The sequence below is a fragment of the Pygocentrus nattereri genome, chromosome 18, assembly GCF_015220715.1.
Source record: "Pygocentrus nattereri isolate fPygNat1 chromosome 18, fPygNat1.pri, whole genome shotgun sequence".
Classification (NCBI taxonomy): Eukaryota; Metazoa; Chordata; class Actinopteri; order Characiformes; family Serrasalmidae; genus Pygocentrus; species Pygocentrus nattereri.
The window spans coordinates 19,920,591-19,991,918 of record NC_051228.1 but is presented as its reverse complement, the minus strand read 5'-3'; the positions used below and the strand labels follow the sequence as shown (position 1 = coordinate 19,991,918).

Here is a 71,328-nt window from a genome sequence, read left to right as displayed (position 1 = left end):
ACAACTTGGTTCTTGGGACATCACAGACACAATTATTTCAAAACGGGCTGTAAATTTGTTTTTTCATCATATGGGCCCTTCAAAGAAAACATAACAGAGGAAAACCAAGATTCCAACGAAAACATGACTGCTTTTGAGTAGACGGCACATTTTCTGACATTTAAATCATCCAACTTGACTGACAATCCTACCTACACCACTGTCAGTTGGCTCAAGCCTACCTTTGGTTCCCACCACCAGCACTGTAAAGAAATCCGAGTTATGCAAGAGTCTGGTACACTGCTGTAGATTAAGGATCAAAAGCGCACAGATCAGTCAGCATTACAGCAGCACTACAGTGTCCAGCCCACAATCAGAAATGCACAGGCTATGGGCTCACCTCTATACTCAAAAAGGTGGCTTCCTTCAATTGGTCTCCTCCAGACTTTGAAGGCTTTCTTCTCAATGACAATCTCCCAGCCAGTTTCTGCCTGCACAGGGTTCCCCCTGCCAGTAACAGCAGCCTGCTTTTTCACAGCATCCAGTGCCTCCAGCTCCCACACGCATCTGGCCATAAATGAAATAAAATCATTTTTTGGGTGACAAACACTTCCATTACTTGTTAGCAACATTAGCCTCACAGTTCCAGGGTAAAACTAAGAACACAAACTTCAAATAAGAGCCCAAATAAGACTTGCCTGATCTACATTTGGGAAAAGGGAGAAATCTGTATAAATTTGATTTTCACAAACCTGTTCCTTCAATGGGAAGGGGAATTCCACTAACTTTTAAAAAAATTCTACATTACACAATAGTAAAGATGCAAATTTATTTAGAGTGGTTTGGTGTGAAATGTTCCCTTCTAGAGAAACTTTCCAAGTCAGGATTGTTCACAGTAGGCCAAACTTCCACCTCTAAAAGCTCCTTCACAGACAGGTATTGCATGAAATGGCTAGAAATACACTGCCTGATGCCTTACAATAGTTTTGAGAAGGTTTTGGCCTAAAACTTGTATTTTACACATATACAGAGTCATATTGACCACCATCATCAACATTATACTGTACATGAAAACTCTCAAGACACATATAGGTTCACTGGGGGTTTTGGATAGAATATAAAATAGCTGTACTTGTCCTGCAGACACTGTAACCCCTCTTAGTGACGTTGTTTACAACTCAAAGATTCAATTATGCAGAAACTTAAAAAAATTCTGTGAAATACTGCAACACAGAGACAGCACTGGGCACTGAATTAGGGAAGTGGAGTCTACTTTACTGCAGAAAGAACTCTGAAAAGCACCAACCTTCTCATTTCGTCATCTCTTATCTTCTCATCTTCCCACATGAAGACCCCAGCCAGGGCAGCCACGAGTTTTCCAGCCTGGGAATGCCTGCCTTGCAGTCGGCGCCAAATGCTGCCCACCAGGGTCCACCTGGTCCTTTCAGAGTAAAGGTTAGAGTACAGCTCAGCTATCTGAAAAGCTCTTCGTAGTCTCTGCCCGGTCACAAAACTACAGTGGTTGGCCAAGATGGTCAGCAACCCTTCTTTCTTCTTCTTCCCAACCCCACCTGCACCTTCTCCTGCTTTGTGGAGCCATGTCAAAAGCTGGCCCAGACTTCCACCCATCCATGCAACAGGGCCAGATTTGACATGTGCAGCACTGTGGGCCTCTCTGGAAGCACTGGAGCACTGCAGGCGGACAGCACGGGCACTGATGCTGCAAATGGGTCGACGGTGGACGGAGGGAAACATGGTCTAAGTCCAAGTACGTGGAGCACCAGCACCAACTGTGACCCCGCTATGTGAATACAACTGACCTCCTCTGTGCAGTAGCTATGCAAAGGCACGTTTCAGCATCTGTGCATCTTGCTGGATCTAAGGCAGCGGTAAAAGCTCTCCTTATGTGTGTACATACCTGGCCAGCTGGCTCAATGCAGCTCTGAAGCTCTGCAGCTAACAAACAGTATGCAATGTCACTCTGTCAAACCACATGGATAAGCTAGTTACTTGGTAGCAAGGAAGTATATCACAACCTGATATTCAGACAAAACCGCTTAAACTACAAGCTCCAAATATATACAGCTGTATATATACAGTATATATATTCACACCAAGCGAGAATGACTAGATAAACACTACAGTATGGCCAGTGGACAGTCTGCCATTAGCTAAGTTAGCTTAACTTAGCTTAGCTAACGCTACCTAACGCTTGTACAGACAGGACCTGTCACTTTGTAAAAAAGGAAGTGCTTCAAGGAAGAAAATTATCTACAGACACTAACGAACAACACATAAGCTGGATAATAAATTCCGCGTCCTGTCCACAGGTTACATTAAACAGTCCTCCTCACCAGTTTCTCCTATTTTCTATCTCAAATGTGCTTTGGCCGTCCTCATGCGCTCAGAGGACAGCGACGGCTGCATGCTTTAAGCCCCGCCCATACCATATTTAGACGATTATTATTGGTCCGCTTCAGTCACTTGCTCATATTCTATTGGTTTTCTCGTGTGTCTGTCAACTTTACAAGGTGTCGGCGGTCGCCTTGCTGCATGTTCAGCCCAGTTCCCTCGCTCCCTACAACCTAACAAGAAATGTACACATGAAGCGCCGGGCCTGTTTTATCACTTCACGGTCAGCACAGCCAGACTATCTGGCGTTTTATTGGGAGTTTACGTAATTGCTGCACTTTAAAAAAGAGAAAGCTCGGTCGTCAGAAACACACATCTGTGAAAATAATATGTAGCATTAATTCTTTAAAAAGGAAAATTACATCTTACGAGTTTTAAGTGAGACTTGGATGTGCTAACTAACAAATACTGGAAGTGAGGGAAGTTTCGTCGTTAGCAAGCAAATCACATTAGCCTGCTAGAAAGCTAGCAGCATCACTTTTAGCAAATATCTGAATTATGTAACACTGGAAACTGCACAGGAAACCAAATGTACCGTTGAAAATTCAAGCGGCACTATAAAATGGCTCACGCACTACATAGTGCACTAATTCTCCCGTTTGGGACGCGCCCTGGTCTTTGCTGGAAAGTGCTATCACGCTGAAGTGACTGGTCTAGTCGCGCATGGTGAGCGCCTGATCTCTAAGACTGACGCTGAGCCAGGAGTCTCATAGAGATACTAACGCTAACTGCTGCAGAGGAAACCAGCTAAACTGATTTCAGACCAGCGACAAAGAACAGCTGCTTCCGCCTGACTGGTGAAGGACCTCTGCTGCTGGTAAAGGTTAAATGGTGAAATGTGAGCGCTTAGTGCTGCTTAGCCAAGAATTGCTTTATGCATTCACTGAAATCGTGTAAAAATGTGCTACTTTTGGGTTCAGGCAGGTTATTAAGTTGTATGTATTTCTATGGGCATAGATATAAAAGGGTTTTGCTTGGTTTAGGCAATGTTTGTAATGATAAAATAAAACAGAATTATATTATTTACTTGAATATTACAATACAATGTCATATCTGCACATGGAAATGTAGTAACGTCAAGCTGTTATTGACGGATCTTGGGTCAAACAGAGAGGCTGAAGAGACTCCATTCACAAATCACTACGAATCTTTACTTTATTATCATATATTTTTTTGTTTGTTTGGTTCTGAATTAGTTTCTGAAGAATGCTATGAAAATGAACAAGCCCAAAAAGTAGCTATATAGCAAAAATAGATTTAATTCATCATATTACATAAAATCTTTTGATCGCATGGCCATTGATTGTTAACAAAAACGTATGTCAAAAAAGATAAGTGTATAAAAAAGGCATTAAATCAACAAGTTCAAATTCAAATGGTACCTCATTAAAACAAGAGGTGCCCAAACTCTTTGTCTTTGTAGGCCAAAGTGCAAAGTTAATGGTGGCCTGAATGCCAAGAAAGCTTTATTATACTATTATTTTTACTAAAATAGTTAATAAAGGCTGTGTTAAAGAAAAATAAGAACTGATCAAGTTATTTTTAGTACATGTTTGTTGTCTCACTGGATGAGAGGGTTGGGCTTCTTTGTAACGGCAAAATCGAACATCCTCAAGCGTCAACTTTAGGCAGTCTTGATCGAGGTCAATAAGCACAAGGTCATTGGCATACATACATGATAAAGATGATAGACATGAATAGGTTCATTCTGTTCTTAGCACTCTTTTAATGCCTCCTTCCAAAATATACGTCTTTTTAAAAAAGAGATAATTAAAGAGATTAAAAAAATGTATATACCTTAAAAGGGAGCTCTACCAGTTTTTCAAACTTTTTGCATAATTTACTGTTTAAGATACAAACATTCAGGAGGGTTTGGTGTAAAATGGTTTAGATTTCTTTACAGTGGTAGCGATAGGAACCAGGGGTCGCCATGTCTACAATGCAAAAATAGAAATTTTATTTACTATCTAAAACCACCAGTGAACCTACACAAGTCTTCTGAATTTTATATTTAATGTTGATGAGGGTTGAGTAGTGATAAATATGAACCTTGGATGTGTTTAAAAAGTATGTTTTAAGTCGAAACCTTCTTGAAATTATCAAGAGACATCAGGCAATGAATTCATAACCATTTCATGTAATAACTTTCTGTGAGGGAGCTTTTAGAGGTGGACATCTGGTTCCTATCACCACCACCGTGAGCAATTCTGACTCTGTATGTTTCTCTGGAAAGGAGCATTTCACACGAAACCACTCTGAATGACTCGGTTTACAACTCAACTCTGTAAGTATGCAAGTACTGTTAAAAATCACTGAAATTAATTTTTTTAAACTGTGCAGATGGTCGTGGATTAGAAATCCTACATTCGTTCAAGCAACCTTTCCCCCGTCCACTAGAGGGGGCCATCATGTAATGTATCTTTAACAGCTCCTTCTGTTTGCTTAAAAACTCCCACACCTGACTCTTCCTTGAACCATCACCAAGGAATCCGTTTATTTATTTGGTATCTTTATTCGTGTAAGCTCATTCACAGATGAGGGCAGTAAGTTGTTCCATTCACTCACTTCTAAGTATTTAAAGGGGAATTCCACCAGATTTTTTCAAAATCTCTGAATAATTCAGTCCTTGAGATGTGAACAGATTCTTCCAGAGTGGCTGGGTGTGGTTTATCTGGGAGAAACTTACAGATTTCTTTACAGTGGTGGTGATAGGAACCAGGGGTCACAACATCAAAAACACAAATGTAGCCATTTTGTTTACTATTCAAAACCACCAGTGATCCGTGTCTTTAGAGATTTTATGTGTAATGTTGCTGATGGTAAAATAGTAGAAAATCTGAAAAATAAAGTTTCCTTTGGGGGCTGTTTTGCCTCAAGACACCCTGCATGTACCCTCCCCACCAAGAATGGATCAAAATATCCATCCATCCATTTTCTACGCCGCTTCTCTCTCAGGGTCGCGGGGGGGTGGGGTGCTGGCGCCTATCTCAACGGAATGCAGAATGCAGGATACACCCTGGACAGGTTGCCAGTCCATCGCAGGGCAGACAGACAGACATAAACAATCACACCTAGGGGCAATGTAACATGTCCAATTGGCCTGACTGCATGTCTTTGGACTGTGTGAGGAAACCGGAGGAGACCCATGAGAACATGCAAACACCACACTGAGAGGACCCCGGTCACCCGGCCAGGGAATCGAACCCAGGCCCTCCTCGCTGTAAGCCGATAGCGCTACCCACCACGCCACCGTGCCACCCTGGATCAAAATAAATAGATTAAAATGCATTTTAAGCCAAACCTTAATCACAAAACTATCATAAAACAATGTGTCAGACATCAGTCAGTGTCTGTCAACCCATTTCGTGTAATCATTTTCTGTGATGTAGCTTTTAGAGGCGTTCAATTCTTCAGGTGACTCGGCAAGTTTCTCATGAATGGAGCAATTCATAACAAACCATTCCCAACAATGATTTGTTTACATTTTAACTATTTAATTATGCAGAATTCTTTAAAAAATCAGTGGAGTTTCCCTGTAAGAAAAGGTCTGAAGCATTTGTGCCACTGTTTTCAAAATATATTATTTTTACTTCTACACAAGTAGCTAGATTAGAAAGTAATCTACTGTTTACTCAGTTCAATTTCAGCCATTAGCATTCAGTTCCTAACTCTGTTTTGGGTTTAATTTCATTCACTTATGTTGTTTCTGCTCCTGGACGGCTTTGCGATGGTCATAACTCTCATTTTTGAGGTTTACAACTTATTTTAGAACAAAATGAGAACAAAATTCAGTTCTTGTGCTAATAGATGCTTTTAAAAAGCATTGTGGAGTGTGTATTTAAACATGACATTCACAAGCTTAGCAATAAAATGAGATCTCAGACTTTTTAACGATTTAGTAATATATAATAGTGGCAAAAGTTCATTTGAAAGGGTAGTAACACTGCCAACTGACCAACAAATTCAAAGTATAGGTTAATACACGTTAATAACAGCTGTTTAGCTAATAATTGTCATGGTTAGCTAAAGTTAGTCAGTTAGCACAGCTAGCTAAAGTAACACCTCTGCAAAACAGAGAACTAACACAGCAATAACTGAATTCAAGGATCAATTATTGTTCATCTGATATGGACATATTTGAAGGTTTTTGTTGCTATAAAATTAAAGGCTAAATTATGTAGCACTATATATTTATCATATACTCATATTGCTTTTATCATATAAATGTAGTGGACAAAGTACAATACATTTCCCCAGTTACAAATTCTCAAATCAGTGCAACAGATTTATGCAATGAAATTAACTTGGTGCTAATTTCTTGATTTGTCAGCATAATTCTCTTGTTATATTTTAATCAACACATGGATGAAAATAAAATTAAAGCAGAACAGTGTACTACGCTGTGTTACAATGAAACAGCTGCCTTTGTGTTTACCTATATTTCATGTAGTTGAAGTATTTATGATAATAGAGTTTAATCCTGACAGTGTGGTGAGGTCCATAGAACTTCATACTTCTACACTTAAAGGATTTAAAGGTTCTCAGAGGTTTCTGTAGAACTTCATAATTCTACACTTAAAGGATTTAAAGGTTCTCAGAGGTTTCTGTAGAACTTCATAATTCTATACTTAAAGGATTTGAAGGTTCTCAGAGGTTTCTGTAGAACTTCATAATTCTATACTTAAAGGATTTGAAGGTTCTCAGAGGTTTCTGTAGAACTTCATAATTCTACACTTAAAGGATTTAAAGGTTCTCAGAGGTTTCCATAGAACTTCATAATTCTACAGTTAAAGGATTTAAAGGTTCTCAGAGGTTTCCATAGAACTTCATAATTCTACAGTTAAAGGATTTAAAGGTTCTCAGAGGTTTCCATAGAACTTCATAATTCTACAGTTAAAGGATTTAAAGGTTCTCAGAGGTTTCCATAGAACTTCATAATTCTACACTTAAAGGATTTGAAGGTTCTCAGAGGTTTCTGTAGAACTTCATAATTCTACACTTAAAGGATTTGAAGGTTCTCAGAGGTTTCTGTAGAACTTCATAATTCTACACTTAAAGGATTTAAAGGTTCTCAGAGGTTTCTGTAGAACTTCATAATTCTACACTTAAAGGATTTAAAGGTTCTCAGAGGTTTCCGTAGAACTTCATAATTCTAAACTTAAAGGATTTAAAGGTTCTCAGAGGTTTCCATAGAACTTCATAATTCTACACTTAAAGGATTTAAAGGTTCTCAGAGGTTTCCATAGAACCTCATAATTCTAAACTTAAAGGATTTAAAGGTTCTCAGAGGTTTCCGTAGAACTTCATAATTCTAAACTTAAAGGATTTAAAGGTTCTCAGAGGTTTCCGTAGAACCTTAGAATTCTAAACTTAAAGGATTTAAAGGTTCTCAGAGGTTTCCACAGAACCTCACAATTCTAAACTTAAATAATTTAAAGGTTCTCAGAGGTTTCCATAGAACCTCATAATTCTAAACTTAAAGGATTTAAAGGTTCTCAGAGGTTTTTGTAGAACCTCATAATTCTAAACTTAAAGGATTTAAAGCTTCTCAGAGGTTTCCATAGAACCTCACAATTCTAAACTTAAAGGATTTAAAGGTTCTCAGAGGTTTCCGTAGAACTTCATAATTCTAAACTTAAAGGATTTAAAGGTTCTCAGAGGTTTCCATAGAACCTCATAATTCTAAACTTAAAGGATTTAAAGGTTCTCAGAGGTTTCCATAGAACCTCACAATTCTAAACTTAAATAATTTAAAGGTTCTCAGAGGTTTCCATAGAACCTCATAATTCTAAACTTAAAGGATTTAAAGGTTCTCAGAGGTTTTCGTAGAACCTCATAATTCTAAACTTAAAGGATTTAAAGGTTCTCAGAATTAAAAGAGTCTTTCTGCATTTGGTCCATTTTGGAAAAGGCTACTTCCAGATATCCTGTGGTTTTGACAATCAGCAATCATCTTGAGACAGTGCAAGTGTTTGTACTGTGTAAAAGCTTTACTGTTTCATCCTCAATACCTCAAAACTGCACTGAACCTTAAAAGAACCTGAAAAGAATAACAGCTTATGTTCATGGAAAGCATGTACACGTACATTTCATTTCTCTGAAAAAAGTGGTATTTATAATAATATAGCATTAAGCTTTCTTAGATGTGTAAAACCCAATCATACATTTTGCAATGAAACCCTTCAAGTTCGAGCTGATGTTTAGTACTTCTACTCAAGTTGTATTTTTGAAAGGTACTTTTACCTTTACTGCAGTCATTAATTTACTGCAGTAACAAGAGAATGCCTGAGGCTACTCTACACAGCCCTGCACGTTCGCTCTCACTCTGTGCAGAGATCTGCTCCAGCACATTCAGTGCTGCTTATCAGAGAACACAACAGTACTGTACACATAGGCTGTAGTGACTCACTGATAGCACATGAAGGCAACCGATAGGATGAATGGTGCATTATAGTCTATACCATTCACAATTTACAGTAAACAATCTGCATTGTGCTTTGTTGCAGTAGGCCTAGCAGTGTTGTAGGGCTGAACTGTTGGCCTCTTTGCACAGATAATACAGAAAATGTCTTCTTTGTGAGGGAAGTAATGTTTGCCATTCCGGTAGCTGATTGCTTAGAGGTGACCATCCTTTAGAAGACATAGGAATCAGCCCATGTCTATGTAATAGGAGACACTGTAGAGCATCTGCTGACATCTGTTATTAACTATATGTCCAAAAGTATCCAGACAGCCCTTCTGATGAGTGAATTCTGCGACTTTAAAGGGGAATTCCTCCAATATGTAAACAAGGTTCTTAAGAGTGGTTTAATGTGAAATGACGTGTCTTCTGAAATTTGATGTGTAGTGTTGATGACGATAAAATAGTGAAATAGTGGAAATGTGAAATAATATGTTTTCTTTGGGGATTATTTTGCTTCACCACATCCTGCATGTATACCTCTGCCATAAAGGAATAAAAAATGGTTTTGGATCAAAAGCTTTTCCTAAAAATAGTGTAAAAAAATAATAAATAAATCTTTGAAATTCGCCTGTAAGGTGAACCCATTGCTGACACAGGTGTTAAATTATGCACTCACTGGTATAATCTCCATAGAGTGATATTGACCAGTTGAATGGGATGCTCTAAAGCTGCTGCACATGAATGTAAGGTCACCCAGCTTAACACCAAGTGTGGGTTAGAGGGGTATAAGCCCGCCCATTGTTTGGCTGTGGAGTAGTGGAGCTGCATTCTGTACCCAGATAGCGTTCCATCAATTTTTCTATGTTTCTGCTTAATTAAATAGTTAGGATGTGAACAAAGTCATTCAGAGTGTTATGATGAGAAACTTACTGAGTCAGAAGTGTTTACAGTCTACTGAGTTTTTACATATAAAATTGATAATGGTAAAATCTAAATGTAAGTAAATGTAGCTAGCTAAATCTAAAACAATAGTTTTCTCTGGAGACTATTTTACTTGCTATTTCCATCTGGTTCCTATCACCACCACTGTGAACAATTCTTACTGCAAATTTCTTACTCTGCAAAGTGTTTCACACCAAACCACTCTGAATGACTTTGTTTACATCTTAACCATTTAATCATGCAGGAATTTTGAAAAAGCAGAGAAATCTAAAGTCCTTTAAAGCTGGCAGAGACTCAGCGCTATAAAAAGTGTGGTCTTGCAAACACATCTGGCCCTGCCGTGTGCCATCATTCTTTGAGGTAAGTGGGTTGCAAGTAAATGCTGGATGCGGCTCACGTTTGGACCTCATCAGATAGCAATGATGGAACTCCATCCAGTATCTTTGGGATGAGCTGAAGTGATCCAGAACTGATCCACCATTCCTATCTGACCTCACTAATGCTCTTATGGCTGAATGCAATCAAATCCCTGCAGCAATCTTCTAATATCTGGTGTTAAGCCTTCCTAGAAGACTAGACGCTGTTACTGCGACATAGAGGGACAAACTCACTAACTCTTAATTTCAGTAGATATGCTGGAGGAGCAGATGCTATAGACCTTTTGACTGTTTTTAAATTCCTCAATGCTCAGAGATGTTTTCTGTGTTTTGGTTTCTGGGTGTTCTCTGAGATTAGACATGGGAAAGTCTTCAGCTTCAGTGTTTCAGCTGAGGAGGGAGAAAACTGTGGTGCCCCTGCACTGAGAGGAAAGTAGCCTTGGAGAAAAAAGCTCAGTGTATCTTTATTATCAAGAGCTCTCAATCCACGTTCAGGCTGAGGGACCTTCCTACATACCAGTTCATAAAGCTGTAGTTCAACCCATTCATGTCCAACACCCATATTTAATATGATCAGAACCACAGAACATGTTCTGTTTAGTCTAAAGTAATGATGGTGTGATGGTGTGTTATAGCTTTGATAAACACGGACAGCATTTATTTGTTTTATTTTTTGTATGTAATTTTTCATTCTTTTGTTGATACCAAATTTGGGTTTTATAGAATTTTCCTAGAAAGCAGTATTCCCATGTGACCAAAGTAAGATAAATAATGTGATTACAGACCCACTTTGCAGGTAAATGGTTTGATCCACTTGAGTAAGTTTGGACATTAATGGGTTAACTGCAGGTCTCCATGTCACTACTGTGGATTTTTTTAAAGCCAAAGGTCAACAATGAGGTAGCATACAATCATGAATTGGCAATAGTCAGTAGTATTAAGCAATATAGTAATAAAGTAAATGATATATAATGATTATTATTTTTTAACGCACAATTCTTGCACCATCCAATACATTTGGTATGAGATGGAGTGATCCAGTACTGATCATTATTAAATAATTTCTAGACACATTTTGTGTTTTTCTCCAATTTGTTAAATTCAGCAAATACAATAATTGTGCACTAAAATGCGCAGATGTGCGTTCTCTGTAAGGAATTTATTAACTTTCACTTAGAACATGGAATTTGACCAGGGCACCCAAAACTTTGCATACGACTGTGTATACATAGAGGTCTTCCAACAAATTTATATTTATATACATTTATATTGAACAGAAATAGAGATGTAACAAAAACAGATTTAACAGAAACAAAAAGAGAAATAAAGTTGAAAGGTTCGGCCACTTTCAGACGGTGTAAAAAAAAAGCTTTAAAAAGCCTTGACTGACAACATTAATATGTTTACTGACTTAAAAATACTTTTAAAACAGTACAATAAAATCACACGGTACACAGACCGAGCCACGCAGTCACGCGGTTCAATCAGGGCGTAGCTAACCAGTTAAGACCAGTACGATGCAGCACGGTTCCTCTGCTTTTATTTATTTATTTATTTCTGCCAAAAAAGGGAATGGGCGGTATCCCGTGACGTCAGAACGGAGCGAAGAAAAAAGGAACCTCATCCGCTTCCACGTCCAGCTTCGTAAGAGCGGAGAGGCGTTAGAGACGAAACGCAGTTTATTTTACTATTACAGATCGTATTTATCTTGTTACGAAGACAGGTTGAGTTTTTTTTTTCGTGTTTATTTTTTACTTCAAGTCGAGTTTCGTGGTTTTGAGGGGGGGAAAATCGAAATTTTAATTTTAAATTCTCTCCCGCGCTCAGTCCGTTTTAAGCGGCTTCGCGGGCTCCGATCAGGAAACGCCGACAACCTCACAATAAAAAAAATCGTCACCCATCATCTCTTTTAACGTGGTAAGTACAGTCATACATTTTTTTAAACGTATTTTTATACACGTTTTCTCCCTTTTCCGTCCTTTGAGACGGAAGACTTGAGCAATGTGAAGTTACTTACTCAACCGATTCGGCTTTAGCTTTAGCTTCGCTAACGGCTTTCGCACGAGGCTGAAGTTCGCTTTTATTCGACGGCTTTTTGTTCCAATCTTCTCGTTCCACCTTAAATGGTGCGGCCGTTTTTATTAAATCGCGTCAGTGCCTGAATTTAACTGCTGCACCTTTTTAAGTCGGAACGGGAAAATTCGAGTAAGAAGGCGCGACGTAGGTTAGTTAGGTTAACTACGCTTCGTGGCTTCCACAGGCTAGAAAGACAGAATCAGCCCCAATTTACATTAATTCCTGTCAGTGACTTTAATTCGACCATTTCGCCATACCCAGCTTTGGTTTATTGTATGTTTCGGTGGCTTATGTCGAAGGATTAAGGTGTGTTAGCTTAACGCTAAGCGCCAAATGTTGAATGAATCGGTGTCATTAACGGCACGTGTAGCGCCTGAAAGGAACCGGCCGGTCTCGCCGCCTAGCTTTAGCTTTAGCGCCACCGTAGCAGCACCCATCTAACACAAAGCAGGGTGTCCCCAGCTCCGGGACGGTGTTCAATCAATTTCATTTCACTTCAGATCAGTTCGGTTCTGTCGGAACGACGATTTCTACAATAGACTTTGTCTAGCAGGTTTTTCCAGCAAAGTAAAGCATTTTTCTGATTTGCGACCCAAGGTCGACCGTGTCAATGAAAAGAACAGAACATGAAGTAGAACCTCAGAGGAACCAAGACTCTAAAGGGGGAAGCTCGCTAAGAACATGAGTGAGAACCTCTGAGAAGCCTAGACTCCAAAGCGGGAAGCTCCCTAATAGCATGACGTAGAACCTCTGAGTGGAACCAAGACTCAAAAGGGGGAAAACTAGAATCCTCGGCCTCTGAATCTTTATTTACCAGGAATATCTCAAAGAAAATTCCAGTAAAATTGGGGGGCAGCGTCACATAACAGATCACACATTCATAATATTTTGATGTTCATCTCAGTCCAATTCGTCTTCCAATACAGCAAAGAAACTGCACTAGTTTCCTCTCTGCGTGTGACATGGCTTTAATGTTTAAAGATGTTCTGACTTGTGTGACAAAAAAGGAACGCAAATTCAAGATTTGTAGCTTCAAGTGATCATATGCCTATTGATTGTAATGATTCTCCAAGTTGATTTTGGAGCTGTCAACCCATTTTTCAAGATGTCAGAAATGTTTCTAAATGTGCCTTAGATTTGCACGTTGTACAGTTTATCTGAGGTTTTAGGATGGCACAGTTGTTTTGCCATTCATTCCGGTTTCTTAGCAGCGGAGAAACAATGTTTGTTTTTGTTTTTCTTTAAGTAGTGTCCTCATCTCATGTGATGGCCTAAAGCAGATACATTAGCTCTGAGCTAATGCAGCTAATATGTTTGCCACAGTACAATATGTTGTATTTTTTACAATATGTAGAATAATTACAATCACAGTTTAAAAATAGTGCCATGTCTTATGTACAGTTACAGTAAGTTATTGATGTGTTGTACATTTGCAACGTAAACAAGGAACAAACACTGAGAGGAAACGCGCCTCAGAAGGGGAACACATCCTCATCTGGGCTGGGCCGGAGTGTAGTACTTTAGTCAGTTAAAACGGAGCTTTTACAGTGAAAATATTTAACATAAGGTGATAACTGATGTTACAGACTGGCTACTGACAGTGTTTTACATGTAGGACATGTTGGGTATGAGGTTAAAGTGGGAACGTGAGTATAAGACAGGTTGAGAAACAGTACGGTGGACATCTTAGTGCTTTTACTGCTCTGACGCACCTGCTTTAACTCATTAGCCCATTCCCAAACCCTTTGTGAGGCTGGAGACAGAAAATGTGGCTTTGGAAGCTAGACTAGGAAAATAAGTGATGAATATTTATTGCATTATTGATTTAATTATTGTTAGCGATAGAATAAGTCATCAGTATGTCTTTGTGCAGTGAAAATGAGCCCCAGTTAGGCTAATGCAGGAGGATTAGCTGCTCCAGCTCAGATGACGTTACATCTTATTATTAAGACGAGCTCTAAGCTGACAAAATTGACCATTCAGTATTTCAAGTAGTGCTGTTCCATAGTTAAAGAGTAAATAAAAACCTTAGTGGCTTGTCTTGTTCTCTTACTCTGCTTTTATAAAGGCCTTGTTCTTTTTCTTGTTTCAGATCTTTCAAAGTGTGATGTCATGTGTTACTGTTAGAATTACCCATGGGTACAAGCAGGTACTTGACTTTATAGAGAAGTCAGTGACAGCCTTTGCTAGAAATGGCTCTTGAATTAATATCTGAAAATCTATAATATGTGTAACATAATTCAATGTCACAAAGGCAGTCTGGATGAACTTTGTGAACTTGGGCAATCTGGAAAATGATCTGCCTGTGAATTAGTAGTCATATGACTTGGTGGTTTGGAAAAGTGAGCCAGGCATTATTTATGCAGGAATTTTTTTTTTTTTTTTTTTTTTTTTTTTTTTTTTTTTTGCAGTCACCTCCTTGTAGCTTTTTGTTTGTATTGTTAAAGGTCCCACGTCAATGAAAAATTAAATAGTACATATATATAAAATATATGTAAACATGATTAAACATACTGTTCTCTTCCCAGTCCATATATAAAAACAACTGCCAAAACAGCTTGTTTTGGATCACTACTTCTGTGATGTCCCAAAAATCAGTGCATTCACGTATATCCAGTGTTCTAGACAGAACTGCGTTTTGACTGAGGCGCAGTAAAGGGCAGCTAATCAGAACAGAGCCAAGTTACATAAAGGTGTGCTAACACACATCCTGTTTAATTTTAAGGGTTACAGAGAACTGGCATGCAAAACCACACATGTCCTAAGTGGATCTCAGGGGAGACAAAATAATATACAAGTAAAATTGAGGGTATGGGTTCTTTAACGTCCATTACTGAGAACATTGGAGGCATTTTTGTGTCTGTCTCTTTTTAGTCTTTTGTGCCTTAACCCAGATGTATTATTTAATCGAGTATCTAGAATTTTCTAATTGTGTTAGATTGCAAGTTAGTGTTAAGAAAATTGTCTATTATTTGACAGAGGTAGGTGTGGAATGTCACGTGATTAGGAGTGAACGCTCACAGGAGGTCTGTGGGTTGTGAAAGGCAGTTTTTTTTCCCCTTTACTGGAATAAGGCAGCTCTGACTAAACCTGTACACCCTCTAGTAGGAAGTTACCTCTATTCAGGCCGAACTATGGATTTAACTTGGCATGACTCAGCTGCGCATGTTAACTCTGCATTTAAGACATTTTTAGAGTTTGTCATCAGTCTTCTAGTTAGTTTTGTATATTCTACATTTATTTGTAACATTCCCCTGTTCTCAATTCTGTTAATGGGGGGAAAAATATCCCATTAGGAAGGTATATGGGCAGAACTTGCCTGTAGCTAAAGATACCACTTGCCCCCATCTGGTTTGGTTGTGGGTGGGGGGCTGCTCTGGATGGGGGATGGGTCCTGAAATGACACTAAACTCAACATTACAGCAAATCAGTTAGCTACTCCAAGAAAAAAAGAGCTTGAATGGCATTTGTAGGCAGACGCTTACAATAATATGCCTTTTTTCTTGGTCGAAACAGTTTTTGATTGAGGTAGAGGGTAATTTTGATTTTTGATGTTTTAGAAATGTCTTCATTTTAGAGTTGTAATTATAATACACAGTTTGGTTTGGCCTAGACAGATATTTTTTCTTTAAAAGCTTTCTTTCAAAATTGGGTTAGATACTTTTTGTCAAACAGACTATTGAGTGATTTAGACGTGGGTATGACACTTAAGTCGCAGGAACCTTTTTCATATTAGTATGCTAAAGTTGTTTCTCATATGTGAACTGTTATGTAACATGGGGAACCTTCCCTATTTTTTCCCTCTTTCTCTCCTTTTCAGGAATGAGCTTCCATTCACCCATCCTGTCTGTTGCACAATGGATGTCCTTTCCGTCTGCCTAATCGCCCAAACTAAAACACATTGTAGCAGAACTAGTCTATTCAGAGGATAGCAATAGCCCCCTCACTCCACCCTCTCCCTCAGCATTACACATCAGTTTAAACTGCAGCAGTGCAGATTCTCTTGCTGGTGTCTGGATTGCTTTAAATTGCTGTTTTAGCCGAGGGTGAAGGTAGGTAGGTTTGGGGCATAAAAAAAAAAAACAACAAACAACAAAAGATTTAGAAACACTAGTACCTCAGTTATTTAAGCAATTCTAGTGTCCTGCTTGAAATAAGGGCTTAACTAGATTTGGAAGTAGTTCCTGTTAAGATTGTGAAGTATAAATAATTATAATTTAAAACTTGAAAGAAGGAAAAAAAAATATTGCACACAATGGTGTCGACAACTTTGGCTACAGTAACACTGGTGAGCACCCTCGGCCTGGCCACCCAGATGCCACTGACCGATTACCTGTGGCTACTGGTAGTTGGTTTCATTATAGCCTTCATCCTGGCCTTTTCCGTGGGTGCCAATGATGTCGCCAACTCCTTTGGCACTGCGGTGGGCTCTGGAGTGGTCACCCTGAAAGTAGCCTGCATCCTTGCTACTGTGTTTGAGACGCTGGGTTCTGTGCTGCTTGGAGCCAAGGTCAGCGAGACGATACGGAAAGGAATCATCGACGTGAACATGTACAACGGCTCGGAGCACGTTCTGATGGCTGGCTCAGTCAGTGCCATGGTTGGTGAGTGGCCTGTAATCAGTACATTCTTTCCTGAAGCTTTACAGAGCATCAAAATCAAAGTCTGACAATAAAACACAAGACTATCACGGGTAAAACAAAAAACATGGGGCAGAACCACACAAACCAAAGGAAACACAGTTAAGACTGTATTACAACATGCCACAAATGCTATGTGCTTGGAGTCAAATAAATAGTACAGGGTGAAGAGAAGTTTGTCTTGAGGTTTGTTAGTATGTGAACTCTAAATGGCACTGTCTTTTGTTTTATGATGTAATTTAAAATGTTCCAGCTATTGGTACTCAGAAATGCTAAATATTCAGAGCCATATTGTGTATAGCTAACAATATGTGGCAGCCAGTAGGTCATGCTAACTGCTGGCTTTTAAGTTAAGTGATACTTTTTTAATCCCACAACTGGGGAAAGTCCACCTCTGCATTTAACCCATCTGTGAAGTGAAGCACCACATACATACTAGTGAGCACACTTGCCTGGAGAAGTGGGCAGCCCTATCCACGGCGCCCGGGGAGAAATTGGGGGATGGGCGTCTTGCTCAAGGACACCTCAATCGTGGACTGTCGGTGCTGGGGATCGAACCGGCAACCTTCCGGTCACAAGGCCAGCTCCCTAACCTCCAGCCCACGACTGCCCATCACAATTAGTGATGCATTTCTTTGCACCAAAAGTTCAGCAGAACTGTTCTTTTCCTTTTTGTTAGTTGAGATCCTAAATGATCTCTTTAAGTGATGCATCATCATAGTGTGTCTGACTTTTTTTTTTTCTTTCTTTTATCGCTTTCCTCTCAGGCTCTGCTGTATGGCAGTTACTGGCTTCTTTCCTGAAACTGCCCATTTCTGGGACCCACTGCATTGTGGGAGCCACCATTGGCTATTCATTGGTAGCAAAAGGTCAACAAGGAGTCAGATGGATTGAGCTTCTGCGAATTGGTAAGCCTGCTAAGTCAATAAAGAAAATTGATGTTTGGCCTCATTTTGTGGAATACCACATGTTACAGAATGCTTGATTTTACATATTGCCTGCCTGTGGGAGTGTGGCATGGGTTTCCTGTTGTTGTCTTTTAATTTAAATTACTAGGGCTATTTCAGTGTCTTAACTACTGTGCCCTACATTTTGTTCTTTTTTTACTTCCAGTTATCTCTTGGTTCCTTTCCCCTCTTCTCTCTGGCCTGATGTCTGCCATTCTCTTCTACTTTGTCCGCATGTTTATCTTGCAGAAGGTAAGGACAGGAAGTGCAATATCTCTCCCTACTTTATCTTTCCCATGAGTCATGCTGAGCCATTGAATGAGCATTATGGTGGAGATGCAACTAAGCCATTTTAGCCAGAGAGAAAGCAATGCCTTTCTCTTGGGCAATAGAGAGCCTGCTTTTCTGTCAGTGTCTTGATTGTAATACAAGGATTATACCAACATGCCCTCAGTTTAAGACAGCCATTGTAACTTGATATGATAATGGGTGAGCTTTGTCTTTATCGTAGTGACAAGTGTTTGGTTTCTAAGTGTTTTCTTTTTTTTGCGTCCGTAGAAGGATCCAGTGCCCAATGGCTTGAAAGCCTTGCCTGTCTTCTATGCCGTTACCATGGGAATCAACCTGTTCTCCATCATGTTTACTGGCGCGCCGAGTGAGTATCATTCTCCTGTAGTCTTGCCTTGCACACCTAAGCAGCCTGTGCTGTTAAATAACCGGTTTCCCTTAACCTGATGCCCACCTCAGGCCAGACTGTGAAACCAGGCTAAGTGTTAAGCGTGTAAACGGTGTCTAACCAGATGGACTTGTGTCTGTATTCTTGACCTCTGTATCAGCCTTTTCTGCCCTTCTTGAACACAGAGGAAAGAAAATAAACAGTGGAGTACAGTTGTCGTCCATCAGACAGAACCTTCATTCTTCAGTTCAGTAGTAGCTGTGTTTAAAGCACCACTTTCTTGAGTGCTGATTGCTGTGCATACTTAGGTTTCCTTTTTCTTTTCTTTTTTTTTTTGTTGGGAATTGCACATTGGAACCCTATTAAATGAGCACTTTTTGCTCCTTTTTGTTTTCTTCTACCTACAGGGATCAACAATTCAAGAAGTCACCTGGCCTGGGCCGTATATGAAGGCTACAGGCCAGAGATACGCACGTAGGAGGGTGTACATGTATGCACTCTCAGTAGGCACGGAAAGGTGCATCATGCACATGTGCACGTAGCATAACATACTCCACTAGTCTCATGCACTCACAGTATCAGGACTATAAAGCTCAGGTTATGTAGAGCTACACTTTTCACAAAGAGTATTTATGTATGTGTGTGTATATGTGCACACACACGCACTCAGTTTGACAGATAAAGTGTACTGAAGTGCAACCATATATATATAATCTGTTGGTAGTCCAAGACTAAGTATAAGACTCACTGTCTATGAGAAGGAAGATTTAAGTCTTGCTAGAGTGATTGATTTTGGCCCACCCAGATGTCTTTTAAATACAACTTGATCACATGAGTAATTGCTGCTAAGTTCACAGATGCATAAGAAAAGTAGCTTCTTCAAATATTCAACCATTAAAACTAAGCTACAATTCCTGCTACATTGCCTGTTAGTCACAGTAATGGGCTGATGAGGAAAACCTGTTAGTCCTACTTCACATCAGTACCTTACACACACTCATATTTTTATTTGTAGAGAGGCACATGTTCTTCTCCAGACTCCTATTGGGCTCGCAGTGTCGGGCCCGCGTAGTTCGTCATAATGGAACCAGATTAACGTGAGGATTAGCCTGTGCTTTGGCTGCACTCTGTGACTTCGCCATTTCATCTGCTTTGGGATTAGTTTCAGGAGCAGTAGAGCAGAGCAGTTGATGGATCTCCCTTCAGCCCCTCCTTCCTCCTCCACAAATGGCCTCCAGGCACAGGTCACTTGGGTGCAGCCTAATCGTTCTAAGAACAGTGTTCCTCACTCCTACACCTCTCGAGGGCGACAACAGGGCACTGGTTAGTCCATGCCTGCCTCTGGACATCTGTTGCCTAGCCCAGTTTAGTTACGTCCATGGTCTAGTAGAACTAACCAAATTGTCCTTGTAAAACTACGTTATGGGAGTAGTTAAGCAGGCAAAAGTATGAACGGAATTCAGCCTTCACGATGGATCCTACTACTGTTAAGTTATACAATGTCCTTTTGTCCAATTCTTTAGATAACACCATATCATACATTGTCAGAAACCACATGAGCAAATCTTTTTGAATTTACCAACGCAGTGTGGCACAAGCTATTCTAATTTGGGTATACATTTTGTCATAAACCATTACATGTGAACTACATTAGTCTCTTAGCTCTAGTTTAAGACCAAAGTAAATTTTACATACAAGACGTGTGTCCTGGATGAACTGAGTTGAGGGTGGGAATTCTGTGAACTTTTTTTTGCCAGACCATTCCTTTAATTGTCAGTTGGGTTCTAGGAAGAGGCTTAGGTGCCTCTGGTTTATTGTTTACTTGCTAGACTATGATACCCTTCATCCCTTTTAGCACTGCTTTACAGACGCATTCACACTAGTCGTTTTTGTAACTTGTGTTTTGTGAAATGGCCAGGCCTGGTCTGGATGTTTTGAAGACTTTGTTTGCTTAGCAAGCTAGCTTGCTCACTAACCATGAACAGTGAAATGTAACTGTCAGATAATTATATATTAGCACTATAGAGCTGCGCACTGACAAGTACGATAACTGGTGTGGTTGGTAACAGTGGGGTGATGTGTGCAACTGCATTTAGCCTAGGAGGTAAGATTGCAGTTGCCAAGCTGGATAATTTGCCTACTGTAAATAGAAAAATCACAAAACTAAAGGTAATGTAGTCTCTTAACTGATGTTTATTGTGCAGTCTGTATTGCTGGGGGAACAAATGTTAAAAGGTTTGTACTAAGACACTGGTTAAAATAGCATTCTCTGCACTATGACTGTTCAGTGTTGCAGTAAAAAAGGCTGCACCTTTCAGAGGTCAACACATCAAAGTAAGAAACACTTAAAGATGCAAATTTGCTTTTCAAGTCCACAAAAGTTGAACTGGATGCAAAATTGTGGCACAATCATTCCTTGCAACGAGTTCCGTTGGGATTTATGTAATTTTGCACGCAGTGCTAATGTCCTTAAAGAGAAAATGCTGAATTGCCGTGTAGATCGTTTTGAAAAACTGCAGTTAACACTAAGAGACTGGTGATGGCTCTAATTAGCAGACCCAGGGATGTTGGATTAGGAGAAACAACCTGATTGTGGGGCATTGAGATGGTGGATGTTTAGTGCCAGTACTTGCCTAGCCAGCAGGAGTGAGTGTAGCAGCCTTACAATGAGGAAATCTGTGTGCCAGTTGTCATTTGACTACTGTTTTTGAGCTTAAAATGGTTGCACAGACAGACAACCTATAAAAACTCTATTCATAAACAGACAGGGTTTCCTCACTGTGGTGAGTCTGTCCCATTTCTCAGAGCTCCCCTCCCTGTTCTGGGTTTGTTTTAACAAGCTTGTGTGGAGGAAAACAGGAATAGCATAGTAGAGTATAAAGACCTCAGGCAGGAAGATTTGACATACTTAGCTATAAAGATGACGGGCATGTAAAGGCTAGTGACCCCCAATCAAGAGTAGGATAGTTACTAAAGCCCCGCTTGGTTTTACTGCTACTCAACACATTTGTAAATCATGTGAACCCTGCCAGAAATACCCCCAGCCTTCTTTTAATGTGTGGGTAAGCAGTTATTCAGCCCTGCTGCCTGGAAAGTTCTATTCATGCACACTGTCTATTCTTTTGTTAGGCTAATAGATCCTTAGTGGTTGTATTAGCATTTCAGAAAGAACAAGCACTTTTGTTTCTTTGCCTTTGTGCTTGTTTTTTGTTTTTAAACAAACTTATTAAACTTTCGTTGGTTAGGTTAACAGTGGCTATGACACTTTGCCATTCCAGTTAATGTCTTAGCATTTCAGAATTTAATATTCTTGACAACTGGCTTTGTGAACAGCTCAGTGGTCTGATTTCTCCTTTGGAATAGCAGGTGTCATGGCCACTTTGAGACTCTAAAGTAAACTGAAAAATGGGTGACTGACCTCTTGGTCGGCTAGCATGTTTGTCAGGTTTATTGTGACCGCAAACTAATGTGAACATGTGCCCAAGTTCTGGATCACAAACATGGCAATTCATAAAGATAAAAGCAATAATGTGCCATTAGGTCACGCAAATTGAAGTTGAGTCCACAAGGTTCTACTGACGCTGTAATCATGAGAAAATGCACACAGCTCACCAAGTTGGTTTGTTGACCTTTGAATGCAGGGTTTTTTTTTGTTTGTTTTTTTTGGTGTACACTGAGGGTGCGTTATTTATTAAGCCACATCCAAAGAAAAGGGTTAGGACCACTGATTGTGACCAAACCCAAAATTCAATTACAAATCTTCATGAAGGGGGGACCTTAAAATTGTGTAGCTGCTTGTAAGGCTATAATGGCCAATTTTGAATTGGCATAGAATGACCTGATAGATTGATTTAATAGGTGATTTATTACTTCCTATTGTGATGCCAGACCACACGGTGCTTTGGCCACACCTAATGAGATTAGAAAAAAAAAATCATGCTTATCTGGAACTGTTGAGTTATAAACGTTCAAACAAACTTGAGGGCCCTCAAATCGTGCAGTGCAAACACGTTTTCAAAGACATGTGATTCAGGATAGTAAGGGCAGTAGTTACAGCCTGTATCATAAAACCGTCAAATTGTCACCGCAATGAAGAATGGCACTTCACTGTCTGGAAAAACACAACCCCTGTTATTGTGTAATGTAGACCATGGGTTAGTAGGGGGGTTTATAGGGAGGCGGTTAGGCGCAGGAAGTGGAATTTAAGTTGGGCTGCAGTCCACGCTCATTCATTCATCCCACTGTCCCTGCGGTCTGGCCGCGCCTCTTTTGTTTGGGGAATGTTTGTTCAGAGGTGCTGTGTAGGTCCAAACAGTTTGTGCCTTCTGGACAAAACCCACAGTAAACACCAGTGCCTGACCTATGTTTTGCTGGTGAAATCAGCCGATATTAAGATGAAAATGCGGCTGGTGACTCAGATGTTTATAAGAATTTTGTTAGATTATCATATGATAATAGAAAAATAATATAATACAATTATATGCATTTAATTCAGGCATTTTCAAATATGAACCATGACTCCAGTTTCTGGTCCTGAGGATTTTTTTTTTTTGCCATCACTGGTAGGAATTTAACAGTATACTGTATCACATTGTATTGAATCATTGTCATAACCAGCATTTTAGCATGTGGCTATTGTTAGCATATGGCTTGTCAAGTGGAGCCATATTGTATAGCTTTCAACAGTTATGTAAATCGAAACTGTTAGTTCAGTTGTAATTACCAGAGTTTGTATCAAGGACTAAACTGGATTCAAGGATTAAATTTAAAGACCTCTGATCTAGTCTTTTTTCTATATGTGGAGAGGAATTATGAAAAATAAACATGAGCCAATTAAGACACCAACAGTAATAAATATAATGTAAGGAATGTATGAAAGTAAAGAAAGCTCTGCCTCAATATTTCTTTTATATAAAACGGTGAGAAATGAGTGACGAATCATGTCAGTCATCAAAGCGCTGTTTGTAAACTTCAAACATGTAATTTTTGACAACACAGTTGTATCCGCTCATATCAATTATCAGTGTTTTAGCTCTTTATAAATACTTTGATTGCCAGTTCATTGCTATTTCAGTCAAGCTCTAGTAAATGCTAAATATTCAGTGTTCACTTTTCCCCACATGTCCTGAACAGACTCTCTGTGGAAGTGGAGATGGGACAGCCTAACAAATGGGCCTTCAGAGCTGCCCTTTTTAGCACTGCTCTTATTTTTGGCCAACCACTGTTGCCCCTCCGGTCTAGACCGCTGTCCACATGCCACACCTGTCTAGTTCCTTCCAGCGGGTACTGAGTCAGTCCTGTGAAAGGGGAGGACAAAAAAGCAAAGCATGCTTCTTTTCTCCTCTGCTGAAAAATGCGTCACTGCCCCTCTCTAGTCCATCCTCCCCCAGAGGAGTTGAGCAGGAGTTGCATAACTGGAGCCTGTCGCAGCAGTGTGGCATGCACTCTCACTGCAGTGTGCTGCAGGAGCATGTGAGTGCGGGAGTGAGTCAGCGCAGGAGGAGAGGAGAATAAACCAGCCCCTGCTGCCCTTCTGCCTCCTCCACTTTCACCATTTCCTGATTTTTAGTTTTTTTGTTTTTTTTTCACCTTCCCCCCACCACTTTCACTGTAAACTATTTAATTAAATTATTCTCTCCTGTTCTTTATGTAGTTTTCTTTTGTTATTCTTCTCATTATTTTTACATTCTTCTCTCTTTCCCTTTTCCTTTTTTAAATCTGTCCTTGTTTCATTTTATTTTGCTATTCAATTTTTTTTATTTTGCTTTTTCTCTTTCAATTTCTTTTTTCCTCTTAGTTTTTCAGTTTTAGTCCTTTTCTATTTCATTTTTGTATATATTTTTTTTTTCCCCCTTTCTTGCACTCTAATTCTGGTTTCCTTCTTTGCTATTCCATTTCATTTTCTCTTCTATTTCCTCTTGGTCTCTGTCTCCACCTTTTTTTATTTCTCTTTCTTTTCTCTCTAGTTCTGAATATTTCTAGTACCACCTTCTCTGTCCTTCATTCCTTTGGTTTTTTTTTTTCCTCCCCTTTTTCCACTACTTTGCTGACTTATTTTCTGTCAACACGTTGCGGTGTCGGTGGTTATATTGTCTGTCTGTAATGGCCATCTTCTGTGCCAGCATTCATCCCTCAGAATGCTGGTCACATTTCCCTTCCACATTTTATGCAGTTTTGGCACTCAAATGACCTCTCCGTGTGAGCGGTCACACTTAATCACTCAACCGCCCCCACCCACCCACCCACCACTTTTTCTTTTTTCTTTTTTTTTTTTTTTGACATTATGCTCTTTTTGCTCACGGTCTACAGGGATCTGTGACCCTGTGGAAGCCTTTTAAGGCATGTGTCCTTGGAGCACATCTGTGACAGTGGCCAGTCATGCGCACTGCAACGTTGTTTCCACGCTGTTCATGTTTTCCCGTCACCCTGACTGTTACATAAGCGCGTAGACCAGACGTGTGCCTGCATTCCATACCTAACTGACAGATTTGCCACTTGGTTGCAGACGTTGCTGTGCTGTGACTGATGTTCCGCTGGTAATTTTGAATTTGCTTCAGTTTTAATATTCCTAATTCCTGTTTTGGGTTGTCAGCCTGTCAGACAAATATATTAGTAGTTGAGTAACCTTCAAGTGAATTTTAAGCCATGAAAAATTAAAAATTTTGTAATTAGTCAATTATAGTCACAGTGGAGGAGTTATTTTTTTCACACTTCTCAACTCAAACTATTACGTTTTTTTGTCATTTTTGCCTTTCCTAGAAACTTTTTTAAGTCCCGGTGTTTCTCTGTTCCACATTACTAACAATCAGCAGTGCGTTATTTATTCCTGTCCGTTCCATGTGCCAGTTAGGTTCTATAATGGTAGCGCATGCTGCCTCTTGTCTCAAAATCGCCTTTCCTCTCTTCCCCCGGCATCTGTCCATATTCCCTGTCTCTGCCCCCTTTCCTGTGGACGCTGGGTCTGCAGTGCTGGGATTAGATAAACTACCCTGGTGGGGAGTCCTGCTTATCTCCATCGGATGTGCCATCATCACCGGCATCATCGTCTGGTTTGCTGTTTGCCCCTGCCTCAAGAAAAAGATTGAACGTAAGTAACAGTTTATTTATGTTTATGTTGGTGATTTGTCCTGAAAATATGGTTTGCTTTGTTTTTTAATCTGCAGCACAAGAGGTTTATCATTACACTCTGCAGAATAGCTAATTAAATACATTTAATCTGTGCTCCACATTAGTGTGACTGGTTTCTGCACATGATTTACACCAACCTTTTTTTTTTTTTTTTTTTTTTTTTTTTTTTTTTTTTTTTTTTTTTTTTTTAATTGCCCACACTCAAAGGTCATTGTCAGCCTTTAACATTCCAAAATGCATGCTTTGTTTTGGCTGAAATTGGTAAGCATTTTACCAATTTTTTTATTTTTTTTTTTTAATGTAAATATCCTTATCAGCTGCAAGTCGGTGCTAGTCTGGTAATACAGATCATGATGCGTTCCGTCTGCCTGATAACGATAACATGACTCAGATTTGCCATTAGCTGATAATAATAAACAGTGCAATAAAATTTGGTAATTTGTTGCATCATCTCCCATAACTTTGGCCTTGGGGCGTGTGGATGTTCTCATGTGAACTCGTGACGGACATGATGTTGATGGCTCCTTTTCAGTCCAACTAGTTCTAAAGGCTTAGAGCCTTTGACTCGTCTGTTGGAAATGACTTGCCAATATGACTGCTGTCCTGACCTGTTGTCCCAGTGCAGCCAAGTTACATGGCAGTTGTAAAGCCCTGGATTAAACCTTGTTGGGGCTGCATTACAAAAACAGTGCTTGCCTTGAACTTAAAGAAGCCCCACCTTTTGGATTAAGTTGTGATTAAGTGTCCAGTTGTTGGACATTATAGCTCTTTGTGTTTCCTGATAATGAGTCGTGTTGGTCCATCCACCTGGATAGTCTATCAGAGGCTGTCTAAGGCAGTCTAATGGCCAGTGATGTAATTGGGTCAGAATTATCCAGTAATTGGTTTTTGCCTTTTGGACTAGAATAGCCCTTGTTGGTAGGCAGGCACTGTTGTCTGAGGTAAAGGGTTTGACTAAGACTTGAGCTATATGTTGATGTAGCTTTAGGGAAAAAATGGATCACAAGCCATTACAGATTGGGATGGTAATCTATTAGATTGATTATTTTGACAGTTGAGTTTTTGGGCCAAGCAATAAAAAAAATACTAAGTAATAACCTATTTTTTTTTTCAAGTTTTCAAAGATTCAAAAATATCTTGTTTGTAAAAAACTAGATGGACAGATGCAAAGATATGCATATAAATGGTTGTTTAAACCAACTAATGTGAGAGTGGAACGAGAGTAGAATGTTGCACTGACTGTCTTTCCACCTATTTGATATTAAGCATGTAGGTCCAGGATGAGGGACACAGGTTATGTCAGCTAGTTCGACTGGCCTTGAAAATAGGTTAAGATAACAGTAAACAGGCAAACACTCCAGAGGGGCCTCTAGAAGGGTCAGTCACTTTGTAAAAAGCACCACACTGGAAGATGACCTGGAGACTAGATGTTTAATCATGTTAGTTTTGTAGTGTGCTACCAAAGCATGTGTATTGATATTATGCCACTATGAGAATTTAACTGCTAGACATTTAATAATTTCCTTTTCCTGACACACTTGTTAGCTTATTAGCTGATAAGTTTCCATGGATTGTTGATGTGATTGAACAAGCAGGTCATTAGAATACATATTCCTGAAGGTATGGTGGTATTATTAGTATGACTTTAGTCCAATTATGTTACAGTAGAAACCTTTACTGAATTTTTATTTATTTTTAATATCTTATACCAAACAGTAATCAATGATTTATACAGATAAATACAGGAATATTGAATGTTTTTGGGGGAAAAACATGCATGTAACAATTTATCTGTAGTGGTCACAGTATCAGAAATGTATGCCATTCTCTTGCCCTACAACACCAGATTTTAGTGGATAAACTTCCTTTTGGCATTTGGTGTTCTTTCACTGTTGCGACACTCCCATGATGATGCTTATTCTCTTATCTGTAGTTTAGATTAAAAGTTCCCTGCAGGTGACTACTTTAACACCCATGTTCTAGTTTCTCCACCACTCTTTGAGTGCCAGCATGTTTGCACAGGGATATGTTCGGTAATCTTTTTGTGCCCCCCATCCTTTAGGTGAGATCAAGTCTTCCAGCCCCTCAGAGAGCCCCCTGATGGAAAAGAGGGAGGTGGTGGAAGCACATTGTCCGATTCTCAAAACGGTTCCTGAGGAACCCATGTCCACACTGGCCTCAAATAACCCCCAGCCAGTGCCACCTCCTGAGGAGCGCAGGGTCACCTTTGACATCGGGGACTCAGACGATGCTGAAACAAGAGAGACGGAGACGAGCAATGGTAATGGTGAGTCCTTAAGGATACAAAAGATGTGCACGGAGCGTTGAATAGAGGGGGAGAGAGAAGCATTTGGTCCATTAGTTCAAGGCTGTCTTATATTTACAAAAAGAGAGAAAAAATGTATGTGAGAATTCATTTTTTTTTTTAAATGTAGTAATTTCATAATTTTTTTTAGTTACTTTTTTTGCAGTACATGTTATAGTATGCCTTGTTAATGTGTGATTTGTAATCTGTGTTCCATTTTAATATCAAAATAATGCTTTAAATTTATTTACACTAGCTCTGAAGGCTGCTCATGTTCAGTTCAACACCGGCCCAACGCATGTGCCCAGCAACGGCTACAGCCAGTACCATACAGTCCATAAAGATTCTGGCCTTTACAAAGACCTGCTCCACAAACTGCACCTGGCCAAGGTGGGTGACTGCATGGGTGAGGGTGGAGACCGACCCATCCGCCGAAATAACAGCTACACCTCCTATACTATGGCCATCATCGGCCTGCACGGCGAGATCAAACCACGTGACTCCGACTTCCGGGCCTCTGAAGATGGAGACAAGGACAAGGCAGGCATTCAGGAGAGGAAGAGGATCCGCATGGACAGCTACACAAGCTACTGTAATGCTGTGGCTGAGAATGGCACCCCCGATGGCCTTGGAGACGGAGAGGTAACTCTGCAGATGGGCGAGGAGGACCGGGAGAGCAGCCGAAGCTCGTTAGAAGAGGATAGAGCTGAGGCAGATAAGCCAGAAGTTTCCGTTCTCTTCCAATTCCTGCAGATCCTTACTGCATGCTTTGGCTCCTTTGCTCATGGCGGAAACGACGTCAGGTGCGGGACGGTTTAAGCAACCTTTTTATGATATTGGTGGTGGTAGTAGTACTTCGGTTCTTGTTCAGTCACCTAAAAATGCTTACAATAATTTGAACAGAAAGTAACAAGTTCCAGATTACACCAAACACCTTCATTTCTACTCCCTGAGTTTTTAAAAAAGTTTCAAGTCCATTATTTGAGGAGATAACATTCCAGCTGTTTTTAAGCACTTTGACATCTAGCAGTAGATGTTCCTATTCGTGAAAGTAAAAATTGTTCAGGGTAATGGTTTCCTCTGCACAAATGGCAAGTGTGGTAACCTGTTTGGATGAGTAACTATCTGGCCCTATATACTCGAAGGCCAAAGAACATTTTTAACTCTGCCTCACACACCTTCTACATTCTTTCTGCAGTAACGCTATTGGTCCACTGGTGGCACTGTGGCTGGTCTATCAGAGCGGATCTGTGGAGTCTAATGCTCCAACTCCTATCTGGCTGCTGCTGTATGGTGGAGTGGGCATCTGCATTGGACTTTGGGTGTGGGGCCGTAGAGTCATCCAGACCATGGGCAAGGACCTGACCCCCATCACCCCATCCAGGTATGTGTGCTTTGTCATTCTGAGCCTCCTTCAACTTGGCACTGGTTTCATCCCACCCCACTTGCACCGAACTAAACCAGACAGTGGTTACATTCCAGTTGTCCTAGTAGATCCCTGCAAAGTTGACTACAAAGAGACATTTTAAGGGAAATTATAATACAATATACAAACTGAATACAAACTGTAGGAAGAGAAAATGCTCAGTTTGAGAGGAGCTAAATAGGGAGTGAATGATTTGGCTGTAGTCGTACAGAGACTGTACAACAAGGAGTGCACAACTGAATGAAATTTTCTCCAACTCCGATGTACAAATGTAACAAAGGCAAAGCGCTGGAGTAGCTGCTGAATTACAGGACACTGCCATCTTTGTTTCACTAGTTAAGAAAGTGACATCTTTACCCATCAATCATTGCTGGCCTTCAGGATTGCCTGTTATCTCTTTGATGTAGGTGTTTTGATTAACTGCAGTTCCCTTAAATGGATAGTTTTACCATATTTTCATCCCGTAAATTTTATTTCACCCCAAATGTGGATCGTCCAAGACACGTTTTGGTGTCTGAAGTTCACTTCTTTAGTTTTGATCTTGAGCCATCAGGGTAATGTTGCTAACAAGTAATGGAAGCTTACGCTCATTGTGTCCTGGTAACTCCATGTCTAAATCATCAGACTGTTGTCTCAATCTGTGTTGAGGTTCTTGGGTAATGTCAAATTGACTTGTGGTTTCTGATACCATATAATGTCACACAGGTTAAAACAGCAGTGGCAATTTTTCACGATTTCACAATCACTGTTTGACTCTTACTGTCCTACATACAAAGCTTGGGTTACCAGACATGTCTTTTCCATCAACTCAGTTTTGGCTATGGTGAATTTTTATTATTTTATTTATTTATTTATTTATTTATTTTTGGATAAACTGTTCCTTTATATACCACATTCAATGTGTAGGAAATGTGAGAGCACTGCTTAGTGACTCTGTAATGGAGTGCAACTATTATCAGAGAAGTAGGCAGTTTTCTGGATGAAATATGAATGGGATGGCTCACAGTGCTTAGTGTGGTTCCATTATAGGAAGTTCTGTCTTCCAATGAAATGATCAATTTTCCCTGTTGGTAAAGTCGCAAGCAGAGGAGAGAAAAAACCCTCATGGTGTGAGGTGTTCCATATGTTTTTGCCAGGGTAACTTGGAAACTTGTCATTTGATGCAATTTAATTAATTTGTGCTACTCTTGTCAGACTTTACCAATGAGGTCGTGTTTTTCAGACGTTGGCTTTCAGTTTCGTGTTTACAGGACTCTCCACATTCAAAGTAAACAGGAGCCTGTTCTTGCATGACTGGAAATAACTGCTCAAGGGTGTTGCTAAGATTGCAGCCGAGTGGAGAGACTTGCCTATTAGGTCTCTTACTAAGCTCCGTTTTGTTTTCGTTACAGTGGGTTCAGCATCGAGTTGGCCTCTGCAGTCACTGTGGTGGTTGCCTCCAACATTGGTCTTCCTGTCTCCACTACCCACTGCAAGGTGAGTGAAGGGCCAAGGGCCCACACTATGCAAAACTGAGCTAAGGCTAATGCAAAGCAGGCCAATGGCAGGACCTATTTGAATGGGGTGGAGAACTACTGATTAGAGTATGGGTGGATAAAATAGTAGGCGAACTGGGAATTATTTCTCCTCCTGTAGTGGTAATGTGTACTGTTGTAATTATTATTTAACTTTTTGTTTTTTAAAACTATTTATTTTAGTCTGACATTACTTTGTCTCATCCTTTGTCATACCTAAGTGTACAGTATAAAGAAGCAGATTGCGTAAGAATAGGACAAGTGGTGGTCTAATTGCCCTGTCTGCTCTTAGGTGGGTTCTGTGGTAGCTGTTGGTTGGATGCGCTCCCGGAAGGCCGTTGACTGGCGTTTGTTCAGGAATATCTTCATGGCCTGGTTTGTGACGGTGCCCATCTCTGGCCTCATCAGTGCCGCCATCATGGCTCTCTTCACTTACGTCATCTTCGGATGAATTTTCTAAAGCTCAGAGCTTGCTTGCACCCTCTGCCATCTGTAGCTAAGAAACGCAAGTGAGGTGAATGTTAGGTGCTGTATTGCCCTCTTTTGCTGCCTCGCTACGTTTGTGGGTTTTGTTTTTTTTTCCCCGTTTTCAAGCCCCTGTCTGTAATGGGGACAGTTTAAAAAAAAACAAAAAAAAAAAACGAGTTTTTTATATATTATATATAAAGCTAGAGCCTGTGATTCTTGGCTTGCTGCATTTTGCAGACTGCATTGATCATTCTTATGTACATTCTGCACCAGGTCACATGCCTTTGGGAACAGGTTTCTTTTCATTTTCTTTACTGACTAGATGAATTGTTGCCATCTAAACATACTCACCTCTTTGTAAATAGATACGCAAAAGGAAGAAATTTTTTTAAATTATGTAATTATGTACATAAAACTTTGTGGGTTTTTTTTTTTTTTTTTTTTTTTTTTTTTTTTTAGGTGACGAACAATTACAGTGCAGTATTAGCCGTCTTCTGAGAGATGTTTTTACACTATCCATTACATACCATTCACTGAGTATTTGGTTGCAAACGAGGTTGCTGGTATCCCCCGCCCCCATTACTTAAAATGACACGTAAATGGTGCAAGAAATGATGGGGGGGGTTTTATGTTCATTTGTAAATGTGTATGTGCTGGTCCTGTCCTTCCCTCATACAGTTCACTAGACTTGGGGCAGCCACAAACGGAGTCTTATGACCGATCTTGTGAGGTCCAATTTTCAGGAAATTAGTTGTTCACAAACAGCCCTCCTTAATAGTGTTGAAGTGTATTTCTGAGTGAGCATGTGCACAACATACACACCTTTTTTTGAACACTACAAGAAGGCCAGTTTACTGTTCTTTAGCCAGTTTTAATAGCTCATCCATGGTGTCTAGGACCTTTTACCTTTCACCACTCGTTCTCCTCTTTTCCTCTGTGTGGTTGAAGTAATCATTCCAGTGTCCGTTTCTTTATTATTGCATACAGAGAGAGACCAATGTTGAGTAATTACAATGCATTTGGCCACACTTGGTTTAATGAAACGGCCCCCAAATGTATGCAGTAGGTAATTGATCAGCATATGGTGGATTACATATCACTGCTGTTGAATACTGATGAATTGTAAATAGGTCAGGCTCGCTTGTCCCGACTGCAACGGCCCTTCATATATACTTTTTTTTTTTTTTTTGGACTGGGGGCAGGTATGCTTACATTTTTATCACACTTTTTTTTTTTTCTTTTTTTTTTTTTTTTTTTGGCCAAATGAGGAATTATCCAATGGATACATTAGTATACTAATGTAAATGAGAAGCCTCAGCAGAGGTTTCGGTTAAAGGAGCGGACCACCCAGAGGTTCTGAATGAATTGTGAACCAGTTTCTTTAATAGTACTTTTGGGTAATGCAGGTTGCTGTAACAGCTTTGTGAAATTTGTGACCCTTCAGGATTTATTCAAATGACCAATTCGTTTTTGGAATGTTATTGTTTTTGTTGTGGCAGTTGCCGTGACTACAGGACCAGTACTGAAACACTCACTTAAGTTGACCTTGTTTTTGAGGAATTGAAGGGTGCAAAGCTTTATAATGCTGGAAATGAGACCTTAAGATTTAAACTTTTTGTTCTCCTGTCAAACTTGAGTGCACTCAGTCAGCCAGCGCAGCGTATCATGCTTCTCTACAGCTTGCTAAACCCGGACGTTCCTTCTGCTTGCTGTAGAACGGTCTTAACATCTACAGGTCTGCAGTCCCACCTGCAGTGCATGGGTTTTTATTTCTAACGCAAGTCAGTTTGCATTTACAAACCAGGATTACTGATGTAAAATCAGTTTTTGTGACTATCATAAGTAGCAGAGTCTGAGCCAGTCATGTCTTTTGTCATGGAAGGGGAACTCCACCAGTTTTTCAAAATTTCTGGGTAATTAAATGGTTAAGATGTAAACAACTATTCAGAGTGGTTTGGTGTGAAACATTCAGGTTTAGAGAAACTTGTCAGTTGTTCACAGTGGTGGTGATTGGGAACCACCCATCTACAGTTTTTCGCTACAAAGCTATTATACATAATTCAAGGTGCATAGCCAACCCCCATATTTACTGTTTTTCAAGTACAGGGAAGTGTAAAACCTCATTTGTACAGCATTACAAAGGAACTAAAATGCATATTATAGCAGTAAGTCAGCCTTTGTTTGAAAAATATCAGCAAAATCTCAACATCTCTCTGATGTTGATGTCCTGTTTCACAAATTAGCAAATATCTGCCAGTTTTGTTACTCTGATTTCATTGTGCTTCCGTACGCAAGTTATAAATACTTGGACGTTGTTTTGCAATCATTTTGACTTAAATTTTCAGCCTGAAACATTTTGTAAAGTCCATTTATGACACCAAGGGCAACGTCTCACATCAGTCCACTTTGTTTACATCTTTATGACTTGAATTATGCAGAAATTCACCTTTAAGCCCCAGAAGGACTTCATTAGCTAATAATGGAAAGATTACAGAAAAGGGAACCTGTGCATTGCAGGTGGTCAGCACCGTTATAGCATGAATGCATCTACACGTGCAGCATAATGTATGTAAGTGCACATAAGGTCGCAAGTGCTAGCACCTCCAGCAAAGTGAATGATTTGGTTAGATAGGAGAGAGACCGCTTTTTTTTGTTTGTTTGTTTTTTTTGTCTCACACCAAATGTGCTAATATTTTAGCAACAAATGTAAGCTGATAACTACTAGTTAGCATTATGCTAATTGATTAGTCACTGGCTTTCATTCATTGTCGGCAATTATTTGGTGCTCTCTTTTGAGTAGTGGTGGTGTCACACTGATCCTGAAACTGGACAGTAGCTTCTTTGTTTATCAGGGCCCCCTGCTGGACTCCTTGGGGTGTTGCGGTTGCTGCTGTGAAACCACTGCTAAGTGATGATTTGGCTGCCGCACTTGAAGCATCTAGACCTTTAGTGTTGCTGTAGTTGCCTTAATTTTTGTTTGTGGGTTTTTTTTTTTTTTTTTTTTTTTTTTTTTTTTTTTTTTTTTTTTAGGTACCAAAGAAAAAAATGATTGGTGTGTGTATATTCTAAGCATATTCTCTTAAGTCCCAGCTGGACATTAGAGTGGGAAAAGGAAAAACAAAAGCAAAAAAAAAATAAATACATGCTTTTTTTGGGGAAAGTTGCTTGTCTGAACTTATTCACTAACTTCTGACCCTTTTGTTTGCCCATCACTTGCTGAACCATGCAGAAATAACCACAGACTGCAGCTACGGTATTAAATTCATTTATTGAGAAGAGTATGTTTGCTCCTTTCATTCTCTGGTGGATACACAGGTGCTCCTTTCATTGCACAGCATCTTCTGACTCATTCCTCCAAAGCTGCGGATAAATAATTTTATTCCATTAATGATATCCAGCATTTACGACGCCGTTATCCTCTTAGTGTAGATTGTCACTGTACACTAACGCTCAGCTTTAACCAGGTGAGCCATCTGAGACGATAGCAGATGCTCTGAAAGTTTGCCAAGGGACCTGTTGACATGCTGTTCCCTTTGCTAAGCCTGAATGAGTTAGCCAGGCTGTGGCCGTGACGATGCATCTTTGGTCCAAAAATAAGCCAGGACGAAGCAGGTGAGATGAATCAAGGCGAGCGCAGCAGCTGGGGCCTCGTGATTGTGCTGGCCTGGATATCTGGCCCAGATTTGCTGCAACACAGTCTACAGCGCAATAAACACTGCTTCTCTGAAGCAACTGATACTGACTGCTCATTTATGCTCTTGATCTAAAACTTGGATAATGTGTAACTATCAGATTCTGCCAAAACACTTGTGTGATACTGAGGGTGGATAATTAAAAGTTTTGAGGCCAGGTTCAGAAAAAATTGAATAGACAAGAATGGCCAGAATTCAGGCTTTAAGAATACTGCTTATACTGGTTTAGCTCGGTGATATGCTTTAATTGAATAGAAAACTCCCAAAATTCCCAGGCATACTACAGAACTAAGGTTTATTAACTTACGGCAGTGTAAACTGGCTGAGTTAGTAAGGCATGGACATTCACTCCTGTTGTTGGGGTTAAATCTTTTAAACTTTCAGGTTACCTTTTATGTCTAAAGCAGCCCTGAAATATGACCACACAAACCCAACTCCTCATCCTAAACGTAGTTCTGATGTTCTGATCTCACTGTTGTAAGAAAACTTTAGATTTCTGAAACCAACTTTGTAGGAGAGGAAAAACTGTTCTAAACATTTGTTTATTTAACACCTAAATTACGTGAGATGAGATGAAAAACGCTACAGAACTACAGGTTCTGGTTGGTCCACAGTGATGACGGGGCCGAAGGAAATTAGAATGTATGTTACTAAATGAATGTACCTTGAAAATTGGTTTCAATAAAGTGATATTAAAATTGTGCATGTTAGATTTATCATGAAATATTCATATAGTTGTTTACAAATGACATGCATATAATATATATATATATATATATATATATATATATATTTTATATATATATATATATATATTTTATATATATATATATATATATATATATATATATATATATATATAATTTATATATATATATATAATTTATATATATATATATAATTTATATATATATATATATAATTTATATATATATATATAATTTATATATATATATATATATATATATATATATATATAATTATATATATTAGTTTTCTTATGACAGGCGTGTTGGATTAAGACGAGCCATGATTGGCCTTGGAACTAAAGTGTTACCTCCTTCTTGGGATGCATCCTCAGAGTCTTCATCTGCAGAAAGAAGAGAAATATCTGAGCTCTGTCAAAAAATGCAGTAATATTTCAATATTTGAAATATATGCTAGTGCATTACATCCCTATGATACACCTGTCTTTTACTATTAACTCCAAGCTATACATACCACATATCTAATCCTAAAAATTAAGCTCTACATTAACAATCATCATACACTTTCATACACTTGCCAACCGACTTCATGAAGCACACTTGTTTTTACACTTCCATTTATTCATCTCCACTTACCATACAGAAACACTTCAGATTGTTTCACTGCATACTTTGTTACCCAAATAACACCTGCTCTGTGGCGGTCCCCATTTGAATTCTACTGTCTAGTAAACTACTAAATATATTAATACTACGGATACTGTAAATAACAATAAGACTTAAGATCAATAACTCAAAGACTCATTTAAGCCCAGGGAGCCAATCATACGTTGAAAGATGGGTACATATTTTCCCAGCAGTTGTTTGCAGCTTGAATATCTGCTCTTTACTGCAATCACACTCCCTCTGATGGTCTTTGGTGGAAATATACGGCAAATCTGCATTATGTAGTCAACAGACTGAACATACCCAGGGCTTTAATCTCCTCCACCTCGACATGTTCTGAAATCAGAGAAGGAGAAACTTAAGTGGACAGAAAGAGGAGCAGAGACTAAACCAGCCCGCCAGCTCAGACCTACTTATGTAAATAGTAACATTTGATTAGCTAAATTTGGAGCAGACAGAGTAAACTATTAAAATCACAGGCTGTTTTTCTTTGAGGTTGTCTTTTGTTTTTGTTTCATCACAAACAAAAACAAGATGTAGAGGTTAAGAGGTCAAATTTTCCACATGTTCTAAACCCACATGTTCTCGTCGACCTACTTCCTTTTTGGTCTTATTTTCTGACTTGGGTCGACATGCTGCCTTATTTATTTTAAAGTGGGCCAAAATATAGGCCACCGTTCTGTGTACACTAACACACTTCTTTTATGCTGACATCTGAAATTCAGAAAAGACATATTCCAGACATTTTCATATCGGCCTATATAACCATGTGGAATGTTGGCAGACTTCTACTCAGAGGCCCCAAGTTGAAGAGGTAGCTCTGTATTTGTCTCTGGGTTTCTTTCTTGGTCTTAAAAGCAAAGTGTATGAATGAATATTGATTGTAAGACTGGGGGCTGCCCCTATGCGTAATATTCACATATTCAATAGACCTGTATTCTTTTATTTATACAATTTTATATATATATATATATATATATATATATATATATATATATATATATATATGCATGCACACACATACACACACACACACACACACACATATATATATATATATATATATATATATATATATATATATATATATACACACACACACTTTTACTGTAAGTTAATGGAACCAGACTACAATTGTATATTGTTCTACTATAAAGAACAACAGGCATTTTCAAATTATGTCAAAAATAGAAAAACATCAAAATTGGAGATACAAGGTTTATATATATATATATATATATATATATATATATATATATATATATATATATATATATATACGAAAGGTGGTCATTAGTCATTATCATGCTTGTGTAATGTCAGTTGGTCTTTTTGTTTCTGGTTATTTACTGCAGTCTTCACTGGACCATGAGAAAAGCACTGTGCACTGCAAATAGACCCACTGCTGAGGCTTGAGCACAAGATGTTGATGTATTATATGCAAATATGGGTGTTGTGGAAAATGCTTAATCCATACAAGCCTTTGTTTAAAAGCAGAAATGGGTGATCAGTTGATTAGCGCTTACTGGCTTGAGAAAACTTAATAAGGGCACCATAATGAAAGTCAAATCTCTGTTGTGTCTCTCTGATAAGGGTTGAGATTTGGCACAAAGATAAAAGATAGGATCATGATGACTGGACAGAATTTACAGGGCAGAATTCACCAGAGGCTGGATGCACTTTAAAAGACTATAAAGCTGGTCTCACACTATGACCTTAAGTGGGAATACTTGCTATCAGTGTCCTCCACAGATTCCTCTGTAGAACAATAATAATCTAATAAACTCTTACAGTAAATTGTTCACTGCTGAGAGATTCAGTGCTGCCCTCTGGTGGAACTGAGTGGTAGTTTTGTGTGCAGCATAGACTCACCTTCTGACTCCTTGCTTTCCTCTTCCATCGTTTCTAGGGAAGTGAAAAACGACTTTGGTTACTTTAGGCCTGCATGCCTTGCTAAACTTGTTTACTAACTTGAGGTAAACCGTGATTCTTACCCAGACTCTCAACCGCTGTGTCCACTTCTGCTGCAGCTTCTTCATCTGTCAGATCTGACACAGCGTGTTAGTTGTTGACCATGAACGGTGGTGGAGTTAAGAGATCTAACTGGATTTTAGGCCATGACTTTCTCTCTTACCATCAGTGTCCTCCTCTCGTGTCATGTGTGCAACCATAGTCTCCTCTTCTTGTGTCATTTCTGAATGAAATAAGAATACACATAACACATATGACTATGAAAACCAGCCATGACTGCAACAAACAGAAACAGGCCTTATAAAAAATATGTAATCTCTGCTACATGAAAGAAAGAGTGATGCAGTGAATCTTACCTTCTATTTCATCTCTCGTAGCCTCTATAATAAAATCATTAAATAGCGTCACTTAAAGATCGTTCTAATTTGAATATTCTGTTTAGTGCTATAATACAAAATTATAAAACATTGATAATAAACATACATGTGTATATATATATATATATATATATATATATATATATATATACATACACATACATTTCACAAATACCTAAATAAATAAAATAAAAACAGACTAAATGGACAAACTAAGTAAATAAATCCACACACAAATAAATCTAAATAAAACACCAATAATAATAATAAAAATATCAATCCAATTCAAAAGCCTATTTGAATTCCCTTATTCAGTTTGCTTTGTTATTTAACATAACAGGACTTTTCTCACCCATGAAGTTTCCATCCTCTAGACTTTCTCCCTCTGCAAGTCAGTGGAGACAAAGAATAAATATCAGAATATTTACCAGAATGACATCACAAGCTAATAGCTGATGGCACTTTCCATGAATGGTGTTCAATTTAACTTTTCAAAGCAAATGCTGATTTTTATATTTCTGCAAAAAGTGAAGGGATCTCTGCTCCATTAGCATTTAAACGATCACAAAAACACTTAAAATGTCTGTATCCACCACAATTATGCTAATTTTGGGCAGACAATATGCCACATTTTATGCAGCTCTGTTACCCAAACCATGTAATAAAAATGGAGCTTTCCATTTATGAAGATGCACACGAGACATTGCTTCATCTTGTTGTTTTCTGCAGAAAGACCGCCAGACAGGTCAATGTTGTCGTTCTGTTTTCTCACTTTGCACATAAAAAACTGATTTAGCTGCAGTAAAGCTTGACCACTAAACCCTGTTATCAAAATTATTATTAGAAAAATTAATATTCATTCATATTTTTACTAGTTAGCATGAAACACTAACTGCTCCAAATGCTGCTTATTTTAGGCTACATATGCAATAGTTACCCATTTTTATAACTTCCAGTTATTTTAAAATGAAAATAATATGAAAATGGCTTGAAACAAAGATTTTAATGATAATAACATTTTGACTAAAACATCGTTTCAACTTTCCCCTCTGCTGTTTTTTCACTGCTTTCACATGTTTTCACTGCTTTTACTGCTCTTAATACATTTAATTTGGTAGGTGATCTGACCGGAAGAGTCAATGTGGTAATGAGAATCAATTAAGATTACTTAAAAAAAAAAATCACAATTTTTTATTTAAAGAGAAAAAGCTCTTTTTCCTGTAATTTATAAACATATAAAACACCAGACTTTGGATTTTTATCATTTAGATCTAAAAGCATTTGATAATCTGTTATAGCTAGAAAATAATCAATTCAATGTGAACTGGCTTCTAAATGACATTTATACATCTCCTGAGTTGCAAAAAATGCTGTCTGCGGTTTGACATCCTGCCAGACACCACCTCAGCCTATTTTACTTTTATTCCTGATGAGAAACTATAGTAGCGATTTAAATGTTTATTACCGTTTTTTTACCAAGTAAAATTTACAAAAAAACACCTTCCACAACTCAGCTTTCAACCTGATGCTCCATCAGTGATAACTGAGTGAACTGTGGTGGGGTTAAAAGATCTGAGGGGGTTTTAGGCCATGACTTTCTGGCTTACCATCAGTGTACTCCTCTCGTCTCATGTGTGCAACTTCAGTCTCCTCTTCTTGTGTCATTTCTGAAGGAAAAAATAACATGTTTATGAAGGCATCACTACAACGGAGGGAAACGAGGCTTATAAAAATAAATAATCTCTGCTACATGAAAGAAAGAGTGATGCAGTGAATCTTACCTTCTATTTCATCTCTCATAGCCTCTGTAAGAAAATTATGATATAATGTCACTTAAAGATCGTTCTAATTTGAATATTCTGTTTAGTGCTTATGCAAATTTCACCACTATTAGCATAATACAGTGAACTAAAGCAGCTATTTTCTATTTTCCACACCCTCTCCTGCCAAGACACATCCACATCTCTCCCTTCTGTGTAAGACATAATGATAAAACACTGATAATGAACATAGATGTAAATATATATAAAGTACCTAAATAAAATAACATAAAACTACAAAGTGAACAAACTAATTCAATAAATGATCACAATTAAAACAACAACAATAATGTCATTCCAATTTACTTTGTGTTATTATATAACAGGACGTGTCTCACCCATGAAGTTTCCATCCTCTACACTTTCTCCCTCTGAAAGTCAATCAAGACAAAGAAATGAATATTTAAATATTTCCTGTAATGACATCACAAGCTAATAGCTAATGACACTTTCCATGAATAGAGTTTAATTTATGTCCCATTAACTTTTAAAAGCAGTATAGTGACTATTGATTTTTTACTGTACGCCACGTAAAAAGTATTAAAATTAGCATCTAAATGATCACAAACACACTTGTCTGTGCTTTTAATATGGTGATTTTCGGCACCCACCTCACTGACATTCTGCTTTTCTAGTTTACACACAAAAAAATGATTTAGCTGCAGTAAAGCTTGACTACTGAACCCTGTTACCAAAATTATTGATAGAAAAATTGATATTCATATTTTCCACCCCAGTTAGCCAGGTTTCAACCCTGTTATTAAGTCATTTTTGGTGAAAATAGTCTTAAAACGTTCAATTTAGTAGGTCATGCGACCAGAAGGGTCAATTTGGTAAAGAAAATCATTCATTAAAATTATTTCGACTCAGTGGCTCAAATTCGTTCTTTACCTTCTGCTTCTGCTTCCTTGAGCATGCCATCATCTGAAAAAAGACAATGCACCAATCAGATTCAGTCCCTCAGACAGACAAGCTCTGATAAGTGTATGTGGGCCTAAGTTATCTTAGTCAAATTAAAACAGCAATATTAAGGTATTTGCATTAACTATCCTCTTATTTTCAACTGTAAGCAACAGCAATAATGCATGTTTAATTTAATTCAAATATATATTAATATGACCTTTTGCTGTGTTAATATCAGTGTAATCAATGTTTAGTTTTCACCCATTACAGATCCTGGTTTACTGGTAACTATTCACTCGTTTTTTTATTTTTTTATTAAAAATCATTTTCGAACTGTTCTTTTTTGTACAGTGGCAAACACTAGACATTTAACCCCTTTGTTTTATGTGTTCTTATTTAGACTTTTTCAACATTTGACATATTTTCTTTCTTGGGGGTGTATGTACACTAATGTAACCAAACATCTCCTCTGTCCAATGAACCCTTTCAATTCAAATCACACTAAAAGAGCCGTAAGTCCAGCAGAAAAGGCTTCATGCTCCAAAAAGTATTACTAATATTTCTCCTGTATTTTTAGACTTTGAAACGGGTCCGTTTAACCTGCAAAATAACAGACTGGAATAAGAGAAACACAGTTCTCTTATAGGGTGTTCTAACCTGCACACGTTAAAAAAGATGCTTCTTCCAGGTTTACAGAACCATGAACACGCAAAGAATCATTTGCGTAATTAAAGGGTTCTTTGCATGGTGAAATTGTTCTTCAGACTGATGTAGAACGTGCTGTGTATGGTTCTGTAGAGCTGGGCTTCTACTGTATACAAACTTGACATCGCAACAATAGCAGAACGCTTTTTGGTCCTACATAGAACCATATAAACACATTCTCCATTAATCTGGAGGACAATTTCACCATGCAAAGAACCCTTTAATCATGCAGGCATTTCTTTGAGTGTTCATGGCTCTGCATAGAACCGTACTCTTCACTAAAGAGAATCAATCTTTTTACGTGTGTACAGGCCTAGAATAAATACTCTTACACTCACTCGAACACCTCTACACACCCTTTCATCTCACAGGTTTGAACACTAGTTCAACAAGAGAGACGTAGTCACACCAAAAATATAAAGACAGGCAAAAATGACCTAAACTGCATCAAACTGGGCTATATTTACTGTTTATTTACACAGTCAAGGGCAAATCTCGCTTACTTTACACATCCAGCAAAACTAGTCCTGCTTTGGCCTTTTAGCTTCATACAGTTCGAAGAAAAATCCTATACCTGCTATAGAACCTTTACATTATTGTGGAGTTTCTTTAAACTTCTCAATTTACCTCCAATTTCCAAAAATGTTTGTGTAAATCAATTTTATGGTTATGTAGAGAACTGATAGTGGGTGTTCTGTGCCAGTAGGTCACCAACCCTGGTCCTGGAGATCTACTTTCCTGCATAGTCTAGTTACAACCACAATCTGCCACACCTGCTCCAGCTAATTAACATCTTCTGAAGTCTGAAGTCTGAAGTCCAGCATGTGAGATTCAGGTTAGCTCATTACTCATTCTTGCTACAGTACATAAAGGGGAAATCCACCACTTTTTCAAAATATATACATAATACTGTCATTGTGATATAAACATTCAGAGGGGTTTGGTATGAAATGGTTGAGATTTCTTTACAGTGGTGGTGATAGGAACCAGGGCTCACCATGACCACAACACAAATATAGACATTTTATTTACTAACCAAAACCACCAGTCAACCTGCACGTGTCTTCTGAGTTTCATATGGAATGTTGATGATGGTAAAATACTTTTCTCTGCATGTGTCCCTTCACCATGAATGGATTAATATACTAAAGACATTTAAGGCCAAACCTTTAAACCTACAAAACTATTGCAAAACAATGTCTCAGGCATCAGGCAGTGGGAATTCATAACCATTTCATGTAATAACTTTCTGTGAAGGAGCTTTTAGAAGAGGATGTTTGGTTCTTATCACCACCACTGTGAACAATTCACAGTGAACTAGAACAAAGTATTTCACACCCAACCATGCTGAATGACTCTGTTTACATTTTACCCACTTAATGATGTAGAAATGTGAAAAAAAATGGTGGCATTCCCCTTTAAGGACAGTTTTCCCTGTTACAGTCCTTTTTCATCCCATTTTCACCAGGGCTTCTTTGTGTTCTATGACCAGTAGTCCAGAGAAGTTTTTTGAGAGTGTAAGCAAATGATGAAAATTAATTTACCTGCTGTTGATGGACTGGCTGGAAATCTGGTGGACTGGATTCTGCGTTATTTTCAGTGCAGCCGCATTAAAACCCCAACTTGAAGTCACCATGTAAGTGAAATTGTAACTCATTCTCTTTCTGTACTGTATCAGGGAGGGTCTTTGTTCTAGCTGAGCATTTTCTATCCATTTGGGAGATAAAACGTGATATTACAGATTAATATTATTTTGCCCCACCTACCGGTGCAAGGTGACATCATCAAAGCTCAGTAGACGTTTTAGACATGGAGCACAAGGCATTACCTTTTTTCTAAAAGATTATCGGAGAAGAAGAATTTTTACTTTCAAATGATATCATGAATCGTGCTTGACATGATGAGAGGCCTGAACTAATAAAGTTAATAACAGTCCATTTTGTTTTCAGGTTGGCTTTAAAGAAAGTTGTCAAACTCTTCTTTCTCTTTTTTAGACAAAAGAGTCCTTCCTTAAAGCCTCTGCTGGGTGCTTTGGATGGAGAACTCTGAACTCTGCCTAGAATGGAGAGTGAGAACATCCTATGCCTTCATCTTCTCAGACATAATGCAGTCAGTTATGTCCATGGGGAGCCCCTGTGCCACCCAGCTGGGCTTTTACAGTTTTTTTTACACTTTCTAACCTACTATTTCTGACTTTTGGGGGAACGTGCACTGGGAAGGTCATATCAACTATAGCTCTGTGAAAGTGAAGGGAAGTGGAGTGGATAGAAATATAATGTACCTCTTTTCTGCAGGTCACTAATCTCATCTGCTAAGGAAAAACAGTTATTTGGTCAACCACACGCACCATTATAATTCTGTTTATTAACAAATATAAAATGTTGCCCCACAGATCAGACATGGACTGAAATTACACAGAAAGTTACCTGTTTCATCAAGCAATTCCTGCCCTCTGACTGCCTCCAGTGATGCAGACAGCACTACAAAGAACAGAAACCCACGGTTAAAGGATTTCTGTGCTGTTTACATGCATTTACAACAGGTGCATCATAAAACCATTTAACCCCTTAATCCTTCATTAATCATCAACTACATAGTAAATGGCTTATTCCTATATTATAGAAGTGTGCTCCTGGCCACTTAAGAGGTTAAAAATCTTTTAGACCAATTTGTATTTCAATTTTTTTGACATAATTCAATGTGTCGGTTCCTGTATACAAACGCCTGCAGGGTTTAGTGACTCTAAGACAAGCATCATATTATCTAAAATGAGGGGAAAAAAAAAAACAGAACAAGACAATAAAAATAAAAACAACAAAAATAAGTCTGGCAGAATAATGTGTCACAGCTGAATGGATGTCAACTAGGAATCAATTTGAGTAACAATGACATGACATTTTCATTACTGTTCACCAGCAATTTGAGCTCAATTACTTGATTTCAGTTCTCCAATTTCACATCTTTTCATTCAACTTATTCTTGTACACCACAGAATTCTGCTTTACTCGTCAATCATCGACAAACAACGCAAACAAAGGAACAACCTCAGGTGGTAAGGAGCCTAAACCTGCATTCCAGGAAGAGCTTTGTTACATTTAATGAAATATTAAATCGAGAAGAAGTAAACTTAGCCTAGCAAGAAAAAAAAAGCGTGTGAAAATTAGTTCAGACACAACAGAAATACAGTAATTAAAGTATAAAAACGACTTATAGAACCACAGTGGAACTTTAGGCTTAATCTGGCCAGAGAAAGATACCATGCCGTAGCACATCCTCTACAGACAGTCTGCACATTTAATACACAATTACTGATTTTGACCTGAATTTAACATATTTTAGAAAAAAACAAAAAAAACCATAAAATGGCCTGTGCAAAAGTTACAGCACATTTGATATTTTATGTCTTATTTTTTAAAGTACGTTAAGCTCAGCAAATAAACAGAAACTGTGCACTAAATTAGGCACATTAACTTACTTTCACTCAGAAAATCAACAAAACAGAATTTGACCAGGGGTGTTAACACACAACTACATGCATACGTGACATACATGGTGTGTTATATAAATAAGTAGAAATTGTGCAGTAAAGTCTGCAATAAAAATGCCATATTACATGTGCCAAGACAGAATTTGACTGAGGATTTTCAAACTTCTGCCTATGACTTTATCATCGCAAAGCCAAATTACAGCTACCTCAAGCTACTTTAATCGATAACTCGGAAGAAAAAGTAGGCGCCAACAGCAACTTGGGAATTATACACCAGGCAGGTTGTTTAACTCTATTCTTCTCTTTTTTTGGTCTAAACTAAAACACTGAAGCTCCAAAGTGAGAGGAGTGATCAACAGTAAAGTGGAACAGAAGTTGAACCAACACAACAGAGTGAAGTTAAATTCAGAATAAAGAAAGTTATAAATGAACTGTTAATGACTAAAATGAAACTGAGGGAAAAGTAGATTATTTTACTTAAAAGTAAAAGTATTATCATTTGAAAACACTTAAAAATCTGGAGGTCTCTGTGAATCTTCAGTGTCTGTGAATGTTCTTCCTTACCGCTCTCAAACCCTGCGAGCGCCACTAAGAGCAGAACAGAAACACCAGCTCTCATCTTGGGAGTGGTCAGTCAGGCTGGAGTGGAGTGAAGGGATGTGCTGGAGGACAATCTGCACTTTGGAGCGCTGCATCGGTCAGCTCAGGCTATTATACTACAGAGGACATCACATGTTTTGCATGAACAGGCCGGCACTTCCATTCCTACCTGCCAGAAGCTGGGTGGTACATCTCGGCCGCTGGACAGACGGCCATTATCTCGGTGCTGAATGACCACCATTGTGATCATCCAGGTCAGATGTCCCATCATCGCGCGTGCCAGTGACTAATATTGGAGCTGTGTTTGGAGAGGAAACATAGTAAATAAACACAATTTTTAGGGGTGCAATAATAGGGGGATTGTGGGCCGACACTGATATGTAAACAATAATAAAACGTAGAAACCAGAGCCACATCTACCTCTTTGGCATTACAGAGAAATATAACAATTATTACAAATGCAGTAAAATGAATAAAAAGTAGATATTTTAGTGGAGCAACTCAACACCACTTCATCACTTCGCTATTCCATAGTACAATACATATATCATGAGATACTGATTACAAAAATTAAATCTGTCCCATGATTAAAAAATGATAGCTACTCAATGATAACACACATTGATTGAATTCTGTATCTTTTTTATTAAAACTCTGCTCCACATTGTGCCTAAAAACACCCCATAAACAGGAATTTCAATTTTTCTAAATGTCTGCATGATTAAATGGTTCAGATGTAAACAGAGTCAGTCAGAGTACTGTGAAATGCTCTGTTCTAGTTAGAACTGTTCACAGTGGTGGTGAAAGGAACCAGACATCCATCTCTAAAAGCTCCCAGAAAGTACATGAAATGGTTATGAATACACAGCCTAAGGCCTGAGACATTGTTTTGCAATAGTTTTGAGAAGAGTCTGGCCTCAAACAGTTCTTCAAATCCATTCATAGTGGAGGGATATTGTGATGCAAAACAGTCCCCAAAGAAATGTATCACTAGATTTATCACCATTTTATCATCAATATTACATATAAAAACTCAGAAGACACATAGGTTCACTGGTGGTTTTGGGTAGTAAATAAAATGGCTATATTTGTATTGTAGTCATGGTGATGCCTGGTTCCTGTCACCACCACTGTAAAGAAATCTAAATCAGCCAGTTTCAAGCATTTGCCATCAAATCACTCCGAATGACTTTGTTTACATCTCAATGACTCAATTATTTAGAAATTAAAAAAAAAAAACAATGGAGCTTCCCTTTACCAGTGATAAGATCACTGTAAGGCATGGCCCCTCAATGAAAATGAACATTCTATGTTTCCATGATTCCGTGTGTCTAATAATTGCTTAGAAATAAATTGTCATTTACACATGAATTCGTTTTTATTACACTCTTAAAAAGGTGGTTCTTCAAGGGTTCTTTAGCAAAGCAAGAAGAACCATTTCATGATGCAAAGAACCCTTTAATCATGCAAAGGTTACATTGAATGTTAAGGGTTCTATATACAGCCATTTTCTTCACTAAAGAACCCTGAAGAGCCATCTTAAAAAACATGGAGTGCAGGTATGAGAGTGCGAATCATTGGTGCTGCTGAAATTGCTATGATGAAACAAATGAAGCACTTAGTAAAGACCTAAAGTCAACCTGAAATGAAACATTTCTACATTGCTAGTTCATGTTGTTGCTCATATTAAGTATAATTCATTATAATCCTATCATTTAAAAGACAAAAGGCTTTTTTTTCCTGTAATCGTTGATTGGGGTGTAGTGACTTTAACGCTGTTACAGTCATAGAATATAGACAATAAAAACAATATACCAAGCTTTGCAATCTAAGCACTTTTATCTTTTAAAAGCAGCTCCATTTGTCAGTAAAACTAAAGATGAAAATGAATTCACGTTTAAAAATTAGCCTGATAATTTAGATTTTTCTGAGCATATCCTTCACTGAATATTACATGAATGAATAGAAGACCCCCTATTCCCACCCTTTCCTCTACTACAGGCCTACGTGATCATCACTGACACTGGGCTGTAAGGCAGGAAGGGAAATGGCAGTGTCTGCAGCCCATGCAGTCAGTGATACTCAAAGACATGATGTCACTGCTGGTGCCCAAAGGCCATTGCTCTGATTTGTCTTTGTTCTGCAGACTGGATCTGCATGATTTAAGACAGATCATGAGATACTGTGTTATATTTCAATTTCATTTTCTACAGACCATAAATCAATAGTCCCAATATAAATGGACATAACATGTAGATGACACTAGGGACTCGTTTACTGGCCACTTTATTGCAGACACCCATTCTGTACTTCCACTCACTGGCCACTTAATTAGAAACATCTACCTTGTTCTTTCACTCACTGGCCACTTTATGAGAAACCCCCACCTTGTAATGCACTCAGTGGTCACAATAATGGAAACACTCTGGGCTTGTACAACTGGCCTCTTCATTAGAAAAACCCTCCTTGTACCTCCACTCACTGGCCACTTTATTAGAAACATCTACCTTGTGCTTACACTCACTGGCCATTTTATGGTCTTCCGAGCTTTTATATATAATGATAATAATGGCAAAATAGCGGCCATCAGATGCCTGGTCCCCTTCACCACCACTGTGAACAATTCTGACTTGAATTTACATTAAACCACTCCAAATGACTGTTTGCATCTTAATCATGGAATTATGTGGAACTCTTGAAAAATTGTTCCCCATGGCTAAAACACAAATATAGCTTTAAAGATTTTTTATTTTGCCTCACAACATCCTGCATGTATCCTTCCACCATGAATGGATACAGGCCTAAAAGCTTCTTAAAACTACCATAAAGCATGTCTCAGACATCAGGAAGTGCATTCATGACCATTTCATGTAATAACTTTCTGGAAACCAAACTACTCTGAATGACTCAGTTTACATTTTAACTGGTTAATTATGCAGAAAATATGGAAAAAGGTGGAATTCCCCTTTAACCCAACACAATAGTCCTTAAAAGCCTAAAAAAAACACAAGCATCTTTTAAACAATCAACAAACTTTTAAATTTTATTACTGAATGTAAACAAATCACTTTTTGGAAGACAATATTTTTCAATTCTATGAAATAATCATTACAAACTTTGATCACTGGCAAAATGAATACAAATCACATTTGTTACAACCCACAAAAAGTATAAAGAATAGGTCTTAAACAGGTCTATTGGCTGGTACAGTGGGAAAAAAAAAAAAGTACAAACTCCTTTTTTTCAGTGTTTATTACAAACAGAGAACTCAATAAAAATCATTTGTGCAGTTCAACCCTGACTTTTTACAGTGTTCAACAGTGTTATTTGATCAAAAAATGAAAAGTTCTCCGTCATTTAACTCCACCCTGTCAGCAGCCATGCATTAACAGACAGTTCAGTTTTACAACGGCACTTGCTGGAACCCCAAAATATGACCTGTAATCAAACTTAGCAAATTTGTTTACATTAAATCCTTAAATGGAGAAATTCAGAGTTTAATTTAAATGTATTAGGATTGAGTGAGACAGTTAATTATTCAATGCCATTAATCACCATAATACTAAACCCCAACAAAGGAGTTTTTTGTTCTTTTAAAGTGGCTAGTTAGTCCTAATGCAGCTCTCCTCCCATGTCTGATCAACATTTGGTCTTTCTGGATGCTTCTGCACATTTTAAATAACCACTGCATTTCACTGAAGGCACAACACTCATCACACACAGTGGAGAATTTTTCTTATGTTCCAAAAGCTTGTTCATAATCACATATGATTTCACAAGTTGCTCTGAATTGCACAGCAGATATACTGTTGTGTGCAAAAGTCTGGGTCAAAATCCATGTTTTTGTTGATTTTCTGAGTGAAAATACATTCACATCCTTGACACAGGACACACATCTGCACATTTTAATACACAATTACTGTTAATTTTCCAAATTTACCTAATTGGGAAAAACTAAATATTAAATGTACCTTAACTTTCACACAGGCTACATTTCATGCTATATTTTTATTATAAATAAACCAATTGCACACAAAAATTTGCAGACATAATATACTTAAGTTAACACATCCTCCACAGAGAAAACACCTATTTTCACTTAGAAAATCAACAAAGTATGGAATTTGACTTAAACGTCTCCATACAACTGAGTTCATGTGCATATTTCAAATTCATTTTACATCAATTCAAATTTACATTTTAAATCAATTCGGTTTACATAAATCACTCTAAGAAAACTTTTAAACGGTAAAGCAAAGGAAGCAAAGTGCAGCAGGTCTGTTTTACGCTTTCAGGGCTGGTTATAAAAATTCTGGCGTTTGAAATTTTAAAACAACTTTGTATGGCAAAATGTATAGAACAGGTGCCGTGAGTTAATGTATTAGCCTTGAGTTAATGTATTACAGAGTAGCAGAAAAAAGGGGAAAAGATCTTTAGTGCTGCTGGAGACAAAACTACTTTGAAGAGTCTGAGTAAGGTAAGCCTATACGGCTGCTTCCTATAGGAGCACTTTAGAAAAGGTTGAACACATTGCTAGAGTTGCTAATTCTGAATGAAAGTTAACTTGACTTGTTTGGCGTGAAATGAAATTGATAACATTTTTTTACTTAGATCAGTCCTGATGTCCAAATATTGTTTCTTTACTTGTTCACTGGAGGTCACACAACGTCAATAGTCACCCAAAACACTGTCCCCTAAACCACACTGAGAAGTCTGGGACCTTAATGAAGACCTGGATGCGGTTCGAGTCGGCTGAGGTTTAAGAATGCTTTCACAGAAGAGATTTGGGTGACTACTGACGTCTAGTGTTTGCTAGCAACATTAAAATTGTAGCTCCAGTACTAAATTAAAGAAGCAAAATTAGGACACTAAACATGTCTCAGCTGACGGACGACATCTGGGGTAAAAGGACAAACATAAACTTGATATTTTGCCAAAGCGTTACTTTAACATGCATATCAATTATGCAAATTAGGGGCTTTTGGCCTTCATTCACAGAACTCCTCTGTGGTCTGTATGTTCTCCAAAAAGGAAGCTCAAATCAAGCGATGTTTGAAATTTGACACAAGTACACCTCATACTTTACTGTCCACTTTGTGAGCTGCATCCACCTTGCAAGTCTGCAATACAGGTGTGACATGTAATAACTAGGGACGTCAAACAATTTAATAATCATTAATCATGATTAATCATATTAGTGTATCGTATCCAATAAACATATTTGTTCTAATTTGAGCCTAAGGAAAGTTTTTCCTATTGAAAAGGTAGTAAATTTCATTACAGCTATATATGTGGACAAAATGAGTTATCAAAATGTGTTCATAACTTTCCATAATTCAAAATTAACATACACATGAATGCAGGGTGAACAAGAAAATAGGGTAAGCTAAATTTCCAGTTTCCACAGCATCGAATAAGAGCATCAGTGGCTGCATGTTCCACCTCCTCTCTTGTACCTCTTACTGCTGAGTTACATCTTGTTTTGAGGGAAACTATAGCTTTGCATTGCTAGTATGGGGGTTGTTGATTTGTCTATAGTTTTCCTGCGAGCACTGTCCAGCCTAGTCTGCTAGTGCTTACATTACTAATGTTATTGCTACTATGACATCAGTGTTGTGTTTTACTTGTAAATGATACTTCATACCTGATGCCCCTCAGTAATAAACAAATTCACACCATGGTAGCAGATGGAAACTTATTTGTAAAAATCCTGTTAACTTTGACAGCTCTAATCACAAACCCCCTATGGAGCATGACATGCAGGGGCAGTACAACCAATACGAAATCATGGAAAACAAATGCGCCGGTGAATGTAAAGACATCACATTTACAAGCTACTAAATGCTTTAAAGAAAATTCAAACAACTTGAATGGTCTCGCTCCAAAAGGCTCCAGACTGATAAAACCTGCTGCATGGAAATGTGCGTGCACAACGACGTGAAGACAGCCAATCAGAATGCAACCACAAATTGTGGAAAGTTTAATGTGCAATAGACCACTGAAGGCATGTGTCATTCTATAGCTGGCGTCCATGCCCATATCAGCAACCTCAGGTCTAAGCTGGACTTCTCTATGGCAAAAATTAAACAGAATCTGAAAAGTTGGTGCCCTGTGGCAAACAAGAAAGGATTCAAATCTTACAGCCATTTTCTTCTGAACATCACTGGATCCTCTGAATTATGAGGTGGTTAAGGAGTCGAAATATGAACATTGCTACATCCATGCTAACAGCAAGTTACCACTATTGATGCCCCATGAAAGTAGGTCTACTTTTAAACAACACTGTAACACTGTTACACACCAACTCCAGCTACTCCTACCATGCTCTACTACTCCCGCAGCACCTTAACTCCCACACTGGATAAAGCTTGCTGGTTTGTGTGAGGTATTCTTGTGCACTCGCTGCTTTGTGATGTCAATTCAGTGTGCAGCAGTATTAGCTTGCATGTTGCAAAATTCAGATTTTAGCTTCTTAACATCCTCTGAATTTAGAGTATGCAGTGATGTTCAGCAGAAATGTGGGGTAAAACATGTGAGATTCTAATAAAGTGGACTTTTCCTCTAGGCCTCTCATGAAGGGTTTGTTAATGATCTATTGAGTTGAATTAGGTGATTTAAATAAAGATAACGGCAGAACTCAGCAGTACTGAGTGACTCCAGGACTAGACTGCTCCCTGCCCTCCCCCTCCTCTACAGTTCTCCACGGAGGCGAGTGTGCAGGTCCTCCTGGTCGATTTTGTCTGTCTGGTCGTGCCAGCGGTGGTGGGCGAGCAAAGCCATGTTGCGGGCAGAGATGGCGCTCATTTCCATGCAGCTGGCAGCCCATTCAATGGTGTTGAGGTAAAATAAGCGGTCATGGAGTGTAAATGGTGGCATGCGCCGCTGTGGGGGGCTGTATGAGGGGTAAGCCAGCCAGCGTTTCTCCCACACCCCCTCCCTCGACACAAAAATCTCCCCTAGCTGCTCCTCAGACAGCGGCTCCTGGGAAAATACCTTCCACACTTTGCTCTCACTGGCTGGTGGCTGGCGGTAACCCTGGGGAATATGGACAGGGTGCAGCGAACCCAGGCTGTTGATAGCCAGCGCCTCATTATCCGTGGTCAGAATTTCAGAAACGACAAAGTCGGCTGGTTTATGATTGCTTCCCAGATACGACATGTTGAGCCGGCCCAGAACCAGCGTGGCCACCGTTTGGTGATAGCGGCCGGGAAAGTGAGATGGGATTGGAGGAGAGAAGCCAGAGAAGCTGATGTCAGAGAGGCCCTGATGAAGAGGTGTAGCCACGATCACAATGTCATAAAGGGAGTGGGCGGGACCAGAGTCACCAACGTAGTTCAGCTCATAAAAGTTTGCTACGGTACCTGATTGGTGGGGAGAGTGAGAGGTTATAAAAGTACAGCGTGGTTTTATTTAGGTAGATTAGACTGATTTCTTGCATTTCAGAGTCAGTGGCCTAGTTATGGCAACAAACAACACCAGCCTGTTTTTTCTTATTTTTGAGGAAAAAATAAATAAAAAAATGGACCAGTCATGCAGTCAAAGACCAAACTATAGTCTGCCCTCTAAATAAACAACAAATAAATCATGACATTCTGCAGTATAGTTCTAGAGATATTGAACTGTTTTTTTCCAGAAGATATTATTGCTACATCTCCCAGAGTTCCTTTGCACTGTTTTCTTGTACACAAAAAACACTGGCATGTGACATAAGCTGTCATGACATAAGCTGCATGTGACGTCTGCAAAGATTTGTTAATGTTATGTCAGTTTAATGTAGCAGGGTTCCTGTAAAGTGTTGCCTAGGCTAGTGCCCAGCTAATCAAACTTTCAGGTGCAGGGGAACTCTAGGCTCTCAGCTCTAACAAATGTTGAACAGCCATGGCTTGAACTAGGTCTGACGTTTAGGATGGCCAATAAACAAATGCCTTACCGCTTCTGGATGGCCTCATCTTCACAGAAACAGACACGACTCGAGCCTGGATAAGTTCAGCTTTGCTGTTGTAGAGAAGCCCAGAGCAAACACGCTTATTTCCTCCATCCACTGCCCACAGGCCAGAGTTTGCACCTGCCAGGGACACGGTACCTACAGAGGGGAAAGACATCAGTACTGTTTTATTGTAATGTACATTTTTATAATTATTATGAACATTTATACATACAATATGCATGTTCATAGGTCTATAAACAACATATTTGACTACAGTATCTTTTGTTTATTCTCAACTGTCTTAAAGCTGGTTTCCCAGATCTTGATTTAGCTCAAGCCTAGACTGAAAAGGTTTTCCAAATGATAATTACCATTATTGTTATAATTTAGTCCAAGCTTAGGCTTAATGCATGTCCAGGAAATGCATGTCCATTAAAGAATTGCATGCAGCATCTTACTGCTTACAGTTTCATCGTGAAGATGGCGCTATTGTCCTTAATAATTACAAGCCATTAGATATTTACACTCATACTTAGATATCTTTTAGGCAATTTGGTAATGCTGGCTGTAAGCTAAAGTACTTACTAGAAAGTAACCTTTCTAACTAACAATAGAATTTACAAATCTGCAGACATTTGGCAGAATTGTAAGAGTATAATCATACTCACATCATTCAGCAATATTTTAAAATTGTATTACATTTGTGTTTTATATGCTTTTTTAACACAGTGTTATGACCATTTCTTCAGACAGAACAATGGCATGTTTACTTTCAACTTGAGAGAACTGTCCATTTTATCAGCTCCACCTACCATATAGAAGCACTTCGTAGTTCTACAGAAACAGACCTGACTTGGGCCTGGGGGTTGAGGCAACAGGGGGTGGCCTCAATGTGAATTAAATTTGCAGGGAGAGGTTCTCGATCATCTGGGAGGAGCTCAAAGTAGAGATCCTACTTCCCTACATTGAGAGGAGCCAGTCGAGGTGGTTCGGGCATCTAATCAGGACGCCCCATGACCACCTTTTGGTGAAGGTTTACCTGTCTGCTCTACCACCTGCTACCGAGACCCCATCTGGATTAAGCGGTTTAAGAGGATGATCTATATGACCTGACAAGACACTGTGCCATGAAACATACCCACGAAAGCACTGAGGCGAACACTCTGGCCGTAGTTAACGCGCGAGATTGGAGTCACAATGTCATTGATGAAGACCTGAGAGAAGCCATTGGCCAGCATGGCCTCCTCCAGCGTCTGATTGAGCAGCATCAGGAAGCTGTCTCCACCCATGGCATGCAAGAGCCGCTCTACACTGGAGAAGGAGTAACCAAACTGCTGGTACTGATAAATCCTGTCAGAGGAAAAAACTGAGGGGGTAAGGGTGGGCATCTCACACTGTCATTGTTTGTTGTGTGGTGAGGTTTTAGCATGAATGTATGGAGCCTACATAATGTATTTGTGAAATAAATTTTAAAACTGAACTCTCTTTGAATTCTGACTTAATGATAAAGGTGTAATGTTGTGAATCACTGCTATTGAACATATTCTATGTTTGGTGCAGGTGCATTTGTCCTTATCATGTAACTGATGACCAGAACTGAACTGCAGTAGAACTCACCTCATGAACTTATCCAGAATGCCCTCCACCCACATGTGCATGCGAATGGAGTTCAAGCCGTAGCGCCACAGCATCCGCAGGAAGTTCACAATGAACCAGTCGCTTTCCTCAAAGGTCAGCTCCTTTCCGTCAAATATGGCCACCTTAGAGGGGACTTCAGCACGGGTGGACAAACCTGACAGAGCGAGAAAGAATCTGTATATTTACTGTATCAACACAGTCACATCAAAATCTCTGTTTTTGGTTTGGTTCTTTGGTTTGGATTTTTTAATGCTATTTGAAAATAAAAGCTGCTTTTTACTTTGTGTAAAAATTTCATGATGCCCTTCTGTCAGTTGTTACCAAACGGTATAACCTTTGGGCTCTCAGCATCTAGTCCCATTTACCTCTGCTGACTGGGAACACCCCACAATCCTTGACTGAAATGCTCTGACCCAGACATTTAGACATAATGATATGGCTATGGATCATGTGTTTGTAAAAAAAAAAAAAAAAAAAAAAAACAACTCACCTAGTCTGTCCACAAAGTGCTTCATATGCAAATTAAGTGGGTGTATAATTGACCCTCCGATTTCATAATCGTGTCCTCTGATGTTCTCTGTAGCAAGACGTCCGCCGACAGGTCCTGCTTCAAACACATCAATCTTGACTGATGGTCCGAACTCCTGCCTGAGGAAATATGCTGCTGCTGTTCCTCCGATTCCTCCTCCAATGACGGCTAAAAGAGTCAAAGCAAAGTCACATTCATTATTCCTGTCATACCAAAACCTCATTACTTCAAGTTTTAATTTTATATGCCGTACTGAAACCACCAGCTGACATGGTCCAGAACAAAAATTTTGTTACCATGTTTTTCCACATCTTACACTAACTTTCAAAAGTTTGGAATCATTTTTCATCAATTTTTCATTTCATATTGTTGCTTATTCAATATTAATATACAAACCGGATTCCAAAAAAGTTGGGACACTAAACAAATTGTGAATAAAAACTGAATGCAATGATGTGGCGATGGCAAATGTCAATATTTTATTCAGAATAAAACACAAATCACAGATCAAAAGTTTAAACTGAGAGAATGTATCAATTTAAGGGAAAAATATGTTGTTTCAAAATTTCATGGCATCAACAAATCCCAACAAAGTTGGGACAAGGCCATTTTCACCACTGTGTGGCATCCCCCCCTTCTTCTTACAACACTCAACAAACGTCTGGGGACAGAGGAGACCAGTTTCTGACGTTTAGAAATAGGAATGCTCTCCCATTCAAGTCTAATACAGGCCTCTAACTGTTCAATCGTCTTGGGCCTTCTTTGTCGCACCTTCCTCTTTATGATGCGCCAAATGTTCTCTATAGGTGAAAGATCTGGACTGCAGGCTGGCCATTTCAGTACCTGGATCCTTCTCCTACATAGCCATGATGTTGTGATTGCTGCAGAATGTGGTCTGGCATTATCTTGTTGAAAAATGCAGGGTCTTTCCTGAAAGAGTTGACGTCTAGATGGGAGCATATGATGTTCTAGAACCTAAACATAGTTCTCTGCCTTAATGGTGCCTTTCCAGACATGCAAGCTGCCCATGCCACAAGCACTCATGCAACCCCATACCATCGGTGATGCAGGATTCTGAACGGAGAGTTGATAACAACTTGGGTTATCCTTGTCCTCTCTGGTCCGGATGACATGGCGTCCCAGTGTTCCATAAAGAACTTCAAATCGTGACTCATCTGACCACAGAACAGTCTTCCGTTTTGCCACACTCCATTTTAAATGACCCCTGGCCCAGTGCAAACGTCTGAGCTTGTGGAGCTTGCTTAGAAATGGCTTCCTCTTTGCACTGTAGAGTTTCAGCTGGCAATGGCGGATGGCACGGTGGATTGTGTTCACTGACAATGCTTTCTGGAAGTATTCCTGAGCCCATTCTGTTATTTCCTTGACAGTGGCATTCCTGTTTGAGGTGCAGTGACGTTTAAGGGCCCGGAGATCACGAGCATCCAGTGGAGTTTTACGGCCTTGACCCTTACGCACAGCGATTGTTCCAGATTCTCTGAATCTTTTGATGATGTTATGCACGGTTGATGATGATAACTTAAAAGTCTTTGCTATTTTACACTGGGTAACACCATTCTGGTATTGCTGCACTATCTTTCTGCGCAACAATGGTGGAATTGGTGATCCTCTTACCATCTTGGCTTCTGAGAGACACTGACACTCTGAGAAGCTCTTTTTATACCCAATCATTTTGTCAATTGAGCTAATTAGTGTTAATTGGTCTTCCAGCTGTTTGTTATATGCTCAATTTCCTTTTTCCAGCCACTTATTGCTACTTGTCCCAACTTTTTTGGGATTTGCTGACACTGTGAAATTTTGATTCAACATATTTTTCCTTTAAAATGTTACATTTACTCAGATTAAACTTTTGATCTTTCATCTATGTTCTATTCTGGATAAAATATTGACATTTGCCATCTCCACATCATTGCATTCAGTTTTTATTCACAATTTGTTTAGTGTCCCAACTTTTTTGGAATCCGGTTTGTATACAGTACAGACATAAATATCACAGGCTAGACACTAGAAGGTATTTTAAGATGTTTCTTTTTACTGTGTATTTACAGTAGTTCTTTGAGACGTTTTCTGCCTTGAGGTTTGATCAGCACATTTCAAATATGAGGTATTCTGGATGTTCATTTTATTGGCATTAAATTAATGTAAATCTTAATTTTATTAAAACTTTATTTTTAAATGTTCTACAGCTTTCTCTGTCATTACGCTACTGCTCTGTTTATTATTTTGGGAAATCCACTATTTCTTAATTTATACAGCCTCTACTATTTGGAGGTTTTAGAGGTGTAACAGTATTTTAGGATCATTTTACACAAAGTTTTTTATATTTTATTGAAAAAATGACTTCAAATTTTTAAATGCTAATATATAAAGTTTCAGTTCCGAGAAATAAGGTTTTACTTTGACTGTGACGATATCCAGGTTTCAGAATTTCACATCCATGCTTTCCTTTTTTATTTTTAGAGATGAGCTGAGTGAAAGGGGTCAGTTCCTTAAAACTGCTACTGACACTTTACACCACTCATTTATTTCATTGTTTCCCAAACTTGGTCATGAAGTTCCTCTGTAACGGTCAACTCAGAATTTCCACAGCTAAAGTCAGATAACTAACCAAAATTATGAGGGTCAAACAGGCGGATGATTTGCAGTAGAGGGATACCAGAATTCCTGTAGTAACAGGATTGGGACCCACTCATTCATATGATTAGATCAGACAAGAAAAGAGATTTAACCAAGCTTTACCGATTTTCTTAGGCTGCTCTTTAAGTTTGGGGGCTGAAGCAAGACCCCTACGCCCCACCTGGCAAATTCCAAGGAACAGAAGAGCTTTGACTGACAGGTTTCTCAGAGACATTGTGGGCACTTAGTTCTTCAGAGGTGCTGGCATCTAAAAAGAAATGGAGAAATTTACTAAGCAAAGCAAATTAAATAGTTAAAATCCAGAAAAATTACAGTCGGGCACAATCTCTCCTGGGAATTACAACACAAGTTTATCTCTATCTATTGGCAGCAGGTCTATTGGTCATCTAGACTAATTCACAAACTGAGATACACACTTAAAAAGATTAATTAATAAAGTCAGTGGTTCCATTTAGCATCAAGAGTTCCATACAGAATCACTTGCATGCTTAAATTGTTCTTGGCCTGGTGAAATGTTTCTTTAAACTGACGGAGAATGTGCTGCATCTGGTTCTACACAGAACCAAAAGGGGAACTTCTCTTGTTACAAGCACACATTCATAATAATAACAGAACCTTTTTGCTGCTACACAGAAACACTTTCAAAAAGGTTCTACACAGAACCATATAGAACACATTTTCCATCAAACAGAAGAGCCATATGACCATTTCATTTAAGCAGGCAAATAGTTCTATACAGAGCTCATGGTTGTAAACAGAACCCTTCTTTTTAAACAGTGTACAGCAGAGACAACATCATCCTGTAGATGGTAAATGAGAGGCTACTTTCAAAAATTAATTATTTAAAAAAATAAAACCTGCAGAGGAACAAATCTGGACCTGCAGTAAAATATGAGACAGGCTAAAAGTTACTGACCTGCACACAGACTCACTGGTTTAATTCACTCTGGAACATCTATCTATCTGCTCAAACTCATGCAAAGGAGATTTTTGTGTGTGTAAAGGAAGAGAACCTCGCCGTTTCCCGTTTCTCTTCTGCAGAAGAGAGCTGTTCTTGTGCTTTCACAGTCAGTGAGCTGTTAGCTAGAGCAGCTAAAGCTCCTCCACCCTGCTCAGAGCAACAGCGAGAAACCAGCAACAACAGTTCTGAAAGCCTTTGGCAATATTTTTTCCAAAATAAAAGTCTACAGTATTGCGTTTGAAAAAGGTACATCGTGTCGAAATACGTATTCTGAAGAACGTTTAATAATAATAATAATAATAATATAAATAATATAATAATAATAATAATAATAACAATAACAATAATAATAACAACAACAACAATAATAATAATAATATATATTTTTTAACTATAACACATTGCTGTAATTTAATGTAAAGAATATGTTGATCACAGTATTTCAACCTGTGATAATTCAGGGGTCCAAGCATCAGTCTTCATTAACATCTTAAGTTTCTAATTATTACTTTGAAGCTCTCAGACCACAAACGTCAAATACCTTTAAACTGTTCTTCAGTTTTGTAAAGACAGCCTAGATGGCATTCAAACCAAGGACTTTCTTATATCTTTCTTAAGCCACAATTGTCCCATGACAGTGCTGCATTTTTAGACAAATTATTTATAGGAAGCAATAAGGAGACTAGCACCATTTTAAACCATTTCAGAAGTGCTCAAAAAAATAACAGTGGTGTTAAAATATTTTATGCTGTTCTGTGTTCAGGAAATTAATGTATCGTTTTATATTAAAAATGTTTAAGCATTTCAAAACTATAATTTTACTCCATCTTAACCCATTCATTCGGCACTTGGGAGCGCCCTCTAGAGTTTGAGAAACCCAGAAGACATTACAGAGTGAGAATTCTCCTCTGCAAGTTCTCTGATGTTACCTTATCCCTTTTCAATGCTCAAAGTACACAATATTGCCACAATGCATACTGGTGCCAGCTCGTCCCCAGGTAAACGGTGCACACGTACACTATATTGCCAAAAGTATTCACTCATCCATTCAAATCATTAAACTCCGGTATTCCAATCACTTCCATGGCCACAGGTGTATGAAACCAAGCACCTAGGCCTGCAGACTAGTTCTACAAACATTTGTGAAAGTATGGGTCGCTCTCAGGAGCTCAGTGAATTCCATCGTGGTACCATGATAGGATGCCACCTGTGCAATAAGTCCAGTCGTGAAAAATCTATCTCTACAGACCTCCAAACTTCATGTGGCCTTCAGATTAGCTCAAGAACAGAGCGTAGAAAGCTTCATAGAATGGGTTTCCAATGCCGAGCAGCTGCAATCAAGACTTACATCACCAAGAGCAATACAAAACGTCAAATGCAGTGGTGTAAAGCACCACCACTGGACTCTAGAGCAGTGGAGACGTGTTCTCTGAAGTGATGAATCAGGCTTCTCCATCTGGCTATCTGCTGGACGAGCCTGGGTTTGGCTGTTGCCAGGAGAACAGTACATGTCTGACTGCATTGTGCCAAATGTAAAGTTTGGTGGAGGGGGGTTCCAGTGAAAGGAACTCTTAATGCTTCACCATACCAAAAGATTTTGGACAATTTCATGCTCCCAACTTTGTGGTGAACAGTATGGGATGCATCCTGTTCCAGCATGACTGCACACCAGTGCACAAAGCAAGGTCCATAAAGACATGGGTGTTGTGGAAGAACTTGACTAGTCCTGACCTCAACCCGATAGAACACCTTTGGCATGAATTAGAGCAGAGACTGAGAGCCAGGCCTTCTTGTCCAACATCAGTGTCTGACCTCACAAATGCACTTCTGGAAGAACGGTCAAACATTCACATAAACACACTCCTAAACACACTCCTTGTGGAAAGCCTCTCCAGAAGAGTTGAAGCTGTTATAGCAGCAAAGGGTGCTCAGAGCTAGCACGTTAGCATGAGCTAGCTTGGGTTGGCGCAATTGCTCTGGCATAGGGCATTTGCTGTGGGCTAGCACGATGTCCTGTGACAGCAGTGGCATGTCCTCTCATCTGCGCACACAACACCCTTCTGTGTAAGTCAGTGGAGCTAGAAAAAGTTTATAAACAGGGGCTGTGGATGTCAAACCGAGGTTATATTTCCCGATTCACATAGTTTGACCTGTTAGTGTCTTATTTTGATTCTGGGTTTCTGAGTGTTGGTCAGAACAAAAATGTGCTTGTTATTTATAGATCTTGCGATTGTGGAGTTCTTGCCTCATTATTCAGTTTCTAAGGTAAAACCCAGAGCCATGTGTCTCTTCAGGGCTCTGATAAAACCCATCTATTACAGACAGGCTGTTATTGGAGTTCTGTGACTGATACAGTGAAACGACTTCGAAAGTGACTGAGCACATTCAGTCTGCAGAGGGATCTGCTGGAAATGCTGATTGTTGTTATTCCAGAATGTCAGGTAAAGGGGTCGTACAGTTTGACACCAAAACACTGAAATATGTTATCTGTTAAAGAAGTAAATGATTGCTAAATGTTTTACTCTTTCCTCAGGCATCAGGAAGTGATGAGGGCTACGAACCTTACACACTTTACAGTGTATGGGCCAGAGCCATTAACCTTACACACTTTACAGTGTATGGGCCAGAGCCATTAACCTTACACACTTTACAGTGTATGGGCCTGAGCCATTAACCTTACACACTTTACAGTGTATGGGCCAGAGCCATTAACCTTACACACTTTACAGTGTATGGGCCAGAGCCATTAACCTTACACACTTTACAGTGTATGGGCCAGAGCCATTAACCTTACACACTTTACAGTGTATGGGCCAGAGCCATTAACCTTACACACTTTACAGTGTATGGTGTGGACGAAACCAGTCCTGCGTGTTCGTTGATGCAAAATGAATGAGACGAGTAGATCAGACTGAAGTGAAACAAACGGTTTTATTACAGAATTCTGGAGAGGTTACAAACAGAGAACATGCATCATGTGTCTCCCAAGTAAGCTCTGACCCCTTCTCATCTGACTCCCTTTTTATAGTCGCATGACCGCTCCTTCCTTACCCAAGATATCAGTAGATTCCATCAAGCCTCCAAATGTGTGTGTTAGGCCATCTCACTAATCCACATCATAAAAGTTTAAGGATGCGCTCGAGACGTGAGTGCGTCTGCAAGGTCAGCTTAAGGTATTCCCTGTGTTTACCAACTCCCCCCGTTTTCCAGACAATGGCTCTGCTTATCTGACCAGATGAACCACATGTGTGGTGTGCTAATCCCAGGGTCTACTACTATTAGCTTCGAGGTATTTCCTGTTATCTGACGTCCTTGTGTATTCCACCGTTAATCAGCACACAGCCTTATGTGCTGACTCTTAGCTCTTAGAATTGTACAATATGACCATTAAGCTTTCAATGCAAGACATAATACATCTTAAAAAGTAATATGAACAATACTAAGGCTAATAATTCCACAATTCCCCCTTTTGACCTTTCACCCGAAAGGTCAACATTCAGACATAACATCGTAACCTCTATATGTTGAGTTCTGACCTGCGCAGTTAATGACAAATCAAATATCCATGCTGTGGAGCTGCCTAGGGTGTAGTCTAATTGTATTCCCCCATATCTACTAATACAACGGTCTTTGTTCGTAGTTGATCGTCTATACACCTCATATTCCCCCCTTCGTGGCTATACAGGGCCTCAAAAAACAAAAGATGAACATGAGTGCGACTACACATATAACACATTACATTTGCTTAACAACTGGACATTGTCTGGAGTGTGAGAGCGAAAAAACCTGTCAGGCAGCCAACTTTCCTGAAATATCCATCAAACAATTTGGACAGGAAAAATTCTCTCACGGTTCTCCTGCCACAAGCAACCTCCTTTATGGAACTCCAGTCCAACGTTAAAAGAAAAATTCAATATGTATGAAGGTGACTTAAGCTAATACATATGGAACCCCAAAAATAAACAAATTAAAATAATGTTCGTTAGCGGGCTAGTCGACCTATCGGACCCGATAACAAACCTAAAACCCATTTCCCTAATTCGTGAAAAGAAAAGAAAAGAAAACACATCTGAGGTCCCAACGTACTCAAGCAAAGACATATAAACACATCAATGTATCAGACTGAAACTCTTCCACAGGTCGACTCCCAAGTGGTGTTGATGATGTTGGGTGTAGACCTTCTTGTTCAGAGTCTCTCAGTCCTTTTTTATCGTCCATCCATGAAGGTGTGCACCCCTTCGACGCATCCCGATCTCCAAACACTAAACCTCCCCCCTTTCTCTTCTTTTTTTTCTCTAAGAACGAAAAACTATACAACACACACAGAACGAGCTCAGCATTTTCCTTAAAGTCGACTCATTCATACATTACTATAGCATGCTTTTGCCACCATTCACTTTTCTTTATTAACTTTATCTACCAAATTCCCTGGGCCCGGGGTGTTCCCCAAATTTTATCAAGCCAAATCCGACTATTTCTCAAAGCCAATTTTCACACAGTGGCTAATCTACAGATATCTTAACATTTAAGAAGCTATAGGCCTAGTACTTGTTCTACCCATGCCAAGGCGTTACTTATTAAGTGAGTACCATTATCTGAGTGAATTCTTTTGGGAAACACGTGTTGGGGAATCCAGTGATTGATCAACATTTTACAGACTGATTTGCTATCTTTCCTCATAGTGGGGAACGCTTCCACCCAATCCAAAAAATACATCCACGAGCATTAACAGATACCTGTACTTCCTGACTGTCTGAATCATATCTGTATAATCTATCTGAATGTGTTCCCCTGGGCGATTGGGCTTAGGGAATTTTCCTACCCCTGGTTTGCAAGTTTTTTGCCACATTATTTACATTACATTACACACATTCTTTTACATGTGTGGCTACCATAGCGGTTAGAAATGGATGCCACCATCCTTTCAAGTTTTCCCTCATCTGTACCTTTCCTACTTGTGCCAACACGTGAGCTTCTCCCAGCCCTGCTTTTACCAAAGTCCATTGGGACCTTCCCAGACTAATTCACTCTTTCTACCACCTTTATCCAGCCACATAGTCTTTTCTTCTGGGCTAGCCTGGTCCTGTACTTGCCTGAGCTTTTCTCCTGTCGGAATTGGTTCCCATGGTTCACCTTCCTTCAACACCATCTGCCAACTTCGTTCTTTTATAACCTGCTGCTTCCTTTGCTGCCTTGTCTGCTGCCTCATTACCTCTTTCCACCAATGAATCCCCTTTCTGATGTCCCTTGCACTTTATGATGGCAATCGGTTTTGGTAGTTGTATCGCTTTCTCTGGTGCTAAGAACTCTTCCTTGTGTTTTATGGGTTTGAGATAACCTGTCTCCTTTCATGGTGTAGTCTGGTCTAGCAAGGTCAGCCACATGTGCTAGTTCCTGCTTTAGTTCAATGAACGCCTGCTCTAGCTCAGGTGTCCATGTCAAAATGCCTGGCGTTAGGTTATCATAGGAGGGTGGGATACTTGGGGATACTTACCATTCTATCCAGGTTGCCATTATATGTGCACTTCAACCTTCTGACCTTAGCTATTTCCTGTTCTGCATCTGATAACCTCTTCCTGGCTTTTCCCTTCTTAAACATTCCTGCCTTTTCATGTTCTGCCTTAGCCTCGTCTAATTCCTTTATTGCTCTAGCTGTAAAATCATTTAACGCCTGTCCCAAGGAAATCTGGTCATGGGGAGACAGTTCTTTATCCCACATCCATTTTCTCAACAGTTTCTCCGTTTCTGCCTTCACTTTTTTCCACTTTTTTTGGGTCTATCTCTAAGTCATAAACCGCTTTAGCCAAAATGATTATCTGTCTCTCCAATGTTTTCCATTGCCAATTCCCCACTCCAACTGTATTATCCAATTCTTTTCTAAATCTCTTTTACTGTATTCAGCCATGTTGATCAAAAACTGGTACTCACCAAGACGTCTTCGAAGTTTTACTTGCTCGACTCACAATGCTCAGTTGTCACCGTTAGGTTTGCTGCATGTGAGGAACTTCAAACTTATCACGAATGGGCGCTTTAGAGGACCACCCTCAGGGACTCCAACCCGGTACTTTAGAGGACCACCCTCAGGGACTCCAACCCGGTACTTTAGAGGACTCAAACCTCAAGGACTCCAACCTGATACTTTTAGAGGACTTGAACCTCAGGGTCTCTAACCTGGTACTTTAGAGGACTTGAACCTCAGGGACTCCAACCCTGTTTTAGGGAGAGCCAATCCCAGGGACTTTCAACCCAGTCCTTATCCCATTCACTCGTCAGATGACGGGAGGGGTTCACCAATTCCCGGCAAAAAACCACAGACCCAATACCTTATTAATCACTCAGTATATTTTTACCTTATGTTTGTTCCAATTCAGTCCTTTAAATTTAATCACCTGATCCAACCTCTTTTATCCATCCATAATTTAGCAGTTGTCAATATGCAGAATTTATTTAAATAGGTTTCTGCCAACCTGAGTAAATGGCGCGCCTGTGATGAGTAATGGAGGAGAAAGATCAAGCTTGTTTTTCCAATGGTCTCCTTTGCATCACGTCGGGGTCATCAAATTGTGGACGAAACCAGTCCTGCGTGTTCGTTGATGCAAAATGAATGAGACGAGTAGATCAGACTGAAGTGAAACAAACGGTTTTATTACAGAATTCTGGAGAGGTTACAAACAGAGAACATGCATCATGTGTCTCCCAAGTAAGCTCTGACCCCTTCTCATCTGACTCCCTTTTTATAGTCGCATGACCGCTCCTTCCAAATGTGTGTGTTAGGCCATCTCACTAATCCACATCATAAAAGTTTAAGGATGCGCTCGAGACGTGAGTGCGTCTGCAAGGTCAGCTTAAGGTATTCCCTGTGTTTACCAACTCCCCCCGTTTTCCAGACAATGGCTCTGCTTATCTGACCAGATGAACCACATGTGTGGTGTGCTAATCCCAGGGTCTACTACTATTAGCTTCGAGGTATTTCCTGTTATCTGACGTCCTTGTGTATTCCACCGTTAATCAGCACACAGCCTTATGTGCTGACTCTTAGCTCTTAGAATTGTACAATATGACCATTAAGCTTTCAATGCAAGACATAATACATCTTAAAAAGTAATATGAACAATACTAAGGCTAATAATTCCACAATGGGCCAGAGCCATTAACCTTACACACTTTACAGTGTATGGGCCAGAACCATTAACCTTACACACTTTACAGTGTATGGGCCAGAGCCATTAACCTTACACACTTTACAGTGTATGGGCCAGAGCCTCAAACCTTACACACTTTACAGTGTATGGGCCAGAGCCGTTAACCTTACACACTTTACAGTGTATGGGCCAGAGCCATTAACCTTACACACTTTACAGTGTATGGGCCAGAGCCGTTAACCTTACACACTTTACAGTGTATGGGCCAGAGCCGTTAACCTTACACACTTTACAGTGTATGGGCCAGAGCCTCAAACCTTACACACTTTACAGTGTATGGGCCAGAGCCGTTAACCTTACACACTTTACAGTGTATGGGCCAGAGCCTCAAACCTTACACACTTTACAGTGTATGGGCCAGAGCCTCAAACCTTACACACTTTACAGTGTATGGGCCAGAGCCGTTAAACTTACACACTTTACAGTGTATGGGCCAGAGCCTCAAACCTTACACACTTTACAGTGTATGGGCCAGAGCCTCAAACCTTATACACTTTACAGTGTATGGGCCAGAGCCGTTAACCTTACACACTTTACAGTGTATGGGCCAGAGCCTCAAACCTTATACACTTTACAGTGTATGGGCCAGAGCCGTTAACCTTACACACTTTACAGTGTATGGGCCAGAGCCATTAACCTTACACACTTTACAGTGTATGGGCCAGAGCCTCAAACCTTATACACTTTACAGTGTATGGGCCAGAGCCGTTAACCTTACACACTTTACAGTGTATGGGCCTGAGCCATTAACCTTACACACTTTACAGTGTATGGGCCAGAGCCTCAAACCTTACACACTTTACAGTTGAGTTACTCAAACTCATTTTACAGTGTGTGGGCCACGTGCAAATGTTCTTCTCTTTTTACAGAATATGGGTCGGAACAAAACTAAGGATGTGGCTCACAAGTGGATGAAATTAATTTTGCTAACTTAGACTGAGTGACACGCACACAGATAGAAAACATGAGCGGGGGTTGTCAGTTGTATATTTATTTCATGTTCAAATGATCAAATTAACACATTTAGGTTGATTTGTGCGAATAAGATTCAATGAAAATATATGACAATCAGCAGGAAACAGACATTGTAAGAAACTGGGCAGTAGATGGCAGCGTGGAGCCAGCTGTCAAACGCATCAAAACTCTGAACCGTGTAAGCTGTCTAAAAGATTTTGGAAAGATTTTTATGCTTAGCTAAAATATGGTGTCTTCGGTGGTGAATTCTACGACATTTTTAAAAGTGAACAATATTATAATTTTGGCTTAATACTACATGAATGAATACGAAGAATTTAAAAAACTCTCGCAGTCGGTTAGCATTTCAAAACATTCAGCTTTGCCCTTAAACTGTGCTCATCATTGCATTAGTACGTTGAATATTAACGCCTTGTGTCTTTGTTTGTTTGTTTACTCTGTGATTAGTTTAATGTAAGTTCGTATTATGTTCATACGAAATGGACAGATTGTTGCTTCTCTGTTTAAAAAAGGTGCACGAAATGTATTTGTAAAGCTTTTTTCATACAGACTGAATAAGGAAACCATTTTTGAAAGAGGCTGAAAACCGGCGACCCTCCATCGCCGCTGTTAACGGTGCAGGCAGAGCTCGATGATGACAGCCAGCTGTGAGGACGCAGCGCCGGTTATAAAGGTCAGGCGAGGACGCGGGGGCTCTGTTGTGGCACTGAACAGGGTGACTGAGAGGCTGAAAGCACAGCGCCCCTCTTTACTACAGAGCTGTGGAAACGGTGAGGTTCTCTCCCTTTTACACACCCACACCGTCTGTTTTGCACGAGCAGATTCACTAGATACTCCACTGTGAATGAAACCAGCGCGGCAGTGACTTTCCGCTTTCGGCCTGATTCAGACGCACTGCTTCAGCGTGGTGTGAGCGCCGCGGACGGTCTTGCTCTTCATTTCGGCGTCCGAAGTGCTTAGAGACCCGATGTTGTGATATGGCAAGCCAAGAGGGTCAGAATTCGTCAGGGTTTTGACGGCGTCTAAAGCGCGCGCTAAAGCGCGGCTTGCTAAGTCATGGCCACGCGTTAGGATCTCGTTCCCACGCTTTACTACGTCGTGGCCACGACTTAATCATCTCATTCCCATGCATAAGTCGTGGCTACATTATTTTTATTAATACAGGGTGTCACCAGCGGTAATCAATGGAAGCTATAAGACTTCTGGCTTTGAGTCTGTATTGAATTAACATTAAAAACACAGCAAAGTGTTAGATACTAAGTTACAATGCAGTGGTGATGAAATGTGCATGCTCAGTAGGTCCACTTGCTGGGCAGCAAAATACACTGAAATTATCCATCAAAATTTAGAATCTGAATTAAAAAAAAAAAAAAAAAAAAAAATCTTTAATTCATGACCAAATACTAGTAAAACATTTTGTGCTGCAAACAGAATTCCCGGTTGGTCTACCAGGCTTAAAGCATTTAGCTTAACATAAGTCAGAATGCTCTCGAAGAGAAATATGAATATGCACTTTTATAAATGATATAAATAAATGTTTACTTCTACTGTACACACAAAGTTTAAGTGGTTCTTCTGACTAATGGATAATGTGTTGAAAGTTTCTGTGTAGCATCAAAAAGTATTATGTTAAGTTTTTAACCCTTTTATGCTATAGTCATACAGCACATTCATCAGTTTGAAGAACAATTTGAACACACAAAGAACGCAGATGGTTCTGTATGGAACTCATGGTTCTAAATAGAACCATTGCCTTTACCAATTCATCTTTTATGTGTGTATCTCAGGCTGTAAATTATTCTAGATAACCTTTAGCATGAAGATAAGGCTTTGTCATTTGCATCACATGTGGTACATGGGGTGGAATGAGATGGTGTAGTCAAGGTCCCAGTTAACTTCCAAAAGTAACAAACAATAAATAGTAAGGTGCAAATAACAGCAGCATGAGTACGAGGTAGGTGTGCATCTTAATACTGGTAATGTATAAAGTGATGTGTAGGGGTGATATAGTGGCGGCACTGATTCAGAACGTACTGAACTGCTGCCAAAGTTCTGTTGTAATTCCCAGGAGAGGTTTTACTGGACTGTAATTTTCCTGTAATTTAAATATTTAATGTGATTTGCTTAAATTTGTTTCTTTCTAGGATATCGGTACCTCTGGAGAACAGTGTCCATAATGTCTCTGAGAAATCTGTTGCTCAGAGTTCTTCTGCTCCTTGGGATTTGTCAGGTCAGGCATTGGGGTATTGCCTCTTCCTCCAAGATGAAAGAGCAGCCTGAGAAAATCGGTAAAGCATGATTTAGATGCTCCTCGGTTCACAGAGATGAAAGTTCTTAAGATTAATATCCAGATTGCCTTGTATTTAAAATGTGCAGATCGTCTCAATGCAGATACTTGTCAAAGAATTGCTGTAAATAAATGTTTTATTTATCATTACCCAAAGCTTTTGGTAATAAGTTAATATAAAATGAAACCTCTTATAATACCTTCTAGTATCTCACTTGTGGTATTTAAATCTTTGCCATATACAACCCCTGGCAAAAAGTATGGAATCACCAGTCTGGGATGAGCATTCAGACATTTTATTCTGTAGAACAAACTCAGATCAAAAACATGATGCAATAATAAGGTCATTCCATAGTGCAACTTGTTGGCTTTCAGAAAAAAAAAATTGTGGAAACAAAGTAAATGTTACTTTTATTGAGCAAGCACGGGAAAAAAAATATGGAATCACTCAAATTGGAGATAGAAAATAAGGACACACCGTCAATTTCCTTTCCCTAAATGGACACCTGCCTCAGATTAGATCTGCTCGTTAGTCTGCAGTTAAAAACACCTGCAGTCATGACACCTTGGAGGGCTGCTGGACAAAGTGGAGTGGCAAGAACCATGGCTCCAACAAGAGAAATGTCTCTTGAAACAAAAGAGAGGATTGTGAAACTTCTTGAAGGTAACTCTTCACGCATGGTTGCTAAAGATGTGGGCTGTTCAGTCAGCTGTATCCAAGATATGGACCAAATACAAACAGCATGGAATGGTTGTTAAAGCCAAGCGTACTGGTAGACCAAGAAAGACCTCAAAGTGTCAAGACAAAGAACTTAAGGCCATTTGTCTTGAAAACCGAAAAAGTACAACTAAAACAGATGAAGCATAAATGGGAGGAAGCTGGAGCCAATGTATGTGACCAAACCGTAAGAAATCACCTAAAGGAAATGGGAT

At 39.2% G+C, this 71,328-nt stretch overlaps 5 protein-coding genes across 10 annotated transcripts in view; 2 read left to right on the top strand and 3 right to left on the bottom strand.

The window, feature by feature from the left end:
• stard7 (StAR-related lipid transfer (START) domain containing 7) overlaps positions 1–2,392 on the bottom strand; it is a 9,963-nt gene extending 7,571 nt beyond the window's left edge. The window contains exons 1-2 of the mRNA XM_037547541.1: positions 1,286–2,392; positions 380–546 (exon numbers count right to left, since the gene is read on the bottom strand). Coding sequence (XP_037403438.1) covers positions 380–546; positions 1,286–1,734 — 616 coding nt within the window. The 5' untranslated portion in view covers positions 1,735–2,392. The remainder of the gene's footprint in view (positions 1–379; positions 547–1,285) is intronic.
• A 9,364-nt stretch (positions 2,393–11,756) lies between these two features.
• slc20a1b (solute carrier family 20 member 1b) lies at positions 11,757–31,710 on the top strand. Of its 2 annotated transcripts, none has more exons than XM_037547086.1 (11): positions 11,757–12,030; positions 16,010–16,793; positions 17,597–17,737; positions 17,943–18,028; positions 18,335–18,431; positions 25,420–25,539; positions 27,643–27,861; positions 28,142–28,688; positions 29,084–29,269; positions 30,703–30,787; positions 31,118–31,710. In XM_037547086.1, exons 2-11 carry the CDS (start codon positions 16,445–16,447, stop codon positions 31,274–31,276), a joined length of 1,989 nt encoding a protein of 662 aa, XP_037402983.1. In that variant the 5' UTR covers positions 11,757–12,030; positions 16,010–16,444; the 3' UTR covers positions 31,277–31,710. The 2 variants fall into 2 exon arrangements, with proteins under 2 accessions (XP_037402983.1, XP_017566702.1); XM_017711213.2 differs by having other exon boundaries at positions 27,643–27,867.
• Positions 31,711–34,542: 2,832 nt separating this feature from the next.
• Positions 34,543–46,344, bottom strand: LOC108435397 (probable inactive protein kinase DDB_G0270444). Of its 3 annotated transcripts, none has more exons than XM_017711214.2 (15): positions 46,186–46,344; positions 44,561–44,614; positions 44,416–44,445; positions 41,418–41,450; positions 40,865–40,897; positions 40,488–40,511; positions 40,314–40,373; positions 39,059–39,091; positions 38,686–38,709; positions 38,493–38,552; positions 38,353–38,406; positions 38,231–38,263; positions 36,662–36,694; positions 36,043–36,075; positions 34,543–34,653 (listed from the first exon to the last, which is right to left on the bottom strand). In XM_017711214.2, the coding sequence occupies exons 1-15, from the start codon at positions 46,238–46,240 to the stop codon at positions 34,640–34,642; spliced, it is 573 nt and encodes a 190-aa protein (XP_017566703.1). In that variant the 5' UTR covers positions 46,241–46,344; the 3' UTR covers positions 34,543–34,639. The 3 variants fall into 3 exon arrangements, with proteins under 3 accessions (XP_017566703.1, XP_017566704.1, XP_017566705.1); XM_017711215.2 differs by having other exon boundaries at positions 44,416–44,442; XM_017711216.2 differs by lacking the exons at positions 38,686–38,709; positions 39,059–39,091; positions 40,314–40,373.
• A 2,892-nt stretch (positions 46,345–49,236) lies between these two features.
• Positions 49,237–60,122, bottom strand: LOC108435398 (prenylcysteine oxidase). Of its 2 annotated transcripts, none has more exons than XM_017711218.2 (7): positions 59,984–60,122; positions 59,073–59,217; positions 56,277–56,483; positions 55,766–55,940; positions 55,287–55,498; positions 54,152–54,304; positions 49,237–53,582 (listed from the first exon to the last, which is right to left on the bottom strand). In XM_017711218.2, exons 2-7 carry the CDS (start codon positions 59,182–59,184, stop codon positions 52,912–52,914), a joined length of 1,530 nt encoding a protein of 509 aa, XP_017566707.1. In that variant the 5' UTR covers positions 59,185–59,217; positions 59,984–60,122; the 3' UTR covers positions 49,237–52,911. The 2 variants fall into 2 exon arrangements, with proteins under 2 accessions (XP_017566707.1, XP_017566706.1); XM_017711217.2 differs by having other exon boundaries at positions 59,887–60,101.
• An 8,602-nt stretch (positions 60,123–68,724) lies between these two features.
• The window catches only part of LOC108435399 (prenylcysteine oxidase-like), a 14,041-nt gene continuing 11,437 nt past the window's right edge, over positions 68,725–71,328 (top strand). For both annotated transcript variants that reach the window (XM_017711220.2, XM_017711219.2), the window contains exons 1-2: positions 68,725–68,878; positions 70,253–70,396. In XM_017711220.2, the coding sequence (XP_017566709.1) occupies positions 68,740–68,878; positions 70,253–70,396 (283 nt within the window). In that variant the 5' untranslated portion in view covers positions 68,725–68,739. The remainder of the gene's footprint in view (positions 68,879–70,252; positions 70,397–71,328) is intronic.

Excerpts from the sequence above, each read along its gene's own strand:
- slc20a1b (XM_017711213.2), top strand. The coding sequence starts at position 16,445 with ATGGTGTCGACAACTTTGGCTACAGTAACACTGGTGAGCACCCTCGGC. Across the intron at positions 27,868-28,141 it reads GGAGACGAGCAATGGTAATG|CTCTGAAGGCTGCTCATGTT; the intron begins GTGAGTCCTTAA and ends TATTTACACTAG. Across the intron at positions 28,689-29,083 it reads CATGGCGGAAACGACGTCAG|TAACGCTATTGGTCCACTGG; the intron begins GTGCGGGACGGT and ends TTCTTTCTGCAG.
- LOC108435397 (XM_017711214.2), bottom strand. The coding sequence starts at position 46,240 with ATGAGAGCTGGTGTTTCTGTTCTGCTCTTAGTGGCGCTCGCAGGGTTT. Across the intron at positions 44,446-44,560 it reads GGAATTGCTTGATGAAACAG|CAGATGAGATTAGTGACCTG; the intron begins GTAACTTTCTGT and ends GTTTTTCCTTAG. Across the intron at positions 38,553-38,685 it reads TACGAGAGATGAAATAGAAG|AAATGACACAAGAAGAGGAG; the intron begins GTAAGATTCACT and ends TATTTCATTCAG.
- LOC108435398 (XM_017711218.2), bottom strand. The coding sequence starts at position 59,184 with ATGTCTCTGAGAAACCTGTCAGTCAAAGCTCTTCTGTTCCTTGGAATT. Across the intron at positions 55,941-56,276 it reads GCACTTTGTGGACAGACTAG|GTTTGTCCACCCGTGCTGAA; the intron begins GTGAGTTGTTTT and ends TCGCTCTGTCAG. Across the intron at positions 55,499-55,765 it reads ATTCTGGATAAGTTCATGAG|GATTTATCAGTACCAGCAGT; the intron begins GTGAGTTCTACT and ends TTCCTCTGACAG.